The sequence below is a fragment of a genome, unplaced genomic scaffold (genome assembly GCF_019419815.1).
Source record: "Pyrus x bretschneideri cultivar Hongxiangsu unplaced genomic scaffold, Pyrus_bretschneideri_v1 Contig5, whole genome shotgun sequence".
Lineage (NCBI taxonomy): Eukaryota > Viridiplantae > Streptophyta > Magnoliopsida > Rosales > Rosaceae > Pyrus > Pyrus x bretschneideri.
The window spans coordinates 2,393,122-2,465,210 of record NW_025999787.1 but is presented as its reverse complement, the minus strand read 5'-3'; the positions used below and the strand labels follow the sequence as shown (position 1 = coordinate 2,465,210).

Below are 72,089 nucleotides of genomic sequence, written 5' to 3'. Positions count from 1 at the left end.
ATTATTATATGACTAATTCATTGTGTGACTTAGCTCAAATCTCTCACCTCTCTTACAGTAAACATATGAGAGATTATATTCACACATCCCAAATTACTTCTCTCACACCCTTTTAATTTTTTAACATTTTCTACACACCACTAACACTTGATAGAAAAATATTAAAAATTTAAAAGGATGTGGGAGAAGTAATTTGGGATGTGTGAATATAATCCTCCCAAACATATTATTGTATCAAAAACTAAAAGTAAATTGTATCTGGGCCCAATTTTTTCCATCTCTTAGACCCAACAACCCAATTTTTTCCACCAAACTCCCAATTTCCTCCCTCTTTTCATTGAGTTCAAATCGTCTTCATGCAAAACTCTTTATGACCTCTCTATGCTCTATCTACTTGAGTGATACGTGTCATTTTGACTTCATTTTTTTTTTTTAGTTTTTGATTTTTTTTTTTACTAAGGAGATAAATTTAAGAGTTAACATTGTTAAATGTGGTTTAAATGACTGATAAGGTGTCAATAAATGAGATTGATGATAAATCACACAAAAACCGCATAAGATTTTGGGTGCAGATGTTTTGGACTCCTTCTCATTAGCCTTGAGAAGAATAGGAACCACCATGCTCTACCACTTCGGCTTCAAACATAGCTCCACTCTATGCTCCTGTCAACTTCCATTCAAATTAGCCTCTCTCTTTTCTGATTGGTTGGAGTGAACTCATTCTATTTTTCAGAAGGACTAGACTTTAAAACGCAGAAAGTAATCTTCCCACGCTTGAAAGCCAAGTTCATAACTTGAACCAAATTTCAAGCGAGATAACATAACATCCCACGATTACTATAAAACCAAAAGTTTGGAAGAGATCGACCACAAAACAACTGAAAGATACCAAAAAAAAACAAAGAAAAGTAACATTCAGATTATTACTGCTTGCAATTATTTTAAATTATGGAGAATATTGAAAGGAAGAGGTTGGCCGTTTTGGTGGGGTGCAATTACCCAAACACCAGAAACGAGCTGCATGGTTGCATAAACGATGTGCTCACCATGAGAGACACACTTGTGAGTCGGTTTGGGTTCGATCCGAGCGACATTCAGCTGTTGACTGATGCAGCAGCAGCAGCAGATGCTGGTTCTGGTGGTTCCTCATCAGTTTTGCCAACAGGTGCAAACATTAAGAAGGCACTTGGTGAAATGGTTGATCAGGCTAAACCAGGTGATGTCTTGTACTTTCATTACAGTGGCCATGGAACAAGGATTCCCTCATTGAAACCAGGCAACCCCTTCAGGCAGGATGAGGCAATTGTGCCTTGTGATTTCAACCTTATCACTGGTGGGTGTTAAAAATTACTAATATGCACTATATCGTGTCCTTTTAGTCTAGTTATTTAATTGTTCTAATTAATTTCTCTCTTATATGTTATACTTCAGGTAATGATACGTGCATATGGATCATATTGTTTAGTGACGTTGCAGTTCACATCACTAACATGAGTGAGACCTACTCATACGATCAAGTCTCACTTTTATTAGAAATGTGGTCTACAACGTGGTGCAAATAGTTTTATACTTTCTAATTTACTGAAAATGGCTATGTACGTTTATTATGGTAAAATGTGAGAGTTAGAGAATCTATATCCTTAAGAGTATATGTAATGATAACTTTTAAAATGCTTAAAAACGCTTTTAAATAATCAAAACATTTTCACTCGTGCATCTGGCAGAATAATATAAAATGTTTTTAATTACAAAAACAACTATAATTCTTTCTAGATAAACACTTGATTAAAAAACCATTTTCTACCTTCTATAGTTTTTTTTATTATTTTTTATTTTTAATAATAAGAAAAACGCTCATAAGCATAAGTGTTTTGGACACCTCCTCTAATTTTTGTCATAATAACACATTGGTAATTCACCATGTAGATGTTGATTTTAGACAATTAGTGAACCGTTTGCCGAAGGGAGCAAGCTTTACAATCATATCAGACTCATGTCACAGTGGAGGCCTCATTGACAAGGAGAAGGAGCAAATTGGACCTTCTCATGTCACTGAAACTAGTAGCAAATCATCATCTATTTCCTCCAAGCCAAAGGCCATTGCTTTCGAGACCATATTGCACCACCTCTCATCGTTGACGGGAATAAACACATCCGATATTGCAACCCACTTGCTAGAGTTGTTTGCAGCCGACGCCAGCCTCAAGTTTCGCTTGCCTCCGCTTGAAGTCCTCGACATATTCGAGTCATCTAAGCCCGATGAAGGAATTCTACTCAGCGGGTGTCAAGCAAACGAGATGTCCGCGGATGTAACGAACGCGGTTATGACTGGTGGCAAGCCGTGCGGGGCATTCAGCAATGCGGTCCAAATGGTGTTGAAGGATCGCGAGGTTGAATTAAGCAACAAAAAGCTCGTGTTGCTTGCGCGACAAGTTTTGAAAGAACAAGGGTTTGAGCAGCACCCTTGTCTCTACTGCAATGATGAGAATGCTGATGCTACTTTCTTGTCGCAACTCGAGTAGCTCAAGCTTATGAAACATATATTGGATATGATGTGATTTGTCAAAAAATTAAAGTGTATTATTATTGTTTCATTTTACAAATAAGGAAGCCACTGATATTGCTATTTCTTTGGCAACTTCAGAACTCAAGTTTATCAGAATCTCTGTTGCTCTGTTGTTTCTTTGTTCCGCTTCCATCGAGCTCTTTGGTGGAATAAGTTCTTATTCGTTGCATCTATATCAAGAATAAATATTGCTATACAAACGTAATCTCGAAAATGTATCCAAAGCCAAACAAAATTACACAAAATGTATGATACCTAAAACAATAACAAAACAGAAAGAGGACAAACTGTCTCTCTAACTTTGGCTGTAATGTTGTACACTCGACTATCTATTTAACAATTTTTAAGATACAGTAAAATTCCTTATCTCCTTTGGAAGTTAAGGTACTTGATGCCGTAGGCAAAGACGAAGAAGAAGAGGAGGACCCAACCAAGATGAGCAACGACGACAGGGATCAGAAAGTCGTAGTCAAAACCCAAGTAGTTTTTGAGAAATAAATCAACTCTTTGTTGTCCTTGAATAGGAATGTCGATGTCAGTCTTGATATCACCAACTTGAGATGTGAAGATACCATAGATTGTCCAGGCAACGGGAGAACCCCAGTAGTACCACCTCCACCAGATGGGAATTAGCTGCAGTATTGAGACTTATATTAGGTATAAAGTAGTAATAGAGATGATCCGTAGCAAGGTAAATAACATATAAAAAAACTCGAAATGGGAAGAACAGTTCAAATGACATACCGGCCTGGGAATGAGAAAGCCCGAGAACAAGTTCCAGAAACTCAAGAAGAACGACATAACAATTGCAGCAATTTGATGGCCAGGAGTCAGGGAAACAACCATCATTCCGTACATAGAGAAGTAGGTAAAGCACATGAAGATGAAGTAGTAGAAGTACAAAAACTTCTCCACCTTGAACTTGTACCCGATCATGAAAAATAGAAGGCAAGAATAGACGAAGGTTTGGATTGCAACGTAAATTGTCTCAATAGCCACCTATAACACCAATATATGTCAATAAACAAAGATATGATATTATAATGACTACACAAAAACAAGCACATAAACGAGTGTGGCTGTCAATATCTTACCTGAGCAAATGCATAAGGCAACTCTGAATACATTCCGGCTGCTCTTTCACGATAGAAAACCGTTCGTTCAACCGCAACCACAGATTGCACAGCAGAAGCATTGCTAGCTCCAAGGAAGAGAATGGCGGAATAGGTAGCTCCCAAAAGATTGATCAGGTCTTGTTGTTTGTGTCTGTTCACAAGAAGATATAAAAGTTAAACGTTGTATAAGTAGCAATGTTTAGAGAAAACATGCAACGAATCACATTTTAAAGAAAATGTTGTACGAAATAAGTAGCTAATAATAAAGTGCTTGAACTTACATCTTGTCTCCTTTGCCCCAGAAGATAACACCAAATAATATTCCAATGGAGATTGTCATGAAAAACCTAATGGCATTGTATCGTGAGTTCCTCCAGTATGACCAGTGTTGTTTCCAGAAGCATGCCTTGCATTGTGTTGCAAAGCTTTGGGAGTATTGTGTGGGGAAGTAAAGATCGCTGGAGCCTGGTTCTGGAACGCTTAGTTCCTTGATAAGTTCTTGATTTCTCCTGAACAAACGAAACAAAAAGCATGAAAAATAATAATTAGCGCACACAGATGAGTGGATGGCAATGATGGAAATGAACAGAAAGCACAGCTACATGCAACTTACCTATAGAGATCAGAATTTGCAAATATTTCTGCAAAGTCCACATCATTCTGAGCCTCAATGGCGGCTGAGCTGACCTCCAACATCCAGGTAGCTGGATTGTAACCCTCTTTGATCTTTGCAACCCCTGGAATAGCCTGCAAGATGTCTTGTATTAGTCAAACAATTTAAGCTCATAAAGTAAGATGCATTTTGGATTGCATGAGATTGATGTTTGAAATATTTTTTTTTTTAACATAAGCGATTCAAGTATAAACTTACCTCAAAGTATTCAACAAGTTTGTGAGACTGGCGACCTAGAGGACCGGCATAAATCACTTGTCCTCCTCTTTTCATTAAGAAAAGCTGCAAGGCAAAACGATGTCAAGGTGAAATACTGTACACGAAATAATGAAAAATTCTAGCAATTAAACAGATTAAAAAAAAGATCAGTTTGTACCTCATCAAAAGCTTCAAAAATGTCAATGCTAGGCTGGTGAATTGTACAGACAACAGTTCGTCCTGTATCCACGGTGTTTCTTACGGTACGCATAACAATGGCGGCTGCTCTAGCATCAAGACCTGATGTCGGCTCATCCATGAAGATGATGGACGGGTTGGCAACCAATTCTACAGCAATAGTGAGCCTCTTTCTCTGCTCAGTTGAAAGTCCATCAACTCCCGGAAGTCCAACTAAAGCATTTCTCAATGGGTGAAGCTCGACCAAATCCATAACCTCATCAACAAACATCTGCATAAAGGAAAGAAAATAGATAATGAGAGTCAGCATATGTTTATGGGAATGAAACAATTTATGAAGAGAATAAATGCTCGAGTTGCTAAAAGTAGTTTTTGATGGGAAATCAGGAACATACCTTTCGTGTTTCGGTCTTGACATCTTTACCAAGACGCAGCCAGGCAGAGTACAGGAGAGACTCATAGACAGTAACAAATGGTGAATGAATATCATTTTGTTCACAGTAACCGCTGACCCGAGCAAATGTGGCTTGGTTCTTTGGGTAACCAGAGATGGTAATACTTCCTTCAATGTACCCGCCGGTCTTTCTTCCAGCTAAGACATCCATCAAGGTTGTCTTTCCAGCACCACTGACACCAACTAATGCAGTCAAAACACCAGGCCTAAATGCACCACTGACATCTCGTAGAAGTTGGAGTCGAGTCTCTTCAATCCCTTGGCTCTTCATTTCCTGGTAAAGATACAAAAAAGGTTAGCATAAACAAAACAAATTTGGAAAACGATTAAATTCTGGCTTTGCTTGTTTAGAACTCCAAACTTCAGAAGAAAAGTACTTACGGCAGGCATATCCACATAGTAATTCACATGGTTGAAAGCGAGTGAGAGGGGCTGGAAGGGTAAAACCATTCCTCGTTTGGCTTGATTATTTCCTTGAGAATTTCTGACTTGCATATCAATACCTGTTATTGATCATTATTTATTAGATGAAGAAAATAATTGATAGTGAAGCTACTAATCGAGATGTAAAGCATACACCATCTTTTACAAACAAACATCCCGGTTAGGATCCACAAGAAATAATATTTGTACCTTCTGGACTGGATCGTCGCTTCTTATTCCGTTCAGAGTCTTCATCATTCTCAATTAGAGTTTTAGTTTCACTTAGGGCTGAAATTGAGAAAATAATAAAATAGATAATCAGCACTTGAGCCATTACGGTAACATTACCTCATGACAGTTGAAAATTGTTCACTTACGATCTAAGTAGGTCAGTGCTGCCATAAAAAGAATATTGAAGATAACAGTAAATCCGAAGAGCGCAGCAATACAAGTCCAATACCAAGCCTCTGTAGTAAACAGTCCTCTTTCCCTGAGAAGTACCTTTCCAACTGTGTTTTCAGAGGCATTGAATACAGGCTGTGCAAAGGGATTAAAAATATCGTTAAGCTCAACCAGTTCGATTTTAGATGTGAAAGTGTTGTGGTAAATATTAAGATACGGTGTGAATTATATAAATGCTTCAGTTAACTTACAGCACTCCATCTTTTATCAAGAAACTCATTGATAGCAATTGCATTTTGCCCATACATCATAGGTGACGAATAGTAGCCCCATATCATCCACGGCTTGATGTCATCTGCACAATGAGATGGGATATTGTGAACATTTGATAACATGTGGAAGGAGTATCAGTCATCAGTGCAATCATTTAGAAATCTGTAAGGTGCTGGTGTCAAATTGGTAAATGCACCAGCTTACTTCGACAATGAAATGAGAAGGATTTCTAACCTTTAGCGACAACAAACCCTCCAAGGACAAACACCAGTAGCAATGTAAAGGAACCAATTGTACTCGCAACAACCTCTGTTCTTCCAAGGGCAGCAATGAAACGGAAAAGGGAGAGTGCCATCTGATGTACGCCGAAGAAAGCCAAAAACTGTTTGAAGAACCTGAGCATATGTACATGTCAGATTAAAGAATAATTCAATTGCATATCTTTCGTAATTTCTTTAGCAGCACAAAAATAAAGCTTTTGAGAATGATATGACTGATAAGATTGAAGCTTACCTACTGGCCGCAGGTGCAAACCCGATGGTGTAGTATGTTAGAACAATCCATATCCCAGATTCCATTAGTGAAATGGGAATTCTGGTTAGCGAAATGGGCAAGCCAAAAGCCCAGCCAGGATAGAACAGGGCATCCCTTTGTTTAAAGAAGACAGGAATCCTGAAAACTGTCATTGCAAGCTCTGCCATTCCGTTAAACATGACGTTAATGAGACTGAAAAACAGTGCTCCCCAGAATTTTGCCGAATCTTCTGTTCTTCCAGCTTTCATTTCTGTTCTTAAGAATACCGTCAGAGCAATTGTAGCCATGATTGTTATCTGCGTAGTTTTGAATATGTACACGAAAGAGTTACGCTTCATCAGCAACCATTCCCTTGCAAAGCATGCCTTGAAGAGCTCCATATTGGATATTCCGTACTTATCCATCACCAGAGCAGCAGGATGGACTGATCTTTTATCATAAGGAACTCTTAGTTCCTCCACAAGACGTTGGCCAACATGAAAAGTGGTGAATGCTCGAACAAAATCGGATACTGAAACAAATCTGTAGGGTTGGTTCTTCTTAAACCAGTATTGTTCTTGGTCCTTCTTAGACGTCACTTCTTGCAAGAAGTCTGCAACACCTTTTCTGTCAGGGCATTTGAACCCCATAAATTCAAAGAACTCAAGCACGTTTTCACGTGGACCGTGGTACACAATTTGACCCTCAGAAAGAAGCATAATGTCGTCAAACAGATCATACGTCTCAGGTGCAGGCTGCAAGAGAGAGATGACCATTGACACTTCCATAATATGAACCATCTGCTTCATGAACTTGACAATCTGAAAGGTTGTGGAACTGTCCAGCCCCGTTGATATTTCATCCATGAAAAATGCTTTCGCTGGTCCAACCAACATTTCTCCTGCATTCAGAATAGACATTGAGAATTAGAATACCAGGAAATAGTTTTGTATCTTAACTACCATTCCTATCATACGAACCAAGAATAACAACGGTTTCTAAAAAAATAAAAGCGCCAGTTGCAGAAACCACATTGGTGCATAAGTTTATAGAAAATCTTAGAAATATTTTATAACTTAACATGCAAAAATGACACGGTTGTTATCTTAAACACGCTCAGATACAAATATAAAGCGTAACATCACGGAATAATTCAAATGACATACAATAACGTACCAGTAGTTACACGTTTCTTCTGTCCACCGGATATGCCCCTTCTCATGTCATCACCCACCATAATATCAGCACAGATATCAAGTCCAAGTATCTATCAGAATAATTAAAAGACGTTAGCCTTGTACGATAAGAATGATGGAACAAGAATACAATCCTATGATTGAATCAACAAACCTTGAGAACGTAATCTGTGATCAAACTAGTTTCCTGGCCAACCATAGATGTGGCTTTCATGAATGCGTCGATTTCAGGATCGGGTTTGATACCTGAATCTTTCTCCCGTCTAGATAACTCTACCAGCATATCGTACCTGGTTCCAACTCCCAGGCAACGTCCGGAGAAATCCAATGTTTCACGAACTGTCATCTCTCCATAATGAAGATCATGCTGGCTAATATAAGCAGAAGTTCTCTGAGGCACAAATTCGTGGAATTCATGGCCGCAATAGGTCACCTTCCCAGTTACCTGTTTATAACACATCTTGTCAATACATACGAAAATGTATAGACGTACACGCATTAATCAATTGATAACTCTGATAAAACGTAATGAAATAGAGAAGATTACAAACCCTTAGATCTTTATCGAGTTTGCCAGCAAGTGCTTTTAGCAGTGTTGTTTTTCCTGACGATGGAGGTCCAAGAAGCAGTGTCATCCTGAAAAACAAAGCAATAACTTATGGTTGAAATTTGGAAACAAAACTACCGTCACACGAGCAGCATAACAAAAGATTAGTTTCCGTCTTCTTTTCAGAGGAACATGAGTTTGTTCATGATGATTGACTAATTTTTTTTCATTGATGCAACAGAACTTACACCTAGTCCATGAAGATGTTAAATTGGTAAAGCTGTGAGCATACCTTGATGGTTTAACAACACCGCTCACATCTTGGAGTATCTTGACAACTCTCTTCTTTGATTTTGAGAGTCCAATCAATCCAACTAGTCCCTGTTCACAGGTGCACATTTAGAAATCTAAGATCCGCTGGCAAAATGCTAGATTAAGAAGCAAGGTTCGGTATTAAGAGATGTCGAAACAATACCTCAAGTTGGTTCAAGGTGGAATTCAGCAGAGTTGGAAGTGCTCTGGTGCCAACATACGCATCTCCTTCTATTGATAAATTCTGGAATCTAACCTCAACCTTAGGAACCTCAATTCCAACCCTGTTTCCAAATTAAAACACAAATTTACAAAAATAATCCAAAATTCCAAACCAAACACAATTTTAACAAGAAAACCAAGGAAAAACAAATCTTCGATTCATCTGTTTTCATGATTTCAAAGTTTATGTTTTCTCAAACCCCAACTCAAAGAGTTTCGAATATCCGCCACTTAGTTCTTCGGTCTAATAATCCTATTCACTTGTAAGCGTGAGATTTTAGTTCGATACCAATTTAGTCCTTAACTCTTAGTGTAAATATGTTGTTGTATCAAAATAAAAAAAGTTTCAAATTGAAATCTTATTCTTTCCCTTTTCCCCAAAATTTCAATCCAACTCAACTTTTTTTCCTACTGACTTTCTCATCAACCAAACAAACAACACAAAGCAGAAACAAGAGACAAACCTGTCATTTCTGGCTCTGAGCCTCTGCAAGAACCTTTCATTATCATCCTCCACGACCTTAAGTATGCTCTCCATCAACTGCTTCTTGTCTTGCGCCCCAAGATTCGCAACGTCGACTTCTTCAGTTACAAATCTCCCATTGCTCACGGCCTGTCTCAGCATCCCCCTCCTCATCCTATCATAAGTGGGCAGCCTCTCTATGGCGGCCCACTTGAGCTCCTCCTCCTCATCCACCGCCTGCTGCCGCCCGCTCCGCTGGAACACGTCCGGCGCGTTCCACATTTCCCGAACACTAGTCGACCGCCAGCTCCGCCGGCTGCTCGACTGCCTCGCCACACTGGACTGCCGAGCCAGATCATCTCCGGCTAATGTCGCCATTTTTTAAACTCCCAAACCACCAAATCACTCAAAAATCGAGATTTCAAGTATTGAATTTGACAAACACAACCAAATCAGATGAACAAAGTTTCAGAAAAACCGATTGAACTCCTATGTTCGAGTTGAAAATTGACCATCAGCAAAAGAATGGTTTTTTGCTTTGCTTCTTGTCTTGTCAAAATTCGTCACACTTCGCTTCTTGGTTTTTCGTGAAGAGTGAGAAAATGTGAAGAGAGAGAGAGAGAGAAAAAGAAAGAGATATTTCTGCCATTGATTTGGTTCAGCATTATATAGACTAACAAGGTCTTAGCAGGACAAAGAAGAAGAGTCTCCGAAAGAGAGAGAGGGAGAGAGAGTGAGTCGTCTCTCTCTGCCCAACTGGCTTTTCTTTTGCTTTTATTTTTTATTAATATTTTAATTTCTCGTGTATGATGGGAAGCATGGGTGCTTAGTCAAAATCGTACCAATCCGTCTATTCACACCGCGGCTGGGTTCGGAATTTCGGATTAGGATTCTCGTTTCTCTTCTTAGTTTCTTTTTTTTTTTCATTTCTTTCTATTTAAATCATTACAATTAAATCGTATCAATATTTTATATTATTACTTGGTAGTATTTCTTTTCATATTAAAGTGATAGGTTTTAGGTTTGAATTTCTTAGATGACGAATTTGATATCAAAATAGGTTGCTTATTATATGGCTTAATTGAACTTCCTTTCTCATTAATGTAAAAATATCAATGTACTAAAAAAACAAAAATAATATCAATCTACTAAAAAAACAAAAAAAAAAGAGGAAAGGAAAGGGGATTAGGAGAGGTACTAAAAAAAATAAAAAAAATAAAAGAGAGGAAAGGGGAGGGGAGAGACGCTTATATGATTTTTTTATTTTTTTATAAGGGTGACCGAACACCTGGCGGTCCGACCACGCAAAACACCCCCATAATGCCATATCAATTCAAGACTAGCCCCGCACACCCAATATGTCTCTGGCCGGACGATTAAATAATTTGGTCGTCCGTACCTAAAATTTTCAACACAAATCACACTAGGCACAGGAGGGTGGGATGCGAGATTGGTGTGGTATGTATAAATGATCATGTGAATTGCACGACTACACTTAAGTCTTCCTATAACCAAAAAAAAAAAAAAAGTCTTTCCGCATATGGTAAGGGTGGTTTGGTCATTGTGTACGGGTAATCTCCCCTATATTTTGACCGCTGCTGTATTTTGGCGACCAATTGTAGGCCGCGTTGTTCTCAATGACTTTTCCTCTCTTATTTTCAAGAAAATAGAATCAGGAGAGTTTCTTATCGTCTAGCTCCTCGCAAATTAAACAATTAAATAAATTAATACAATAAATGCTTTCTCCTGTCTTTTTCTCTTCTTTTTGTTTCTTTTATAATAATAAATGCTATTTCTTGTGATGGTGGGAAAATGTTATGATATTGGATCCACGGTTATATACTCGTTCAGATCGTGAGAATATTCTGTTATGTTGCTGTCAAGTTTCAATTACTACGGCCTTTAGTAACAGAAAATCTCACTAAAATAAAAATAAACGGTAGAATTGTTTGAAATTCGAAGTTAAGCGTGACCGACAGGCGACAACCGATATCCATTTTACTGCAAAGTAAGAATACCTTCAGAGAGAATGGGCCCATTATCGTATACACGACTTCGACTCTAATTTAATCAAATATCAACGTTGTATATTCCTCCAAATATTACATTAGTTGAACTAATCCTAACTGATGTTTGGTTCTTGTAGTATGTTTCGACTGTACTCATCGAGGGACCATCTCATTCTCTACCACATTGACGATGCCAGTCGCTGCCCAGCCACAAGAATTTGATATGCATGCATACGTAACACATCTTCTCAGCTTTTGTTTTACCTACTTTCTCTTTACTTGCTACTCTTTTACCAATGATCGTGTGATTCTAATTTCTGTTTGTTATCGTCTTTCGATATCATATGAGGTCACCCACCTTAAAATACTACTCTTCTTACTTACTTTCTTACTTTAATTTCTTCACTTCTATGTATATCATGTGTATTCCACAAGCATGCAAAATTAAAATTTTAATTATACTAACAATGGAAGAGAAATAGTGGGATTTTAATTAATTAAAATGGACTGTTACTATGTCTACTTTATAGTCTTATTTCCCGCCGATGTTATATTTTCACTCACCATAAAAAGTTTTAAAAACTAAACACTCTCTTCCATCCACTTGTAATCCTATAATATCCCTAACAGTTTTAAGTTCTAAATAAAACAAATCTAAATAAAGAATGATTGTAACTTGGAGATTTTAGAAAAGTGGAATAACCACAACGTCCCCGCCAATCCAGCCGAAAACAAACCACAACCAAGCACCACATGTGGCAGCTTTAGCTCTTTTTCTCTTTGTCGCTGGGAAAGTTACCTTCCTTTTTTTCTTTCTTTTATTTTTTTTTTTCCTCCTTTCTCTATTCCTCTCTATCTCTTTCTTTCTCCCCCTACCAGATATAAATTTAAGATTTGTATTCATACTTATTCCTGAATTAAGGGTTGAAAAGTAGGGAGAAAAGAAGAGATAAAATTTGGACGAGTGGGGTGGACGGAAGATATAGAACTCGTGCTTTCATTATGGATTAACTAGCACGAGTATCGGGGGTGAAAGAAAAAAGATTATGGGGTGGTGGTATATGAACACTCTTAAAATTTTAGTTTTAAGTGCAAGTGAAGTACGTGTGGCATGAGAAGAGTTGAGAAAGTTGAAATGAAAAAATTGCTAGTATTTTGCAACTTAAATTTACTACATTTTATAATCACATTCGTATCATTTTTTCTCACCATAGCTCAATAATATAAGTATATCTTACATTTATTAAAGAGTTGTTAAAGAAGTGATACAAATGTGATAAATGTAACATTTTAAATTGTAAATAGAGTGATCTCAATGGTGGACTTTAGAAATTCGAGTGAGAAGAAGCACCTAAGAAACTCAAATTCCTTTTTTTTAGGACAAATGACAAGAACAAAACTTTCAGTATTCCCTAATTTTGTAACACATTCATACTAACAACATAAATCTTAAGAGGAATTTTGACATCATGATGAAAGAGAAAAAAAAAGAAGTACATGGGTCACTTCATTATCTTTTACGTAATTTTATAGTATGTGTTCCAAGTTTTATTAATAATAAAAAATTGTTTCAGAGGAAGTACTTCCCCTCGTTCCTCTTACAAGGATTTGGATCATCTCCTGAGCTAATAAAAAGGATCATCCTGATCTATCATCGTGGGCTGTTAGATTTTTATCCAACGGCTACAAACAAGGAGGTCCCTTTAAAGTTATAATAATTGTAGCCGTTGTATAAAAATTCAACAGCCCACGATGATAGGTTAGGAGGATCCTCTCCATTAGCTCAGGATAGGATCCAAATCCCTCTTACAAACCAATCACAATTCCACATATGTGTGTATAATACTGTGTATAAGTTCTCATTTAGTACCACGGTTTAATAGTATTCTTCTTTACTTGTAAGTGAGAGGTCTTAAGTTTGATTATCGTCAAAGGAAAATTTAAATCACATTATTGCTAATCCATTGTGAGACTAAGTTCATCCCTCCCTTTTAGTGTAGATAATATTGTTTGTTAAAAAAAATGGGTATGAGCTAAATGCCGTACGTTTATGCAAATGTCCCACTCTTGTTATTTATTTGTAATTAAGAACGACTTCTTTAACGCTAAGGAGCCAACTAGTAAAAAGAAACAAAAATATCATTTTAGTAAAGTCATGAACAAAATACCAAAACTTCATACTTAAGGCCATCTCTAATGGAGAGGACTAAAAGTCATAAATTCGAAAAATACTCTGATTTGCTCAAAAATTTATCTCCAATCGATGGTTGAGCTATAGTTCTGTGGAGCCTACCGGAGCATTATTTGGCCAAAGGAGCATTAGACTAGTCAAATGTAGCCCTCCATCTTAACCCCTTTTTGAAGCTCAGCTTCTCAGTTGCAATAATTGATTCAAATTTAACGGTTAAATTTGAAAACATCCAAATATTTTAATTAAATTAACCAATAAATTTAAAGTATAAACTTAAAATTAATAAATTATTAAGGAAGCTATGTTTAGCTCATTCGGTTGAAGATGATATATGAATATGACATGACCCTGGTCATTTAAATTTTTTTTTATTTTGGAGAGCTTTAATTTTGAATGGAATGATATTTAGCCATTTTAATTGGAGATGGACTAATGTTTTACAGCAGGAACACTATTAATCCGAATTACCATGTAAAAAACAAGTAGACAAAAAGTCATCCACCGTTCATATATCTTTTCCTCTTGGATTTGAACGAAAGAAGGGAACCAGATCCCTAAGAGGTTGAGCCTCCTGAGCAAAAGATTTGGGCCGTTAAAATTTAATCTAACGCTACAAATATGAGACTTCTCTAAAAGTTATAATAATTTAACCGTTGAATCAAATTTCAACAGTCCAAATCTTTTGCTCAAGAAGCTCAGCTTTCTAATCTCAAAAGGAGATCCGGTTTCGAAAGAACGGAAGGTGGCCAGCCAGATAAAGTTTCAACGCCTTCTAGAAAGAAGGGAAGGAAGGAGAGCTGGCATTGGCAATGGCAAGGGAGAAGAATACCTAGTTTTCAACAGCCACTTGTGCATGGGGTCCTTTTGTCTACATTGTCTTGACAAATACAAAAATAATTCAATTATATCAATAAACAAACAAACAAATGGATGACTCCAAGGCGGCGTGAATGGCTTGATTGAGAGAGGATTCTTGCTGATCCTCTTTGTGAGAATCTTGATGATCTTTAAATTACATTTGTTCATAATATATTGTACGGTTATAAATTATTGTAATTTTTTTATTTAAAATTAAATATAAATAGTACTTAACGAAAACTAGCTACACGATATATGATAAACATATATGATTTGAGGATCTTCGGAATCCTCACAAATTTTTTTCATTTGTTCATAATATACACTTCACTCGGCTTGATTAATTAACACATCTTAATCAAATTATTTGTGGGCCCTAATCCTTCCTTCTTATCCCTTAGGAAAATAAGATCATTTCCAACTGACTCGGTCAAATGATCATATGCCAAAATATAATTTATTTCACACGAAAATCGTCTCTAACCGAAAATTAGACCAAAAAACTTGTAAGCCCTACCCAACTATAAATAAGACACCAGGCCAGCGTGCTGGTCAAAATGAACCAGCCAGCCAGCCCAATGCAGCAGCGCCTTCCGGTCCCATAAACCAGACAAGTTCCATGCTTAATCACATGTCGATTGAAAGAAACGACATTGCAGCAGAATCTCTTCTCAAGTGATGCATCAACTTAATTAATTACAGCATCTTTACCAAAAAGCTAATTACTTATCTCTTCTTTTCGTACACAAAATAAACATTTTAATTGCATATTTTGCAAGTAATCCCATTCCCGGTATTGACTATTAAAATTTCATAATAATATTTATATATTTTTCTTATATTATATACTTTTTTTAGTATATTATCTTATGTACTTTTGCAAAAAGAATTATACCATGCATGTGGACAGACTAATAATTAAACCTGTATTTGGGCTTAAAAAAATAATAATACAACCAGGACGCATGCAAAAGCCAAAACATAGTTGTGGTTGGTCTAATGGAATGTTGCATATATACGTAATTAAATTTAATTTATTTGATAAACCTAACATTAAACTATTTAGTGACGTTGATTTAGGTACAATCTTTTTTTATGTTTGGCCTATGATTTTTTAGCTCATTCGGTTGTAAATGGTATAAAATATGGCATGTCATTGTTCATTAAAAAATAATTTCTTGCAGAGCTATAGAGCTAAACATGATCATTTGGCCCCTTTCGATTGAAGATTGCCTAAGATTCGTTCAGTTACACTTAGTTGGTGCAGATTTTCCCTGCAACTTGCTTTGTTTTCAAGTTGCAAGTGGTAGCCCAAACGTTCCCCATTCAAATATGGCATGCATGCACGGGTTTTAGGGACAGAGACTGTTTGACAGTATTAAGAAAAGAAGAAACATTATATGTGCTTATAGATAATTAGACTATTTTTCATGTTGTCAATTTATTTATGGTGAAGCCTCAACTTTTTTAAGAATGTCATATTTAAAAAAATACATGTTAATTAAAAATGTGATTGCCACTCTAAATATATTTTCTCTCGTACATTTTTATCTATTTGTATTTGTAATGCAAAATAATATGGGAAATGTTATTGGCACTTCAAAAATCTCATTCTACACTCCTTCTTACAAGTATATTTTTCTTTCCAAATATAAAATGTCTGAAATGTAGAATGAGATTTTTGAAGGTGACAATAACAATTCCCAATAATATTTAGTATTTAGAGTATATAACTGGTATGAACAGTGTTTGCATTCACATGCATGCATGGTGAAGTCCCCGCAAGTCCAAATCTCTAGATATAGTTAGATCCACGTTTTTCGTACTGTTAAATACTGCTAAATAATTAATTAATTTTTTTAACTCAAATAATTAAATTATTATTTATTTAGGTGGAAGTACCCACATTTTTTTTGGGGGTAAAAATATGTTGTTAAAAGACTGAAAAAGTTAGGTAATGCATGGCCGTCAAAGTTGAGTCCTAGGCCGCGTTCCGAATGACGATGTTTGACAGTCACACCCTAAATTTAGCTTGGTCCCAATCCGACGACTGTGCTATCTATAGTTTGGGGTGACTTAGTCTTTGTTATCAAGCGTTCACGTACGCGTTTGTGTTCAACATTAGTTAACCATCACTATGCTAGTCATGCTGTACAGACAAATATTGCTTTTTTGAGAGGGGAATTAACTTGCATGTTTTATTTATTTATTAAAAAAAACTTAAAATACTAATTTTTTTTAATACAAGCAATATTTATACCTCAAACTATACTCAAAGGAGTGGGAGAATTTGGATGTGGAACACCTTGTGTTGGACTTGTTCCCCCATACCATCCCAATGTGATTAAGATCAAAATGAATTCCAGATGTTTCGAGCTCTGGCTCGATTAAATGCATTAGAGGCGACAAGGGCATGAAGGGAGGCTTGAAAAACTGTTGAAATGGTCTGTGTTAGGATGCAAAGGCGATGGTTTTTAGATTCGGCAAACATGAGATGTGTCCCACACTTAAAGAAGTACATCGAATTTTGGAAATTATTTCTAATTCAAAATTTATAATGCGTGTTCGTTTTGATTATAGTTAATCCTATAATTATACAAGAGTTCGAAGTAAAAGCATTTAGAAAAAATAAGTCAAACTTTTTAAGTTATGACATAAAATAAAATAAAGTCACTTTCACGATTTACAAATTTGCCGTGTCAAATCCTCAAACATTGCTATTTTACTCGTGTATGACATAACAAATTCTACACGTTTATTATTAACACTTGAAAAATTCTTATGTAAATATTCATGTCAAATATAGTTAATCCAAATCCAATATATTCATTCATGTAATGTACAATCGAGTCGCTTTTATTTTACAATTTGTACAAGGAAGAATGCAAATGGACAATCTTCAACACGATTAGTGTATTCCCCACACCCCCTTTCCGTCTCAGTGACAGATCTTTTTTACATCTTCTGCAAGAATGTTGAATAAAAATTCAGGGACAATACCCTTCTGAACGAGTAGGACACAACTGCATCTGTAGCCTTATTAATCCAACTAAATAAAGCATCACGTGCTACACTTAAATATTATTCACTCACCATAATTGAAACTGTAATGGATTTATCGCTTAATATAGAAAGAACCAGGTCATCATGTCATAATTCAGTTATGTTATAATAATTAATATAATTCAAGTTGATACATAAGTAATACTAAAAATCAGTTTTAAATGATTCAATACCTGTTAATGGGTCGCATGTCATATATGATTTATATATCCAAGTACAGAGAACCTATAATTTCTTATTAGCCTCTTTACACACACATGATACGGTTTTAATTTGCATGTGTTTAATCTCGCATCGCAAAGCCGACAATCTTCACCATCAAAAGTATCGCACAAACCACATGGTGGCTACCTATTTAACTATCTTCAATCAACCAATACAAAACGATCAGCCTCTATATCATAAAATATTTGTAAACGAAAAGATGTTTTAGAGCATTTCCACTGGTTAATAAAGGGTAAAGATAATTGATAGGTAAGGGCAATGAAATTACATTTTATTTTAGTACAACGATATATTTTACGCCAAGGGAGGAGGAGTTCAGCTACACACAATGGACAACTTAATTTGGTATCGAATTCGTTATCTAAGAGATTCGAACATGTGATCTCTCACTTATAAGTGAAGAGGAATACCACCAAACCGTAGTATTGAGTAACATGAAATTGCACTTACTATCACTCTAAACAGTAATTGTCTTTGTGCAAGTTCATTTGTTTGGAAGGAGAAAGGGTAAGGACAAAGCGAATAATACTCAAAAATGTATATTTTTTTATGTTTGTACCTTGTGTACTTAGTAAGTTTGTTCTTTGAAGAAGATGGTTGAACTTTTTAAGTTTCTCAAGTGTACCTAATTTTAAGTGCGTTGTTAAAAAACATTTGTATTTTTTTAAAATTTTTGGTATTCTTTTAATATTCTTTCTGTATTTTCAATGTTTTTAATATTGAAAATCCAACAGTCCAGATGAAAGGACTGTTGGAAATCCAACGGTCTGCAAGCATTACAATTGTGCTGTCATGTGGGTGGGCTGGGGTGGGCTATCACGTGGGTGGGGCGCTCCCTCACCCCCGTGCTGATTGAAAAGGCCGCAAGCTCGTGTAATTGTTGCAAGGGCACAAGCCCTTGCCCCCATTTGCCTCTCCAATTTTAGACCGGTGGATGAGGTTTTTCTGGGTTGGAGGCAGTTTAATCCAATAGCAAGAGCAATAAAGAGACTGGTGGAGATGCTCTTATACAGCCATACTTAACCATGTACATTAATGCTAAAGCTAAGCGACCCACTTAATTATTGTCAAATGATAATTAAAGCAATGGTGATCGGTATTGATATTTTGTACCTGTTTTGAACCAAATGACAAGTGAAGTTAAACTAACTCTTAGCCTCGTTTAGTATAAAGATTGTATTGAAATAGATAATTCTCTAAATTCAAGGCATTTTGAAAGTAAAGGAGAATGATTTTTCTTTTGAAGGGGATTAAAAAAGGATTAGACATGAAGTAAACTTGTCCCTTCTAATTCTCCCATTTTGGAGAGGATGAGTAATTCATCTCCTACCTCCAACTTTACCACAAAATTGTCATTTCTTTTTTCGGCGTAACTTAAATATAATGAAATATCAATCCCAAATCCGATCCTTAATACCAAACCAACCCTTAACTTAAAATCGTGTTTTTAAGGTTCACTTCTTAGTAAAAGGTGACAATAATACGCAAAACATGATTGTTAATCCAAGTTTCAACTGAATTTTTTTTATTCGTTCTTGAAATTAGAGTACTTGTTTGAATTATAAATTTACATTCATGTTAGGTGTTGACAGATCAATGAGCAATATTCAATATTATTAATCTAAAAGTACACTTAAACTCTAAAATATATTGTGCTTAAGTAGATAACTTAGAGCCCTATAGAGTACTTAATTTCTAATTAATCATTTACAGAAAATAAAATAAATAACATAATTTTTATACTGTAAAAGCTTTCTATAGTGATACGATCCATAAAGGAATAATCTTTATGTAATAATAAAAAATTCCGGTTCAAATTGTAGACATCAAAATTTCGGTGAAATGAATGTTGACCAATAATTAAAATTTCAACACTCACGTATCACATAAATTTTACATGTAGCGTGTGCCTCAACGAAAAATCGAAATAAATTGGAAAAGTCATCAAATATGACACGTGTCAATACCTGGCAGAAATGATTTATTTCATCTGATTATTTAAATCCAAAAATCAAGTTTTGGAATTCTATAAATAGGAGGCCAAAGGCATTCATTTTAGGGGGGAAGAAGGAAGGAGAAGGAGAAAGGAAAAGAAGAAAAGAAGGAAGGAAGAAAGAAAGAAGCCTTGAAACTCTAAAGCTCTCAAGCAAATCCCGAAGGATCAAGAAAGCAATCTTCGTTCTTCGTCAAATCCACCTTCAAGATCAAGCCCCGACGGCCCTTGAAGAACTTCCACCAACTCAAGATCAAGCCCCGACGGCCCTTGAGGAAAGTGTTCATCATCCACACATCCGTTCATCCTTCAAGATTAAGCCCAAAAGCCCTTGAAGATCCGTTCATCCTAAGATCAAGCCCCAACGGCCCCTTTGGATCAACAAATCCACACATCCGTTCATCGTTCATCATCCGTTCAACCTTCAAGATCAAGCCCCAACGGCCCTTGAAGATTCATTCATCATCCGTTCATCCTTCAAGATCAAGCCCCAACGCCCTTGAAGAACTTCCACCAACTCAAGATCAAGCCCCGACGGCCCTTGAAGAAAGTGTTCATCGTTCATCATCCGTTCATCCTAAGATCAAGCCCCAACGGCCACTTTGGATCAACAACCTCAACAAATCCTCACATCCAACCAACCTTCAAGATCAAGCCCAAAAGCCCTTGAAGATCCGCTCATCCACCAACCTTCAAGATCAAGCCCAACGGCCTTTGAAGAACTTCCACCAATTCAAGATCAAGCCCCAACGGCCCTTGAAGAACTCCCACCAACTCAAGATCAAGCCCCGACGGCCCCTTGAAGAAAGTGTTCATCATTCATCAACTGTTCATCCTAAGATCAAGCCCCGACGGCCCTTTGGATCAACAATTCATCCACAAACGTACACCCTTCGAAGATAGAATCAGAGGACCAAATTACAAAGAGATTGTAACCCCAAAATCATTAATACAAAAAAATATATTTTGTACACGTATTCTTGTCGCTTGTTTCAGGAATTTCTCGTGTTTACAAATTTGGCACGCCCGGTGGGACAATCTCTACCTCTCATCTCTATCCTCAAATCATCAAAAACGCAAATGGCATCAAGAAAGGATCAAGCTGTTCCTGCAGTCAAAGCAAAGAACAAGAACATTATCGCCGCAATTGGTGATATTTCGGGCATCACAACCCGAAGTGAAGCAAGAGCTCTTTTTGCCGCGGCTTCCGCCCCTGCATTAACTCTGTCAAAGGAACAAGAGCACCTGAGGCACGAGCCTGTGATCACCCTAGCCTCGCTAAGGGCATCAAGAGGGGAAAGCCTGAGGAAATACTCAGAGTCCCTACCCTCCGACGCTGATTCGAGCGGCAGTACAACCATGCAAGTCATGACCACTGGAGCAACTTCAATCAAGGAGCAACTAGCTCAGATGAATGAAACAATCACAAAGCTCACACAGACTGCAGAGGAGAAAAACTTGCAAACCGCCGGACTCATCAACCGTCTGGAGGCACAGCATGGCGTCAAAATGAAACCAAGCTCTCTTCCAACTAAGAAGACCGAAGAAGGCTTTAACCCAAATGCCTACGAACCCATGTCAAAGGCTAGGCATGACTTTGCTTCCTCTTCAAATCTTGGAAAGAAGGTTTCAAACACCGTCAATGACAAAGAACGTAACCTCACCAAAACTCAAAAGAAGTTGAAGGAGCATGGTTACGGAGTTGACAACAACAAAGCCGGACTTGGCTTCGCACCAAATGCACCCGTGAAGATTTCAAGCAAAGTGAAGAAAGCTAGCGCTCAACACATCAGCGTGAGCATTGAACAAGACCAAAAGGAGCCTAAACCCGCCCCTCGGCCGTCGGTCTTCGATAGGATGAGCCATTCAAGCTCCAGAATTTCAGCGCTTAATTGCATTGGTAGTCAAGGTCGAACCTCTGTCTTCAAGAGGCTTAGCGTGCCAACATCCCAAAGCTCTGTTTTTGAAAGGTTGTTAAAGCCTAAGAAACAAAGCAACACAACTATCTCTCCTCTGCGACCATCAGCTTCGGAAAGATTTGAAGATAATGAGAAGCCTTTTGGAAAGAGGAAGACAACACCAAAGGAAGAAAAGTTCGATGGGTTAGCAGAAAAAGGCGACGTTCAAAGCTTGATTCCTTCAAGGATGAAGCGCCAAGCAATCCTAGAGGTCGACACAAAAGGACCACTGAAGGTAAGGAGGCGCATCGCCGTCCACACTGGCAAATCTTCATGCCAACAAACCCAAGAGGACGGCACTGAAGATGAAATCCCTAAGAAAGATGTCACTTCTGGCTCTTTCGACTCAAAGTCTTCACCTCGACTGTTGGGGGCATGCTCCAAGTCAAGTGAAATTGAAGGATGGACTCATGTCGCTTCGAAGAAACTGCACGAGAAACATATGTCTTCTCCACAAGTGCACCAATCAGAAAGGGGGGAAAGCAGCTTTCGCCAACCTCCAAAGCAATGTGAAAATGTTGAAGATAAGAAAATTTCAACACAAAGATCGTTCATGCGGGATCTTTTCTTCCTCGAAGACTTATTCAATTTCTCGATCAAGACTCCTTGCTATGAAGATTGTGAGGAATGCCTTTCGAAGATCGCTGCGAAGAAATTGGACAAGCAGCAACCATCTTGTCCACAAGTTTATCAGTCGAAAAGGGGGCAAAACAGCTCTTGTCAACCTCCAGAACAATGTGAAAGTGTTGGAGATAATGAAATTTCGACACAAAGATCGTCCATCCCCATCACAATGTGCGACCTCTTCCCAGAAGACTTCTTCAATTACTCGGTCAAGGCTCCTTCCTATGAAGATTGCGAGGAACGCTTCTCCCAGATCGCTTGACAAATCCACAACAACAACCAAAGCTCCTCGTTCGCACGAGCCTAAAAGGCGACAACCAAAGCTCCTCGTTCGCACGAGCCTAAAAGGCGACAACCAAAGCTCCTTGTCCGCACGAGCATAAAAGGCGACAACAAAACGCTCCTTGCCTGCATGAGCTGAAAATGCAAACGGCACCAAGACGCTCCTGGCCCGCAAGAGCATAAACTGTGTACGGCAAAATCACCATCAAAATCATCGTCAAAATCATCATCAAAACCATCACTCATTTGAACTACGTTATGACTTGATCTCTTCGTTGGAAGAGTACGTAGGCAACTTGAAACTTCAAAACTTCAAGTACAGTCACATAAAAAATAAATAAATAAATGTTTCATTAAAGAAAGTCAATTTTATTACAAAAGAAAAGAAAAAAAAAATACATATGTTACTATGTATTAGAAAAAAAAATATATATTCTCTATCCAAAAATAAAAAATAAAAAATAAATAAAAAATAAAAAAAATAAAAAAATAAAAATAAAAAAAATAAAAAAATAAATAAAAATAAAATATAAAAAATAAAAAAAAGAGGCCGGCTCCAAAATTTTCTACTCCACTTTCCAAAGCCAGCGAGCCCAGCGACAAATCCGGGCCCAACTCTCAAAGCCCACCTCTCCTCTCTCTCTCTCTCGCACACACTTCACTTTTGGTTCCATTTCTTCACACCAGCGTGAACAACCACCACAGCAGCAGCCCTCTTCTTAGCAGCTGGGCTTACTACTGCCAAGGAAAGAGCATGGAAGAGTTGAGGCAGTCCCTTTTGTACACAACCGTGGAGCTTGAGCAAACAAGAGCAGCAGAGCAAGAGAAGCTCTTACAGCGCCAACGGGAAATTGTTCTCGGGGCATTCCCAAATCGCTGCCGCTGAGGATAACAACAGCAAAAAGAAGAAGACGCCGTTGCTGGGTAGCAACGAGGAGGGGATATTGTCCTTTAGTTCGGGAGTGGTTTTGCCGTCCAGCGGTGTGGCGAAATCCAGCGGTGGTGCCGATTCAGACCATTCGGACCTCGAAGCGTCGGTGGTTCGGGAGCAGCACCAAGCGACAGCAGCAGCGCCAGCTCCTCTTCTTCTTCCTCCGTCTTCTTCCTCTCATGAAAATGGCGGAGCCACCCACAAACGAAAAAGAAGACCTGCAGGCACACCAGATCCGGATGCAGAAGTGGTGTCTCGGTCTCCCAAGACCCTACTCGAATCGGACCGGTACGTGTGCGAGATCTGCAACCAGGGATTTCAGAGAGACCAGAATCTGCAGATGCACAGGCGTCGTCATAAGGAGCCGTGGAAACTACTGAAGCAAGAGATAGCGGAAGATCAGGTGATCAAGAAGAAGGTGTTTGTGTGCCCGGAGCCCAGCTGCCTCCACCACGACCCCCGCCACGCCCTAGGCGATCTCGTCGGGATCAAAAAAAAAAAAAAAAAAAAAAAAAGTACATATGTTGTTATGTGTTAAAAAAAAAAAAAAAAAAATGTATACATGATAGAGTGGGTCTTTCTACACTTAAAATCTGTGCTGGATCGAGGAAAACATAAGTCGAGGAGCCCAAATGCAAGGCCCATCCGTTCTCAAACACACATTGTTTTGAGCTTGCTGTACAAGAAGCTCTGCTTCTTTCCCCACCAACCACGACCCAGATGGACGATAACGTCGACAAGCTTCTGCAATTCCCAGCAAACTTGGGATTTCAGCGATGATTCGAAATACGATCTCAAGCGCTAGCCTGCTCAGCCGCCATGTCGCCTCCTTCTGCTGCATCCAGCTCTGCATCCCCTCCTCCACCTCTTTGCACAGCTGAATCAGAGTGCCCATCTGATAAAAACGGGTCGGGTCCGTGTCGGGAACCGGATCGGAAGGAGACAGCATCAAGCTCACCGAAGACGAATTGAAGCAGTACGACGGCTCCAATGCCAAGAAGCCTTTGCTCATGGCTATCAAGGGTCAGATCTATGACGTGTCACAAAGCAGGATGTTTTATGGACCTGGTGGGCCGTATGCTCTGTTCGCAGGCAAATATGCTAGCCGAGCTCTTGCTAAAATATCTTTTGAAGACAAAAATCTGACTGGTGATATCTCGGGTCTTGGTCCATTCGAGCTCGAGGCCTTGCAGGATCTGGCGCTGCAGGTTGAGGTGTACAGCAGATAGCCTATCTTCCTCCGGGAAAAGCTTCAGGGGACGGCAACTATTGTCCTGAGAGAGTTTCTGGCTAAGCATAACAAGAACTCTGAGGCTCCGAGGCATGGAGCTGAAGAAGTCGGGAGCTACCAGTTGCGGAGAAAGAATTCCAACAAACCCAGCAGCAACAGCAGTCGCCGTCACAAAAAAAAGTGCACCACTGCAAGCCCACCGTCAACGACTCCATCACCACTGTCGGTTTCCCAGATCATCACGTGCTCACCTTCTTCCTCTTCCGATCGGATTAGATGAACTTCTGCAAAAAAAAAAAACAGCGAAAACTCCTCCGCGGTCTATTTAACCAGGAAAGCTTAAGAATCCATGGCGAGTAAGGGTGTGATTGCTTATGCAGTTCGAGCTCTTGCTTCATCAGGAAGCTCAGCATCATCAACAACTTTCACCAGGCACCTCCATACATCTGGTGGAAGCAAAAAGATTGTTGGGGTGTTTTACAAGGCAAATGAGTATGCAGAATTGAACCCAAATTTTCTGGGTTCTCAGGAGAGAGCTTTTGGGAATAGGACAAGAGCACCGCAATATCTGGGCTTGGCTGGAGAAAAGAGCTCGGTTGGGTTTGATGACATCCTTGCACAATCAGATGCATTCATGGTGGCACGAGGTGATCTTGGAAGGGAAATTCCAATTGAAAAGATCTTCCTTGCACAGAAAGTGATGATCTACAAGTGCAACATCCAAGGAAAACCTGTGGTCACGGCAACACAGATGTTGGAGTCGATGAGGATGTTGGAGTCATGGATGAGAAAGACCTTGATTTGCTTCATTCCTTCAAATAAAAAAAAAAAAAAAAAAAAAAAAAAAAAACAATTGCGGCAACATGTTCGAGTTGACGCAATGGAAGCAGTGATGGCATGTTGAGAGCTTGATCAGTCTCTGCAAAGCTTAACAGGTGTATCCACAGGTGAAGAAAATAAGTCCGCTTCGTCCACAACGGCAGGTAGTGCAATAGGAGTCTATTGGCTGTGCTCAGTGGCTGTGATCTGCCCTCTGCTTATCACCTAGCGTCGCTGCTGCAATTCCTCCACTTCAAGCTCGACGCCAACGAAGAGCTTTATTGACCGCTGTCAAACGACTAGCCGGTCTTCAAACTCGACGCCTTACACTCTGCTTCAAGCTCTGGTTGCTTCTGCACTTCCGCCATGGCTGCTGCCTTTGAATGTGATCAACAAAATCAAAGTTTGTCAACTCACACCCAAAGATCTCCTCCGTCCACCTCCACCATGGCTGCTGTCTTTGAATGTGATCGACAAAATCAAAGTTTGTCAACTCACACCCAAAGATCTCCTCCGTCTTCTCTCGGACCCGGCCTGGGTTTTCACCCACGAACTCAGCCTTGCAGATGGCCTTATAAAGAAAAAAAAAAAAAAAAAAAAAAAAAAAAAAAAAAAAAAGTAGCAATGATTATGCTGGGAAGCATATTTCAAAAGAATAATAAAAAAAAAAAAAAGCAGCAATGATGATGCTGGAAGAATCTTTCAAAAGAATAATAAAAAAAAAAAAGAAAAAAATATATATATGTATAATAAAAACAATGGTGGTGCTTCTGGCATCATCTGAAATATATATATATATATATATATATATATAAATATAAATATAAATGAATGGTGGATCAGTGCCACCAAAAGCAAAAAAAAAAAAAAAAAAAAAAAAAAAAAAAAAAAAAAAAAGAAAAGAATAAAAAAAAAATGGTGATGAACGGTGATGTATATGTTTTATTTGTATTTAGCACAATACACTAAATAAAATGAAGCATGTTCATTGATTTTCGAGAAATTACAAGTGCGAAAAAAAAAAAAAAAAAAAAAAAAAAAAAAAAAAAAAATGTATCTAACAAAGAAAGAGGAATATGGAGCCTTCACAAAGGTCGTTCACGTGAAGCCCCACTACTTGGCCAAACTCCAGGAGCGGGAAGCAACGAAGATAGATCATTCGAGGCCCCAATACTTGGTGGAACGCTTGATGATGCCGGAAAAATGTGCCTCTGGAAGAAAGACGCAAGCCTTTGACGGTCACTTTGAACGCGACCTTGAGATTCTTGCATCTCATCAAGCTTCCTCTTCATGCCCGACGAATAGTTATTTGCAAGCACATGCAAACTTCTATTCTCGTACTTAAGCTGTTTAATCTCTTGCTTAAGATCTTCCACCTCTGCCATCAATGATTCCACCTGACGGGACCGAGCAAGCAGACGTTGGCCCATGTTGGACACAGAGCCCGCACACTGAACACTAAGAGCGAGGGACTCTTGAACGGCCAACTCATCGGACCGTCCTGAAAGCAGCCTACTATCTTTTGGTGTGAGGAGGTTCCTAGCTACTATTGTAGCTGTTGTGGCGTCCTGCATCACGGAGTCTTCACCTGTAAGAGGACCGTTAGAAGATAAGAAAGAAGGGCACCATACATTACCTTGAAGCGGCGCAACCGGATCACTGCTGAGACTCAATTCTAAGCTAAGGTTCGATGGGTTAGCCATTTTTCAAAGGTATTAAAAGAGATGGGTGGATGAAGTTAAAACTCAAAAGGCCGGAGATGATTTTCAGGAATGAGCAACCTTCAAAGTGTGCATGTTAGAGGTGATCAATACCTCTATAAAGAAAGAAGAGGCGCTTGCTCAGAAATCGAAGAGGCGCTTGCTCAGAAATCAAAGAGGCGTTGGTTCAGCAATCGAAGGGCCGCTTGTTCAAAAGTGAAGAGACATCGCTCTGCAAATCTCAAAAGCTAGATTTTCCGGCATAAGTTAGGCGACGCTTTCTCGGCTTTCCAGAAAACGCGTTCAACTTTGTCAAAAGATCTCCGACAAAGTTGAAAACACGTGGAGGCTGGCGACGCTTTCGCGGCTTTTCAGAGCACGGGTGCCACTTTGTCAAAAGATCACGTGGAGGTCATCATCGCAGCTACACATCTTTAGCTGACAAGCGCAAAGTTCGGCGACGCTTTCTCTGCTTTTCAGAAAACGCGTGCCACTTTGTCAAAAGAGACGCTCGTTCAGAAATCGAAGAGGCGTCGTTCAGAAATCAAAGAGGCGTATTCAAAGATCGAAGAGTCGTCACTATTTCAAAAAGCCGAATTTGCGGGATCAAAACCTTTGTCGACAAGGGTAAAAGAACAGTACCACCACTTGCTATTGGGAAATCCCTATATATGTCGACCTTCATCTTTTATGGCAAGGCAAACCTGCAAACAAGAAAAAAAAGCCCAACTCTTCCTCACCTCCGAGAGTACACTCCCAGCAAAACATCTCAAAATACTCAATTTTTTTCTCTTCCCCAAAGATGATACCAGATGCCTGGAGTACAGATGACCCAGGAGGAAACGGTAGATGGAAGCATGTGCTGATTCATTCACCGCTTCTTCAAAAGCAAAAGTATCTCATATCATCAAGGGCGAAAGCAAAGGTATCTCATATCATGCTTTTTCCCTGTCATTTTCTTTGTCCTTGCTCTTACATGCAGGAAAAGGGGAAATAGAGTTATCAGTCGGAACCTGAAATCAAACTTCCGACCTGGAACTGATTGCCTGGAACCTTTGCCTGGTTGCTTACCTTGCATTGCTCTCGAGTACTCATCGTCGCTGAGAAGTAATGTTTTGAAGCACCATTTAAATGCAAAGGTTGCATTCAACTCCTGCATCAGAGGACGAATACTACACGAGAAGATGCCAAACCTGCATAAGGAAATACCACTTCTGCAAAGGGAGCAAGTAAGACAAGTGAAAATGATACATCAAAGCATGTGGAGACAAGCACAACAAATATATGTGCTGATTCATTCGCTGCTTCTTCAAAAGCAAAGGTATCTTATATCATGCTTTCTCCATGTCCTTTCCTTTGTCCTTGTTATTACTCGCATGGCAAAGTGAAAAGAGCAATCAGACGGCACTTGGAGTCAGTTTTCCGATCTACCCTCTTCAATACGAATTGGGGAAAGATTGAACAAAGAAACAGGTCATCACTTCCACCTCGTGCTTGCCTGCCATGTGTCTGAATCCTGCTACCCAATTCAAGAGTAGCACAAAGGAAAATCAACGGTAGGGGGAGATCAAAAGAATCCTCCAGCCCAGTTCAAGATCAAGCCTCGATGGCCCTTGAAGAAATCACAAGTCCGATTCAAAATCAAGTGTTCACCACCTTTGAATCAAATTCAACTCCAGATCAAAGGAGTAAGCTCAAACCTTCGGAGGAGACCAAAAGAATCCTCCAGCCCAGTTCAAGATTAAGCCTGCGGAAAATCAACGATTGGAGGAAACCAGAAAATCTTCCAGTCAAGCTCAAGATCAAGCCTCGATGGCCCTTGAAGAAATTTCCAGCCCAATTCAAGATCAAGCCTCGACGGCCCTTGGGTTGACATCTACATTAAGGGACTTCAAAACGCATCTTCTACACGTGACAAGCACATGTTTACGACGCGCCTTGAAGTGGGGGCATTTGTAGACATCAAAATTTCGGTGAAATGAATGTTGACCAATAATTAAAATTTCAACACTCACGTATCACATAAATTTTACATGTAGCGTGTGCCTCAACGAAAAATCGAAATAAATTGGAAAAGTCATCAAATATGACACGTGTCAATACCTGGCAGAAATGATTTATTTCATCTGATTATTTAAATCCAAAAATCAAGTTTTGGAATTCTATAAATAGGAGGCCAAAGGCATTCATTTTAGGGGGGAAGAAGGAAGGAGAAGGAGAAAGGAAAAGAAGAAAAGAAGGAAGGAAGAAAGAAAGAAGCCTTGAAACTCTAAAGCTCTCAAGCAAATCCCGAAGGATCAAGAAAGCAATCTTCGTTCTTCGTCAAATCCACCTTCAAGATCAAGCCCCGACGGCCCTTGAAGAACTTCCACCAACTCAAGATCAAGCCCCGACGGCCCTTGAGGAAAGTGTTCATCATCCACACATCCGTTCATCCTTCAAGATTAAGCCCAAAAGCCCTTGAAGATCCGTTCATCCTAAGATCAAGCCCCAACGGCCCCTTTGGATCAACAAATCCACACATCCGTTCATCGTTCATCATCCGTTCAACCTTCAAGATCAAGCCCCAACGGCCCTTGAAGATTCATTCATCATCCGTTCATCCTTCAAGATCAAGCCCCAACGCCCTTGAAGAACTTCCACCAACTCAAGATCAAGCCCCGACGGCCCTTGAAGAAAGTGTTCATCGTTCATCATCCGTTCATCCTAAGATCAAGCCCCAACGGCCACTTTGGATCAACAACCTCAACAAATCCTCACATCCAACCAACCTTCAAGATCAAGCCCAAAAGCCCTTGAAGATCCGCTCATCCACCAACCTTCAAGATCAAGCCCAACGGCCTTTGAAGAACTTCCACCAATTCAAGATCAAGCCCCAACGGCCCTTGAAGAACTCCCACCAACTCAAGATCAAGCCCCGACGGCCCCTTGAAGAAAGTGTTCATCATTCATCAACTGTTCATCCTAAGATCAAGCCCCGACGGCCCTTTGGATCAACAATTCATCCACAAACGTACACCCTTCGAAGATAGAATCAGAGGACCAAATTACAAAGAGATTGTAACCCCAAAATCATTAATACAAAAAAATATATTTTGTACACGTATTCTTGTCGCTTGTTTCAGGAATTTCTCGTGTTTACACAAATGTAGATCAATTACATGCTTAATAAGGTAAGAATAAACTTCACATTATAATAAGTTATAATTGTTATAAGTCCCGCCTTAAGAAAACTTGCCTTTGCATAGTAATTAATAATCATCAATAAATAAATAAATAATGCAAAGTCACATATTGATTGAAAATTGCATTGGTTGTATTGTATGTATTTATAAAATTCACTTAGGGTTATTGCACTGATAGCTATAGGGATATTGGACTTGTGATGGACTTTCATTTTCAGCGCAAAGCAGCCGAATATTTTAGTGGTTTTCAATTGTTGGCTAATGAACAATATTTGGAGAGGGTGGTCGTAGATCAGAGAGAGGGATGGTATAGTTTTTGGTTTGTTGCTACTCAATATTGGAACCCATGCCTCAATAGTCATTTCATGATAGTGAAATATTTTTTTTTCAAATTAAAATTTTGATCAGGGGTATATATATCCAATGGATTGGGGAGTGACAATGTAGATAAGAAAACCTTACGAAATAGTGAAGCCCCTTCTCATTCAAAAAGGAAAAGTTCCCCTAGTCTTCTCATTCATTATTTATCCTTCTAAAATTCGACTTTACTATTGTTACGTGCACCAATACATAGTTTATATTTTCGATTTTTCATTAGAGCAACTCCAGCCCATGCTAAATGGACTGGCACCAAGTGAAGAAAATGGACTGGCACCACATTTTTCTGCTCCAGCCCGCACATTTGACTGGCACCCAGCCCGTGCCAGTCTGTTGCCCAGCCCAAAATGGACAGACCCAGAAGCCGGCCTGTTTTGCTGGCGCGTGCAACACACGCGGCTGCCCAGGCGAGTAGCCGACAAGAAGACAGGCGCTGGGGCCCGCGTGCAGACCCACTTGCGGTCGCCCGGGTGAAGGCAACGTGGCCTCGTCAGAGCCGTTGGATTTCCAACGGCTAGTTTTTTAGGCCGTTGGATTTCCAACGGTAAAAAAAATTTAAATTTAAATTTTAAATTGGACCGTCCGATCACAGATCAACGGTCCACGTTTATTTCACCAAAAATTTAAAAAAAAAAAAAAAAAAAAAGGCCCAACGGTCAGAAATTTGACCGTTGGCCACGTGGCGTAATGAGTGCTGTTGGATTTGATTATTTTTCAAATCCAACGGTCCCGATTAATTACAACATTAAAATTTATTAAAAAATAATAAAAAAATGTCAAAAATTTTTAAAAAAATACAGAAAAATTTTAAAAAATACATTTTTTATTTCTATAAATACCTAACCCTCATCTTCCACCTTACACCACATTTCAATATTTTCTACACTTTCTACACTTTCTACATTTGAATATTTTGTACACTTTGAGAGAAAAAAATGACTTCGTGGAAGCTCAGTGAAGATGTTACGTTGTGTGAATGTTGGGTTCGCACTACTCATGACCCGATTACGGGTAATGAGATGGATAAGCGAGAAATGTGGAGTAAAATTACGAAATCGTTCAACGATGTACATGGAAAAGATGTACATGGAAAAGATGCCAGATCTAGTCAAGGTCTTCAAGGTCGTTGGAAAAAACTCAACGCATCCTTTACTTGTTGGAAAAACGCCCTCTCTCATGCTTCTGGTAATTTGCGTAGTGGGACAAGTTTAGCGGATGAGGTAACAATATTTTTATTTATTTATATGCATTCCACCCACATCAATATTTTAATTTATTTAATTTCTTATGTAATTTTTATGTAATATGCATTCCAAATACTTATGTAATTTTTATGCATTCCACAATTCGTATTTAATTTCTTATGTAATTTTTATGTAATATGCATTCCAAATACTTATGTAATTTTTATGTAATTTTTATATAATTTTTATGCATTCCACAATTCTTATGTAATTTTTATGTAATTTTTATAGACACTACAAGCACAAGCATTCTACAATGCAAAGAACCATAACAAATCATTCAACAAATGGGAATGTTGGCAAATTGTCAAAGATTGCCCTAGATACAAAATTGTGGCAACCGGTCCAGAAGTTGTCATGCACGGTATGGGTCTACACAGTTCGCCAGAAGCAGACACAGCCGAACAAGAAGCCAACACATTTGAAGACACGGAAGGGATGCCTGAACAAGTGCCAGAGACCCAACCGACTCGTCAGTCCCTCAGGCCTCAAGGTAAAAAGGCATCAAAGAAAAAAGGTAGTTCTTCCAAAAATGACTACACTAAATATATGGAGGAACTTACTCGTCAAGGTGAAATGAACATGGCATGGGAAAAGGCTAGAGATGAGGAAAAAGCTGCTGCTGTGGCAGCAATTATTGCAGCTACTGAGGCTCGTGATGCGGCGGCTGAGAGACAAAGAGAAATAGTTAATCGAGAGAACGAGATGATTAGAGAAGCACTTCATCGAGAGAATGAGATGCTTAGAGAAGAAAGGATGGCTCAAACAGATCGTGACACTATGAACAAGTCTCTAGTAGGACTGTCTCCGAATTCAAAATATTTTTGGACATCAGAAAAAAGAGATGTCGTGCGAAGGAGGCGTGCAAGAGATGCCGAAACAAGTCAAGGGGGTTCCAGCTACAGAAATCCTAGCAACCAAGATCCTAGCACCACATATCCTAACTCCACAGACTTTATTTAATTTCTTATGTAATTTCTTATGTAATTTCTTATTTATTTTTAGAACTTTATTTAATTTCTTATGTAATTTCTTATTTATTTTTAGAACTTTATTTAATTTGTTATGTAATTTCTTATTTATTTTTAGAACTTTATTTAATTTCTTATTTATTTTTAGAACTTTATTTAATTTGTTATGTAATTTCTTATTTACTTTTAGAACTTTATTTAATTTAAAATTAAAATTACATAACCTCACCATTTAAACTTAAAAAAAAACCATTTAAACTTAAAACACCAAATAAAATTACATAAAACACCATTTAAACTTAAAACACCATTTAAACTTAAAATTACATAACCTCACCATTTAAACTTAAAACACCAAATAAAATTACATAAAACACCATTTAAACTTAAAACACCATTTAAACTTAAAATTACATAACCTCACCATTTAAACTTAAAAAAAAAAAAGCAAACACACTAAATAAGATTACTTAAAAAAACAATACACTTTATTCTTCAACCACAAGCCTTATTTTAATTATCTTCGCCTTCGTGCAAGCTCCACTGATGCTCAATCAAGTCATTCTGGCGGGATATGTGCCAGTATGGCTCTTGCAATGAAGTGTATCGTTGAACGATCAATTCATTGTAACGTCCATCCCGTTCCAACGGCTCGTGTTGCACGGGATCTTCGGTCCGGTCATGAGCATAGTAAATTTGTGTTCTTGAGTTGTTCATCGGATCCGGCTCGTATTCATCGACGGCATCATAATCATACTCGTCTTCAACAATCATGTTGTGGAGAATAATACACGTCATCATGATGGATCGAAGAGCCTCGACATCAAACATTCTAGCTGCAGCCCTGACAATGGCCCAACGAGCTTGCAGGATACCAAAACAACGCTCGACATCCTTCCTACACCCTTCTTGACACTTTGCGAAGTGTTTCTCTTTTTCACTCTGCGGGTGTGGCACTGTTTTGACAAATGTTGACCACCTTGGGTAAATACCATCTGCAAGGTAGTATGGTCCCTCGTATTTAGTACCATTAACCCAATATGTGCATCTCGGCCCACGCCCTTGTAGCAGTTCGTCAAACGCTGGAGATTGGGCAAGGACATTTAGGTCATTCTGAGCTCCTGGAACACCAAAAAAAGCATGCCAAATCCATGTATCAAAAGAAGCCACCGCTTCCAGAATGATGCTTTTGGCTCCTTTTCTGTCGCCATAAGCTCCTTGCCACGCACTTGGACAGTTTTTCCATGTCCAGTGCATGCAGTCGATGCTTCCAATCATGCCAGGGAAGCCTCGCATCTCAGCCTTCCTAAGAAGCCTTTGCATGTCCCTTGGCGTGGGTTGCCGAAGGTACTCATTGGTGTAGAGGGCTTCAATTGCAGAGCAAAACCGCATCAGGGACTCCAGAACTGTTGTTTTTCCCATCCTTGCGATCTCATCCACTTGATCTGCGGATGCTCCATATGCAAGCATTCGCAAGGCAGCCGTAATTTTTTGCTCAGGAAGAAGACCTAGAACATGAAAAGCATCCTCTTTTTGCACAAAATATGGATCATGGTTGCAAACATCACTCATGATTTTAGCGAACAAACTTCGTTGCATTCTAAAACGACGTCTAAAAACATGATCAGGGTAAACGCTGTTGGGAATAAAATAATCTTCCAAGAGATCTTTACCTCGTCTTTCCCTTCTTCTATCGATGTTTGCCGCACGTCCGGGTTTGGCTATCTGACCCATAGCTTGCATGATACGGCGGGAATGTGAGGCCCTCCGCCTTCTATGGTGATCATCGTCATCCTCCTCCATTGCGAAGGCCTCATCTCCACCTCCACCTTGGTCAAGATTGACCAATTCTTCCTGTTGTGCCAACAACCTTTTCTGCTGCTCTTGCAACTGTTTATACGCTCTCCTTGAAGAAGACATTGTAAGAACTCAAGATTTGAAAATGATAAAGAAGAATTCTGAGCTAAAAAAATGGATTGAGTTTAGTGTGAGGATGGATGTAGGGATGTAGGGTTTATATGGACAAAAAAAAGAAGATGAGGTTCTGGACAATGCCACGTGGCACTACGTGATTGGTTGAAAATCTTAGCGGAAATCTATTCAAAAAATAGTACGTTCGGATAATGACACGTGGCGTGACGAGATTGGTTAAAAATCTTAGCGGAAATCTATTCAAAAAATAGTACGTTCGGATAATGACACGTGGCGTGACGAGATTGGTTAAAAATCTTATCGAAATCTTGCCTAAATTATTGTAAACAGGAAGTGACACGTGGGTTGTCGGGATTGGTTGAAAATCTTAGCGGAAATCTATTAAAAAAATAGTACGTTCGGATAATGACACGTGGCGTGACGAGATTGGTTAAAAATCATATCCGAAATGAAAACTATTTTTTTTATTATTTTATAAAAAGATTATTTAATATTTTAAATGGACTGGGCGCCAGCGCATTTTGTAGGGGTGGAGATCGTTTGTGCCAGCGCATTTTTAGACTAGGTGCCAGCACATTTTTTTTTGGGGTGGAGATGCTTTGGCCTATTACTGTTCATTGAGTCTGTTACTGTTCAATTAAGTGGATAAATGGGCTGGGTGCTGGCGCAAAGTGGATAGGGGTGGAGTTGCTCTTAAGACCAGCACACATGTCCTAAAAGCAACATATAGAAAAGCCAAAACAGGATACGTCATACGTGTGCAATTGAGCTAGAACTACTCCATACGACATGGGGTCTATATGAGTTTCATTGGGGAAGCTAGCATTTTTCAATCCTCCTAAAATCAAGCAATACTTTCTTCAAAAATTCTAATCCTAACGAGACGCATGCAGCTCGATCTGTCTCTCCAGTACACAAATTCATCTTTCTTCACGAAGTAAGAGTTAGGTACGCACTTCTTTCGTTCTAAACCCTATATGTATATATATAGCTGACCTGTGCAACTCTTTGCTTTTTGGAATTTTTGAAGCTTTTTGATGACTTGTTGATTGTCAGAGGGCCGGCTGTTGGCAAACACCAAGCTAGCTGATGCATGCATGCATGCCTACTTTCTTTGATACTCTCTTTTTTGGGGCCGGCCGATTATAGCTTTTTCAAGCTTTTAGGAAATTTCCACTCCAACGTTTATTTGATAGTTTTATCAGCAGATCGATTGCTAATCCTCAGTTCTCAGAACTTGGTTTGTATACAACACATTCTCACTTGAACTCTTTTATGTTCTGATTAGATGCATGCCCATAATTAACTCTTTACGTTCTGATCAGATGTATGTTGGACGTTGGATCATAATCCAATGACTATTAGGTCTACACAGTTAATTTAAGAATTGCTTGGAATATAAATAAGATTAAAATTTGGTTAATAGCCATAGCTTGTACCTCAAGTAAAGTTAATATATTCCGGATTTCCTTGGGGAATAAGGGCTCCTAATTCTATCCTATTTGGGATGAGATTTGGTGTATCAATTATCCTTGGACTGCAAGGAATCCTAATAACATTATTATGGGAAGATTCATTAGGGTTAATTCCATATAAATACAAGGGTAAGGTCTCTGCTCACAACACATAGAAACTCATATGAACGCCCCCATTAGTTCAAGTTAAAGGAGTGTTGGTTGTGCATAAGGCTTTGGTCAACGAACATATTATTCCGCAAGATTCCAATATGATTTCCACTGTAGGAGAAGTCCGTTCATGGTTTAGCCTATTTCACACGGTTCTGTCAAGATTATTTGTCTTTACCATCCATGGATTCTTTCAAGTTAGTGTTTTTAGTTGTTTATGAAATATGTAAAGTCTAACAATGAATACATGCCCATAATTAGATCTGCGACGTTTCCAAAATTATCATGCATATTGCCCTAACAAGGTTTAACACAATGGTATGTCACAGTCACGGATATTGTTTTATTCCACATTTAAGTCTTCTTCATTTGCATCCTTTGAAATCTTTAATCTACGTGCTGTAATACTTCTATTGCTCGATTTGTAAAGAAAATTGAAGAGTATTAAGAATTGTAATATAATATTAGGTTTTAAAGTTTTAAAATTAGTAAAACAAAATTTCTTGGATGACTTATCACGGGCTACACATTGTCTTGTATTAAAATGTGGTATATTTTTGTTAATTTCACAAATAAATTAGGTCGAGACAGTGATGCCAACAAAGTCCACAAGTCACGGATAAGGTAACACCTTATGCAGATATTTTATATGAAAAGTTGGCCGACTGATTCCTTTGTTTGATTTCTTTCCAAGGACCCAATTATTTAATTTTGTGGTCAAACTTGGCGATAAAATTTAATGGCGACTTCCTATTCCTAAGGGAAACAGAAGCTTCCAAGAAATAAGTAAGGGACAAAGAAAAATTAAAGAATAAAACATGAAAGCCGCCAGTATAGAAAAAAACTACAAAAATGTTATTTTATTCCTCTGCTCTATTGTGTACTATAATATGTTAATGTACAATAATCATTAATTTGAGTATGATTAAACATGCACTATCTAGTTGGGTGAATTGTAAATTAAGGAACCAATATGTATATTTTTTGATGATTAAGAATGATTGTGATGATTAAGAAACTAACAAAATGGAAAAATTAGTGACTAGAATATTGTGATGATTAAGTGTTGGATAAGAGGAACAAACTAATGGCTCATTTAGATATGCTTTTAAAATGGTTAAAAGCTCTTTTAGATAAAATGATTTTACTCCAAAAGTTGGGGCTTCTTGCAGGAATGCAGGAAGCACTTTAAGTGCTTTCATTTGTTTTTTGCTAAGAATTGATTTCAAAAACCTTTTTACCAAAAACATTTTTAGTTATTAAAAAAAAACACTTCTAAACAAGCCATAAATCAGGTTGCAGTCTAGTTTAGCGATCATTAATCGAGCATTACTGGTCAGAAAACTCATTAATTTACAAACACAAACGTATGGCAATCACTTTAATCATACACGGTTTCTCTCTCTATCTGTCTTTGTGAACTCTAATATCCCAGATCCAGAAGCCTCCAGGCCTCCTCCCCTCCGTTTCAAGTTTTAGCAGCCGCCCTTTACTCTTACTCGAGGTAGGCGGTGGCTCGCTACCCCTCATTTTCCTCCTTCTTCCTTCCATTCCCATCCTACCATGTTCTTGGATCGGCGGGTTGCAATAAAAAATTTGTTTGTATACTCCCTTAGCCTCACTCTCTACCCATAAGATACTTTGTTTGTATATATTGCAAGGGTTTGTGAATGGGACTTGGATCTAGTGTCTACTCTCTCGGTTCGAAATTTGACTTCCTCCGAGGATGTGACGGTTGTAGCGGTGTGGTTTATGTTGCTGGAGATTAGAGTTTTTTGTTGTTTGTTTTTTCAGCCTTCGGGTCCAAGCTTGTGTGGGCTTCCAGTTGTATCTTAGGTTGTAGCTCTCATTTTGCTTGAACCTTTTACTTTATCTATAGTTATTTACCTGGTTCTTTTTGGATCTTTACCAATTCTTAATGTAACAAAAGATATCTTACTTGACAAGAAGAAAAAAAAAACGTATGGCAGATATCTTACTTGACAAGAAGAAGAAAAAACGTACGGCAGTCAGTCACTACAAATAGTGAATAACTAGAGCTAATTAAATGACTAAATACCATATTCAAACTAACAAAGAAGGATAAGTCAATGACATGAGTGCATTTTTGCTCACTACTATTTAATGTGATGTATGATCACCACCTTGTTTATCATCGTTAGATGTGTTTGAATTTTGAGATTTGTGCTTATCCACTGCACAAATCTCAAAATTTAAACTCATCTAACAATGATAAATAGGATAATGAACATACATCACACTAAATGATGGTGAACAAAAATGCTACCTAAATGAAATGGTGAAGGGTCAAACCTTTACTTGAAGGGTTTCACTTTCAATAATTATTGGAGTAGGATAACGGTCCACTAAGGGAAGCCATGTAAAAGACGAGTAATTTTCGTAGAGACTTTTGCACCTCATCAAGTTGCATTGATTGATACCACTAATTATTCAAACTCTCATGTGGAGTTTGTTAAGTGTTAACTGACTTGAATTAATTTCTTTCATTTTCTATGCACGTCAATACTCATTGATATTAGTTGCATATCGATATTATTAGCCATTGATACGTCTTTTACTCACCACCTCATTGAGTTCAACTAAAATTAATGACGATCGTTCCGATTTTCTTAGAATGCCACTCGTTTACAAAAATAATATCAGCTTTCGATATAGAAATTAAATTGAACTTAGATTGGTTTTAAAGCCATATCATAAATTAAAGGTCTTTAATTACTTTATTTTATGGAAGTCAATATTTAGTTATTATACAAAGTATATTGGTGTATAGATAATTGAGTTTGCTTTTATCTTTTTATTCTCTTCTTTCAACCTCTACTTAGTCGTAACAGCTCTGTCCTGTATTTCATATTAGGGAAGGGTTTGAAAAAATCAAAAATCGAAAAACCAAACCAAACACCAAATGGAAGCCAAGAAAAACTAATCTAGAAAAAACTGAATTAAATTACAAAAATCAAATCGAACCGAAATTATGACAACCCGTCCCTAATTTTACGTTTTATAAATTTTAAAAGCGTGAATTGACGAAACTGCCCTAGAGGCAAGAATTTTGACTTCCGTTGGCCATTGTTTAGAAAGATGTACGAGTCATTCTTTTGGAGTATTTGCGTAGTAATCATTGCCACGAACGCATAGGCGAAAGCCGTTTGCGAGTCCGGATTATACGGTATAGTTATGGACGTTTGAAATCGTTTTACTAAACTATAGGTTTTCAATTAATTAAACTCCCACTATGTGGGAATGAGAACCAATTAGAGGCTTGGTTTCGGCCCAATCAGGTATGTGTTGTCAAAGGGACCAATCAAATCAAAAGAGTAATGGGCCAATCAGAAATTAGGGAGGAAAGAGGGACCAATCAAGAAAGTGAGAGAAAGCTCCCAGCTTTCCCTTCTACCCGTACACCCGCACAACAACCCAGTTCGACCCGGAGTGATTTCGTCACCTCCACCATTTTTTCAGGACAACTACACTCATCCATCACCTGCAACCTCTTTCACAAGCTCTCATCTACCATTTCCGCCTAAGATCGAAGGATTTTAGGTCCTACTAGTCATAGTGCCCATGCGTTGCTGCGGGTGTTATAAGTGTATAAAACATGTAAAAAGTAGGACATTAAACTACAAAATAAGGAGCAAAATTAGTGTCTTCAATATCTAAGTCTCTGCCAAAATGATCTTGGATCTTCAACTCATGCTGTAAACCTGGGTACTAAAACAATGTAAATTATTAAAAAAATGACAATAAATAATGTCACCTGAATTTCATCTAGGTTTGATCTAGATTTGAACTACATGATGATGATCTGAATGAAAGAAGGTAATGGTAACAGTAGAAATTGGTTTGAATTTCTGATGTCATGTGTCAGTGGGTTTTAATTTTTTAGACCACTATGCCTATTATATTTGTAGTAAGGAATGAACATTCACATATAACAAAAGGTTCATGTTTTATCAAGACATTTCAACACAGTTAACAATCTATGCAGAGCTTTTAAATTAGTTTCCAAAAAGAAAAGTAACGCCTCGTTTCGAATTTTATTATCAAAATCTTACCCTCAAGCAATTTTATAGTGATCCCCTGCAAAAGAAACCGGCAAATAAAGAAAAAGGAACAAACGATGAGCAATAAAACTCACAGACCATAATACACAAAATTCCCTATAACGTAAATTGATAAAGCATTTTACCCAATCCAATTGAATTCCTGATCACAACACATTAGACAAACTAATAAACCATTTTATCAAAATAACCATTTAATTTTAAACACTTAAAACCGAAGAGAACCAAACACGCATATTTGGAAAAAAATGGAGTGTTTTGAGTATCTAAACCTCACCCTCATCACTTATAAAATGTAGTGGTCCCAAATGGAAAGAGAACTTGCAAATCGGCGTCCCAGCACAAACACAACATATTAAACAAACATATGAAGACAAAAAAAGTTTTAAAAACCGACAATGAACGATAAAATTCAGAAATCCCATGACACAAAATCGCAAATGACATAAAAATTAGTAATAAAAGTTATGAAAAAACAGACAACACTTGACATCAAATGGCTTGACGCCAATGACAACCCCAAAGGCAAGCAAAATCCAAAACCAGTCAAGAAAAAATTAAGAGTCCATTCCTCTGTCATATTCTTTTCCCCTGTTTTGCTACCCCTAATCCCAAATGTGTCTTCAATGCTCTTTGTCCCGTTTTTCTCTCACCCTAATATCTCACCTGCAAAATCTTAACGCTACTACTTTCCCCCGCCAGCAAACCCTCAACACCCTGTAATGCTATGTTCTTCCAAATCTATAACAAAAAAATGCAGACATAAACACGATAGAAATTTGCGAAAACCCACAACACAACCTAACTAAAAATCTCACGGACCAAAAGTTTCACCCAAAAGAACCCCCCCTCCCCATCTCTCTTATCAAATGAATACTCCAAAAGCAATTCAATGCTTGATAACAACCCATTTAAAATTGAACCCAAAAAAAAAAATTAAAAGCTTCTGAGATTTAAAATTGAACAAAACACAATCTATACATTATAACAAAAACTGCATGCTTAAACATGCTAGAAATTCACCAATACCCACAGCACTGATCAAGATCCACAAAATCAGCCAAAAGATACAAAATAGGGAAAAAAAGCTAAATCTGGAAAAGGAATAAAAAGAAGGGGGCTGCAAATTGAAGAAGCTGAAAAGAAAAGGAAAAAGGGCGTTAAGGGAGTAGCCAAACAGCTTCGAAAGCAATTCAATAGTTGATAACAACACATTTAAATTGAACCCAAGAAGCTTCTACCATTTAAAATTCAACAAAACACAATCTATACAGTCGGAAAAAAAATACAGTACCAGATGCGAGATTAGAAGAACTCACCAAAAACAAAAAACAATTCCATCCAACAAAAGATTCAGGAAAAAGAATAAAAATGATATACCTTGTTGATAAAGAGCTTGCAAAGCCGCAGATAAAAACTGGAAAATTCGAGCAACAACTTTTGCTGCAACTAAAAATCAAAGCAGATCATAAAAGTATACCCAAAGCTTGAAAAAAATTAAATCACACACAATCAGAAAAATAGAAAATTCACTAGTAACCGTTTGATCGTATCCTTAACTTTTCTTGAAATTAAAAATAAAAACACATCAGAGAACCACACACAAACCACGAAAAAAAAAAAATTAAAATCCCATGTGGCAAGAAAACCAAATAACTCACCAAAGAACTTTAGATCGCATATCACACAATGTTATTGTTAACATCCTCTTCGGTTCTATAAAATCAGAAAGAAAATTTGCACAGAAAACCCATTTTGATATTCATATTTAATTATAAACTCACATCATGTGGCATATTTCAGATGCAGGAAAAAAGAAGACCAAATGAATTCCCACGAATGTAACTCTTAAAAAATAAAAAAATAAAAAAAATAATTCTACAACAAAACCCAAAAGGAAGCAACCAAAGTTTCTCACCTTAAGCACAAATGTCTTCCAAAGCTGCAGACAAAAGTTCCAGAAAAATAAAAACCTGAATCCCCTAAAATTCAAAAGAAAACCTAATTATACACCCACATGCAAAACCCGATGGCACAAAAAAAAAAAAAGCAAAAAAACAAAAAAAAAAAACAAAAAATGAGAAGGGAAACAATTTCAACAGAAAATCCATTTACAAATTGAAAATCCATTTGTCAAGACCCACAACACAACCTAACTAAAAAACTCACGGATTAAAAGTTTCTCCCCAAAAACCCCATCTCTGTCATCAAACGAAAACTCCGAAAGCAACAACCCATTTAAAATTGAACCCAAAAAAAATTAAAAGTTTCTAACATCTAAAATTGAACAGAACACAATTCATACAGTTGCATAAAAAAGTTGTAGATGCAAGATTAGACGAACTCACCACAAAACTATCCACTTTGAGACCAACAGAGGTGAAGAGAGGAGAGAGCAGACGACTACAAAGAAGAAAAGCAAAAGAAATGGGAAAAAAAATGGACCAAAAGCAGTGAAAAGGAATCACTGTAGAAAACAGGAAAGAAAAGGAACCGGACAAAAATGTTGAAGGGCAAAGTTGAAATAACAAAAAAGAAGCAGGGGCAAAAAGGGAAGTACACTGCCCTAGAACAGTGCCACCCGAGTTTGGGTTTTAGTATATATAATTTCATGTAGAACTCCACCAGTGCACCGGAGGTGCTCGACAGTAATTCCTCCATTCTGATGAGTTGCACCACCCACCACCACCCTTAATCAACTTTACTTGGACCCAGGAACAAGACCCAACCAATGGTAGGGGCGTTGGAACACCGAGGAAGGATAATCGAAGAACACCCACCTTAGGGTTTCCGGCGGGTTCAAGCTAAATTAGGGCTTTTCCCGGCCAAATTGGACTTGGCCACAAGCTCCTATCGTTCATGACGCCTCGATATCATGCTAGGGAGTTGTAGCGTGGACCTTAGGTGATATGGTTGAGTTTTAGATTGCATCATGGCATATCCATATGCATATTAAGTTGTGAATGCTTTGAAATGCTAAGGTGAACGTGGGATGCGCAGGTAAGTCTAGGTAAGGTTATGTGGTGGATTGAAATGGTTGAATCAATTTGGCATGCATATGTTCATATAGTGCTCATCATTGCTACACCCCAGTGTTAGTGTTCTTACCCAGGGCCAGGGCACAGCCTTCACGTGTATGTTCACCTCCCGCATCGCCTCTCGCCTTGGATCCAAGTAGGTGCTAGCCTATCGTACATACTGCAGTAGGCAGTTTCGACTCGTAGGTAACTCGCGCATAACACCAGCTGCACATGATCGTAGCACTAGAGCATTTATTATTACACCTAGCCTGTCGTACAGGTCATATTAGGTGACTCCGACTCATGTGTTAGCATAGTCTGATGAGCGATAGGTGCAGTCGTACATGTTACATCAGGTGACTTCGACTAACATGCTAATATAGATTACTGAGCACATGATCATATCTATATTACTGTTGAGCTATTATGCTGTGGCATATTTATGGACTTACAATTAGCATACATTTGATTTTCATACTTATACTTAGTATGATATTTTGGAAACTATACATGTTTTACGGCGAAGGTTTATAATGTTTTCAAAAAGTTTTTATAAAACTTTATTTTCAGGTCCACTCACCCTTATTTTTTGTCCCTCCAGACTTTAACTGCTGAACGGTTGTATCGACGAGGATTGTTAGTGAATCTCAGTATTGGTGGCTACTTCTGAGGGTATAATCCTTATCCACTTTACTGTACTTTACTTATGCTCTGATGTCACGTGTGAAATGAGTTCATTCCCGCTCACCAGCGCACTCTTATATTTAGGCACTTTTAGGTTTAAATTTATTTACATTTTCCATATCAATACACTTTATGGCTTCGTCACCTTCCAGCTGTCGGCCAGCAATGCTCGTATCAAAGTCCTAGTAGACATATCAGGTCGAGATGTGTCAGAAATCTTTTGGTTCAATTTGGTTTTAGTGGTCTGGAAACCAAACCAAATCGAATTAAATATATATTAATTTTATTTATTTATTTATGTTAAGTATTTATTTGAGAAGTCCCATTTCAAGCTAACTTTAGGCCCAAATTGAAAGCCAAACTTCAAGCCAGTTTCTCCTTATTGCATCTTTCTTCTCTCCCACTTCTTTCTTCTTCTTTTTCTCCCTTTTCTTTCTTCCCTTTTTTCTCCCCAATGCTATTGATAACTCTGTTAAGGTGAGAAGACAAACCCAAGAAAAGAAAAATCTAGTAAAAGAGAGCAAAAGCCACCCCAACTTTCAACAAAAAGGGCTTAATGTCCCTGTTCCTTCCCCTCGCCATGATTAAAAACCCCTTATTGCACATCACTAAATCACATAATTTAGAAACACGATCATGGGTCCTCTTCTTCATCATCTTCAATCTACATCACCATCCCATGTCAGATTAATCTACACAAATGAATGATATAAAAACTTTTGAGGAAGTTTTGCAGCAGATAACAATATTATGGCAATTTCTGCAAAATGCCTATGCTGTCTCTCCACTAATTCATGTTGTTGATAAGGTGCGTAAGAGATAAAGTGCATAATTTCATGAGTAGCTACATAATCTTTAAAAGCACTACTAAAAAATTCACCACCACCTTCGGACTCCAAAATTTTATTTCTAGTTTGAAATAGATTATCGACATAAGCACAAAATTTCACAAATGCACCAAAAATTTCTGACTTATTTATCAAAGGAAACATCCATATTCTTTACAAATCGTGTTGCTTCATCTACAAAAGACACATAATATCTGAATCCTTCAATTGACACAACTGGTAAAGGTCTCCAACATCGTTGTTAACCTTAAGAAAAGGAATATCAATCCTATCTAATCTCTCTTGAAAAAGCAATCTACTCATTTTTGGAAGGACGAGAAATTCTTCTCTAGTTAAAATTCTATCGAATTTTATAAACTTCAGAATTGTACTTATTCATGGACGTAATCATGGTATGCTTCAGGCAATGTCTTTCGTGATTAAACAGTCCACATGAGTGGGCCAAAAAGCCATGTAATCCTCGTTCAGGAGGTAATTCCATTTGTAATGCTTCGGGCATAAGTCTTCGAATGAAGATCATCGCGGAGGCTTCTTCAGCTCTTCCATGCCTTTGTTGGCTTCCATGGTTTCTCAGCTTCTTGATAGTCAAGTGGAGATTCACGTCCTATATCCACATAAAGTGGTTTAGTTCAAGAAACGTCCAGATCAGTGAACTCGAACTTATTACGGTTCGACAATCCACTGAATTGAGGGAACAAGATTGTGATTGGTGCTATGGGAAATAAAATATCCATAAGCATCAAAGTAGAACATTCGGGTTCTAAGACATGGTTTACATGAAAAATTCGAGTTTTCATGAGTATATTGTTTTATGAAAACTTTGGGTTTCAAAGGCACTAAATTTGAAACCATAGGCTCAAGTTTAGTTATGAACTTCAGGTTCATAAAAAGGAGGCACTTGTAAGAACAATAATACAATATACAACTAAGTGTAGTGGATTTTGGTTGCTTCAAGAATTCAAGTATAAGTGTTTTGGGATTACGAAAGGGAGTCAGTGGTTCAAAGAAAAGAAATAAAATATTGAATCGTAATATCTAAAAGTGGGCTTCATGCTAATAATTTTGGATGTCTTGTCAAATTAATTGACTGTTGGTCACGTTTAATTAATTTAATAGATCGAGACCATGCGGGGTCAATCGTAGAAGCAAAATAATGACTTCGAGCCAAATAATTAAGAAAATATAGCCTAAATGAGGCTTAGTCGTAGGCACCTCAACCTAGTTGGGTGCGGGCTAGAAGCAGAACGAGCCCAAAAATGATTTGGGCCGTGAGGATCATAGCAGCCCAACAAAGAATTGATGGTTGCTGTCCAGAAAAAGAGAGGCCTGCAGCATGCTGCAAGTTGGGCTCGGGTCATAGCTGCAACAGAGCACAAGCCGACTGATGGAAGGCGGGCCATTCAAGGGATGAAGCCCATCAAGCTTTTGCTGGCTTCTGGTGTGGGCTGAGGGCTGCAAGCCTAGCTCGCATAAAATCTACACAGGTCGTATACCTGGTGGTCTCGCACACCTGCAGCAAAGCCCATGGGGCTGCCGTGGCCCAGGGGAAGCAGGCATGAGCTGCTGGCTCGGCTCGACTCGGCTTCGGCTTGGTGGTGGTGAGGCTTCAGACTGCAACTCAGCCACAAAACATCCTCCTTCTTTTTTATTTTTTTTTCCCGAAAAATCTAAGGTTTGATAAAAATCCTAATTGCTTCTATTTTCTTTCGATTATTTGACTCACAAATTCCACATAGCGATTCATAAATGCGTAATGCATGAACGTATATATGTTGACAACTATGTGAACATATATATATATATATATATATATATATATATATCGGAAGAAAATATAAATGTAGGGAGTTCATGCATTATAGGAATGTTTTCATGCTTCATGGTCGTTTCAAATATCTTAATTTATTTTAAAAGAACCTGATTAGCAGAAAACAATTGAGCCTTTGAAATTGTAGAAGATCTTTCTCGAAAAGCCGGAATTGCATCTCCAATGCGTTGTATCACGTTTAACAAAGAAAAATTAAAATGAACTGAATTAATAGCATGTAGATCAATTCAATAAAATAATAAATTAATCATAAACATAATGATTAAAAAGTAATACTCCCCTGATTGAAAATCAAACTTTCTTTAGTGCAGTGTCAAAAACACGTTGATAATGTGTTGTAAGCCTAATTTACCGAACTATAATCAGGACAGAGAGAGGGTGCGGCGGCAATAGAGAGAAAGAGAGAGATGTGTAATTGTGAGGTGTGTGTTATCTCACCCCATTGTGCCTTTATTTATAGTAGTAGGAAAGGTAAATTCCTTACCCTAATATGATTATAACTCTAATAGGATAATATCTAACCCTAGAGAATCTTCTAAAGATATCCCAAATACTTTAGGATTTATACGATCACATTTCCAATCTAATAGGACTGCAACGTTATCCAATTGAATCCAATATATAAGTGATTGAATTTAAAAAAGATAAAAGTAGAGGATTGGTCTTTAAATTTAGGGAAATAGACAAAAATGACCAATTTTCTTAATCTTAAGACCAAAATAGGACAAACTGCCTATGCACAAGGCATGCACACCATTCACAAAAGTGAAATGATGAAAATACCCATATAAGAGGAGTTTTTTGTGAAGGACCATCCTGCTTGTTGGAAAATACCCAATTGAATCCCTTGAGATACTACTTGTTGGAAAGGTAACTTCTTGTTTTCTGTTTGTCTGGTTCGAGCTTTTGGGTATGCTATTAACATGATTGCCACTTTTCTTGAATCCCAAGGTACATTTTTCAATAGGTTATTTGTTGGCAAAACTTTGGAGTAGTTAGTCACATTTGGAAGAACTGAGGAGGATGGTGTGCTTAGTGCTAGATGGAGTTATTATGACGACAATTCTTATTTTGTTTGGTTTGGATATAGCACTTTTTGCGACATGGTACGAGAGTTTCTACAGGCAACATTGGTTGACAGAGGAGTTTTGTGAACTTATGTTCGGAGGATCAAATTTACGATATGGAAAATTGTGCACCCTTGGGAAATTACTGCTTGCTTATTGAGACAACAAATGTGTGGTTGATATCGCGAGCGACTGACTGTTGTATCGATAACTTATTCGTTGGGTTCGTTAAGCAAGTAGACAGGAAGACTCGTCTACGATAATTGTTACAGATTTGCTATTGTTGGGGCTCGACCCTAAAGACACACATGTTCTCATAGTACGTGACGTTACATATGCTTAGGTGAGACCCACTTTCATTTTCTGTTTTGATTTTTCAGTACGAATATTTTAAATTACCTTATTATAGTTATATATTGTATTTTTGACGTTACAAATGTTTGGGTGAGTTATTTCTAATTTTAGTGTTAATTTCAATACGAAGTTTTTGACCTCTACATTATTACATATCTATTTTGAAGTTATCGTATTTTACGTACATATTTTTGACCTTACGTCATTATATGTTTTCGACTTTATATCTGTATAAAGTATGTGTTTCTACTTTTATGTTGATGGGGGAATAAGGTATGAGCTTTGAGGCACGAAAGATGGAATCATTGCAACCCATCGCGACGGGGCAGCATTTTCCATTTTGTGCAACCGCTCTAACTTGATCTCTTCGTTACGTATGTATACATATATATATTTTTTTCTTTTTTTCCATTTTCGAGTTTTCAGTGTAGTAAGTTATTTCAAATTTGGGGGACGAAATTTCTTTTAAGGGGGTAGATGGTAGATTGTAAAACCCTTCCCCAAAATTATTATGTAATTTTACTTTTTCCTTAAAAGTTTATAGAATCTTGCAATTTGGTCCCCTATCCTAATCTAATTTGGACCTTCCATCTAGATTTTCTTTCTCCTTCATGCTGCCACGTGGCAGCCCATAAACTCTCTCTACCTCTAGATCTCCTTCCCTCGAAGCTCTCTCAGATCTCTCACTCTCTTAGCTCACTCTTCTTTCTCACTCTTCCACGCTCTATCTCTTTCTCGGACTCTCTCTCCCCAATTTACACCCATGCACACACCCATTTACACACCCACACCCACACCACCGACAACACACCACCACCACCCTCACCCTCGTGAGAAACCTCCCCTCCCTTTCCATTATCTTCGTGAAGTTCCAAGACCCCAGAGGCCACCCAACCCAGGTTCGGTGAACCGTGGGTGTGCGAGCCTAAATCCGACCACCTTCAGCCTTTGCTCGGTGAAACAAAGGTAACAAACCTCTCCTCCTCGTTTCACTCTTCATTTTGATGCTTAAATCGGACCCTAGGGTAGTAGTTCGTCATCGACAGGAGCTGGGGAAGCTTCGGCGTCCTTTTCCCTCTTCGAAACCAGGCCGTTGGGTCAGCTCACCCAAAACCCAAACAAACCAAGCCCCTTTGGGCAGTGTATAAAGCTCGGTCAACAGTCAACATTGACTTTAACTGGTCAACGGTCAATGTTGACTTTTTAACTTTTTTTGGGTTTTCGTTCGGGATCCCCTTAGGCTAATTTCAACGTTATGGACTCGTTTTTTACCTTCGTTTTCTGAAATTCAATCATTTGAATAGAGTTTTATTAATTGGACTCTTTATGTGCTTAGGGGTAATTATTTATGGCGTTTCCGTCTTCGTTAGTTTGTGTGGCTTTTCAACAGCGAATTATTTGTGAGTAAACCCCTTCTCAAATGCATGTTTTAATAGTAAAAATGCATACATGAAAAGCATGATTGAATGATTACGTTTTTATGAAATGTTTTATGAGATATTATGCTTACTTAGAATATTTCTCATGTTCTTTGTAGGATATCTGATGGATGACAATATACTATTTAGTTAGAACATGTTTTTACACACTTATTTATAGTATAGATGATGGATGACAATATACTATGAAGATGTTTTTGAGATATATGTACCTATGTTTGGAAAGATTATGTTAAATGTTTTTGTGCATATCTAGTGGTCACTGTTCTATCTACGGGTGATGTTACTTATATTACCTTCGGGCAGGCATGTGTAAGGCACTGTTTTGTGCATATGGAAGAAGATATTTAAATTGCCTTCGGGTGGACGTGTGTAGGGCACTGTTCTGTGCATATGGGAGATATTGATATTGATACCACTAGTTAGCACACTATATACAAGATATGTTTATGGCATGCTATGGTTTTCGGAAAACCCACCATTTACTATGCTATTAGTTTTCATTAAACTTTGGGGGTTAGTATGTTGATAACTATTTCAGTATTATATATATATATATATATATATATCTATATATATATATATATAAACTTGGTCCACTCATGTTTGTTTTGCGCCCTCTCAGGACTTAGAATCCAGGCGTACAATCCCAGCGTCAAAGCACTTTGGCATCGGCATCTTCGAGTCCTCTTGGTGTAGGACCCATTCTTTTATTCATTCAATTTTATATTATTCCTTTTAGTGTTCTAGTTAGTTGTATGCTTTGAACACGTTCCTCATTTGCATATTAATTACATTTAAATTTCTTTTATCTTATTCATATTTTAGTACTCATATTTTCAATAAATGACTTTCGTCACCCTCGGGTGTCGGCTAGCACGTGACCATTCCGATGTCCCACAGACATTGGGATTGGGGTGTGTCAGCATATCATGTGCATGTCGTATGCATGTCACTGGAAATAGATGATTTTTAATGAAATCAGGTCAAAGATTTGTAAACTACAGATCTTTAAGGAATTTCTAGAACCAAAGGCCTTTACATATCCCCCAATGCCATTAATTGCACGATGCATGTCCACAACAAAATTGACGTTGCACGTATCATCCACAACTTCATTTTCAACCTCGATGGCGACGCCGTCGTGACCAGCATCGAGTTCTATTTTTCCCAAAACCTGATTTTCCAAAATGGAGGCAAAATACTAACCACATATTGCTCCAAAGCTCTCGCGCTCGAAGATTCTCTCCAAATATTGCATCAAGAACCCTAATTTCTCACAATAAAAACAAAAATCCCAAATTAAAAAATTGAAAGCTCTGATCTTTGCTATGACACTCGAATTCCAAAAAAATGACCCATTGCATCTATAGGACAAGCGCCTCCGATTTTAACCGTGACACTTGAATTCCAGAAAATGACCCATTGCATCAATAAGACAAGCGCTAAGAAAAATAATAGAATAGAGAGAGAGAGAGAGAGAGAGAGAGAGAGAGTCTTAATTGAACTTTAATGGTGTGGTTGTGTGCCATCACGGCCAATTGCAAGTACCAACTCATGGCTTCTGTCCATCGAGAGAGAGAGGTTGCCTCAATTTGACTCTGAAGGAATACACCCATAATAACCCATTTTTGTCGGTGATGTTTCTCTCTCTCTCTCTCTCTCTCTCTCCTGTTTGTTTCTCTTTACAAAATGAGAAATGAGAATGAGAATTTCTGGGTAATTCATTTATTTAGGAGGGCAATTTGATAATTGTAAATTTTAAGAAAATCATATTTCTGTCATATTGTTATGTTTGTCTAGTGTATGGTCTATGAATATCCAAAAACCCTATTTTGGTCCAAGATTAAGAAAATAGGTCATTTTTGTCTATTTCCCTTAAATTTATGTCTAATCAAAGCTTTAAGCTTTAATAAAAAAAATTGTGAGTATGGCTCTTTGCATATGTTGCATTGTGGAGCAATGGTCCTATTTGGTAATACCGTTAAAATTTCATCCAAAATAAAAGGAGCAATAAACAATGGAAGTTTCCGTGGTCCTACCTAAAAAGACCATTGTTGTATGTTATGACAAGTGCAATGACCAATACTTACCAACTTTTAGTTTGGAGATGAGAATTCCAGAGTTAAAGTTTGGGAGTAATGCTCCTAATTATCTAAATTACATGTTAATAGAATTTTTTTTGTCAACTAAAAGAGGGTGAAAAGACGATTTAGTTTTCTATCACAAAAAAAAAAAGGGCCAGTAATGTAATTTTTCTAAACCTACATGTGATTTTAGCATATATCTAATATTAAAAAAAAAAAAACCTCTCACGTTCTCTTTCTCGCCCTCTCTCTTTATTTTAAAAACAAAAGTTAAAATATTCACACACACAAAGTGTTAGGCATATACTAGTCTTTTAAGAAATGTAATTTGGTAGCATAAAAACCAAACAAAAGAACTATTTCATCAATCAGTTTAAGTAGCTTACGTGGACTGGATTGGATTTTGAACCTGCCTAATTAACCTTCTTCAAATCTTAGATTAACAAACTGATAACCATAACATCATTAAATATTTGGAAGACAATTGAAAGTTACTAGTTATTTATCCCAACTTAATATGTATGTTACCTAAAAGTTGTGACAATTTCTTATTTGATAAGAATAAATAAGGTTGAGATTTGAAATTAGACATGAACAAGTAAAATACTACTACATGATTTGGAATAGAGAACTTGGATCGTTGTTGTCTCTATCTAAAGAATAGCAGCTTCAAAACGGATTAATGATTTGTATCTAAACTAGTGATCGATGGCATGCGCCAATTTGCATGCATGTACTGCAGGAGTGTTGCAGTTGGAGGAGAGATTTTTTAGTGTGACTGGAATATAAAATAGTACATCACGTGTTACTATACCAATGGTGAAATATGTGTTCTAACATGTAATAACTTAAAACATACAATTTTCCACCACTTATATAAAAACACGTGGTGTTCCACCCATGTTCCTGTCACAACGAAAAATTTCACCAGTTGGAGGAGGGAGCAAGGCAATTTGCTCGTGCGGCGAAAGATGGAAATATGCTATCACTAAGACCGACGGACCTGATGCTGGCAAGGCTTACTACAATTGTGGTGAAAGTTGCACCTGCGTCATGTATGCCAGCCATCACCACCATATACGTGTATAACTTGATTTTGTTGTGGGAGTACTGATATTGATTACATTCTAATTACTGCCTAATTCTTTTTTGACGCCAGCGGTGGAGATGTGATGGTGAAGGAGCAAGAGAAACTCGGTCCAAGCGAATCATACTGTGAATGCGGTGAAGGCTGGAGTAGTGTAGTCACCAAATTGAAGACCCAGATGCTGGAAAGGCCTTCGTTGAATGTGCTGATGGTTGCACCGCTGTGACTAAAGCCTAAAACTATGGCTTCTATTTCTAGTTCTAGGGGATTACTGGCTCATATAGCGTTGTGTGTGATTTCGAACAACGGAAGCGAATTGTTAGATTATATCTCGCTCCGTTACATATTAATTAGCTGTTCGATTATCCTTTTTTTCGTGTTTCTGTCGTGGTTTGTTTACAAATAAATGACTACATACCGGTACCCTCGACGTCATCGTCTTTTATAGAAACATGTAAAGTGATGATATGTTTTCAAAGCATCTATATTGTCATAGCATGTTCATGTGAAAATTCAATAATTTAAATACAATGAAGTGGAGCAATTTCATTTACAAGGTACGTACCCCATCTCTTAATTCATTCTCGCCAATTCAAATGTGCAATTTTTGTTTATTTATTTATTTTTTCAAAATTAGCCAAAACCCAGCATTCTTAATGGAAATTGGGGAAACCCCATTTGATTTTGCAGCCAGGAAAGAATGCAGCTGTACAGAAAGGTAAGTTTTTGTAACACGTTCTATTTTTTTTTTTTTTTTCAATTTTTGGGGAACAATGTATCAATACTGATGCATTGTTGGTGTACTTTAGGGCAGTGCAGATGAGTTGAATAGGGGGTATTTTGCTGATATGTCAGAGTTTAAGATGCATCGTGGGAAGATAAGGAAGCACTACTATTATCCCGTGAAAATTTGTTACTTTTTAAATGTGTTTTTGCATCCATAGTTTATTTTTGAGTTTAGGATGATCAACCCGGTATACATTCTTTTGCTTAATTTGGATTTTAATCTTAGTTTCTGTGTGTAGATTCTGTGGCAAATAAAATCATAGTTCCTGCAACGTCAGCTGTAAAATTTCCTGAGTTTGAAGTGAACTACTCTGATGGAAAAAACCTGAAGCTGCCCGTTAGCTCCAATGGGAATGGAAATGTCACCGAACCCTAATTGGAAATTCCCAAGCATCCTTAGTATGCCCTTCATTTTAAGCAAGCTCCAGGCATGTAGTCGAGATTATGTTTCATTCTTCTCCATTTTCCATGTTGTTTTATGTGATGATGATGGTTTGTCTTGAATCTTCGTCTTTCTCCTTTGAGTTTCTGGTATCGGTACGCTCAACATCATTTGGATGACAAACCTGTCAATGTGTTTAGCATGGCATGAATGTCAACTCTTCTAATATGCTTTGCTTTATATCGTCTGGTTATTGTGTGGGGGAAGACAAATGGGATTTAATATCCTATTAGATAGTGCGAGACATTCTGGCCATTTCTGTACACAAAGTAGCTTCAGTCTGCATTTAACACTGGTGGTAGGATTACCAGCCCAGTAGTCGACTTCATTCAAGCACGGTGGACGCTCTCATGTGTGCTCGAAACCGGTTGTGGAGTCAGATGCGAAGTATGCTTATATATATATATGTGTGTGTGTGTGTGTGTGTGTGTCTTATTAATTTACCTAACCTAATTTTAATTTTAATTTATTGAACCAAATTCAAACTCTACAACTCAAGTTGAAGATTTCGTATTTACTCATGATACTGATGTGAATGTGGTAAAAATTAATCTTTATTTTTGCTTTTTATTTTGGGGTTATTGGTGATTAATTGGGATATTAATTCAATTTATACATTTTTTTTGTAGGCCTCTTTTGGTGACAAGTCTTTGTGATTGAACGTGCTTAAGCATTAGAGTGTTTAAAAGTGTACTAAGATTAAAATCCAAATTAAGCAAAAGAATGTATACCGGGTTGATCATCCTAAACTACATTGAAAAGTCTCTCGTTTGAGAGAGAGGGATCTGACCTGACAGATAGCTCGGGTGCGGTGCTCTGAGTCGCCATGATCACCCGACTTAAGTGTTAAGATATATACTCCTTTCTTGCTGAGGAGCGTCTTCGTCTGAACTAAACGATCGACATATATAGCTCATGACGATATAATAATGGTTACAGTATTAGAATTGTCCATAAACAGGGAAATTTTCATGTTCCTGATTAGGCTCAACTCAAAAATATGGAAATCCAGATACTTCTTTTGTAATTTCTTTTGCCACTTTGTCATCATATCATTTTTTTGGATTCCAATTGTCTCAACTCATACAATGACACGTGATGTTGAAGATTTGATTGCATTTTATCCTTCAAATTGTTTAGGGAATTTTAACGAAAAGCTCATGGTACTGTTCACTTCTAATGAAAAATCACATTTTTACACTAAAAAATTAATCATATTACTATTCATTTTACCCTTTATTTTGTCTTTATCATTAAAACTCAAAGTTTTTAAGCCTTTTTAATTAGTCTTCCTTATTGGTTTAGGTAACTGTAACTAAAAACTCATGGTACTGTTCACTTTAACGAAAATGTTCTAAAAATCAATCTAGACGCCACCTGGACACTAAACAGTGAGGACCAATGCGATTTAGGAAACGCGAAGACAAATCGGGTAAGGGCTTAGACGGGCTAAGCGGTTCCATCATTTTTAACTTTTTTAATTAAGTTTAAAGTTTTTCTGAATAACCTGCTTAATTAGTGAATTTTCAAATTTAGTTTTTGGTTTTTCTTATTTTTTTTGTTGCATTTGTGTGATGGCAACATGACTTAAATTTTACATTTTAACTTTCCTAAATTCTCGATACAAGTATAGTTTTTATTTTTTAGTGTAAGTAAGCACTTAATTATATGTTATATAATAAATTTAATTAAATCCATCTAGTCCGCTACACCCCGCCTAATCGCCTAGGCGCTAGATCCCAGTTGACCGCCCGACTAGCGGCTAACGTCTTTTAGAACCTTCAAGATGGACAATCATTACAATTGACTCTTCCGTTTTGGTTGAGTCACATTATAAAAGTCAATACTCTCGTCTGGTATCAAGAATTGAATTCGATTAGATAAGTCTTCAGATTCACTGATAGGTATGTTCGAAAGAAGAAATTGATGTTAAATAACAAATTTTAGTGCAGGTTGGAAGGTTCAAGAAGGATTAGCCATGAAGGAAGTTTATCAAACAGAAAACCCCATTAACAGAAATTTCAAACACGAAACGAGTGCGGTACTTTATCAATCAGGAAACCCCATCAACAGAAATTTCAAAAGAAGTAGAGAACCTGCTACTAAGCAATTATTTGAGGACACAAACCAAAAACATTCAACACTACCAGAGACTGGGATTCCTATGCTGCATCTTCCTTCTTTCCAATCCCATGTGACAAGTTGTAGATCCCTCGTGCCTGGAGAAAACGCCATCGAACATCGCAATTAGATTGCAACAGAAACAAGGGAAAAAACGTTTTTTTTTTTTTTTTCAATATAAAAGGCTTACAAAGTCTTAGAAGAAGTGAAGTAATTAGAAACTCACAATAAGGAACAATGAAGTAGCAGCTAAAGCAGCTGGAATGGCAACAGAGGTAATCTTATCATACGGTCCCTTCAGGTATGTGTGCTTGTGGATGCTTTGGAACATCTTTTGCTTCTCATAGAGCTTCTCGCGTGGTCGGAAGGGTGGTTCTGACATCCTGTATTACAGACATTATTAAAAGGTCGTTCTATGAAAGTAAATCCAAAAACTATATTTCTCCAAAAGCAGAAAAACCTCATTGTTCTATAGGTAGAGGTTCCAACAAAAATGCACCACCCAAATATCCCGTGAATAAGCACCATAAACCTGATAAGGGTAGCACAGGGCCTCAATTTCTGGACGCCCATTAGACCAGACACTAATCCTTCCATAGTCCATTGAAAAGAAAAAAGGTTTAGGGGCAGTTTACCAAATTTGGTAATTATGGTCATAATCGGACTTAATCAACAAACGAAATCTGCCGAAAACCAGCAGTTAGCTTCTTCTAATGTTGGAGGTTTAACTAAAAAATGATTCTGCAGACTAACAACCAGAACTTATATACACGCATTGGTGACAACAATACTTGTCTACCATACGATCACTTCAAATGAGTTACAACCACAAACAACCTGGACTCTATTATATAAGACGACCAAGTGGAACTGTAACCACTACCCCCAATAGAACTCAGTAACAATAGTTCAACATAGAACATCTCAGCAAAACAAGGCTCTAATGTCAAAAACAATACCACGCCAGCAGGGATCATACCAAGGAAGCTAATAAATCCCCGTCAGCCCACATACTGGAAAACTGAATTGATCATTTATGAAATTTCAGGTTCTATGCCTGAGGCGTTCACAATTTCAATTACACTATCTTATCCCATCTCTTACCCAATTACGCGCCGCCAAACCCAAATTAAAACTGAAGATTTTAGCCCCTTTCCCTATACATAAATCATAAAAGCATAAAAGCAGTAGCCTGCACACTGAAATTCTACAAACTGCACTTCCCCCTCAATTCCAAACCCTAAAACATAAATCTTTCTCAACGGTCAAATTATCAACAGACAGTATCAATCATTTGCCCTAAACCCAATCTTCATGAAACATTGAATCCATGATTGAAAACCCACATCATGACTGAATCAATGAAATCATTTAAAAAATTCACCCCTCCAACAAAAAAAAATGGAAATCCTAAATGGGCAATACGTAATCGGGTCAATAAACATAAACATAGCGATCAAATATCAAAGATAACGATTAATCAAAACAAAATAATTAGCAATGGAATTCAAAGGCAACAAAACCTAACCCTACATCTAAGTGTTTAAGCAGACGAGATTTGTGGGTGTTGGAATATTTGAATCGGAAATTGGAGATTGGGTGGAGGAAATCTTACGCGAAATTGGAAGTGACTGGAGGTGGAGACCAATCAGGTTTCGGAAAGCTGGCGAAACTGCGAGCGATAAAAAGATGGAGGAAGTGGAAAATGATACGGAAACTTCTAGTCCGATTGGGGTGGGGAATACTCCTCTTCGGTTATAATGGACTCTGATAGGATTAAAAGCACACCACAAAGTAGCACACTCATGTCATGTCCTATTGATTTTCCTTATTAACATTAAGATTTGTCAATTGTAGCATATGAAAATACGAGTCTTTTCTGCAGAAGATTGTTTTATCTAACTACCTAAAATATCACAAAAACTGGGTTGTTGTCCCTACTGAACAGCCGCCGAAAAATAATTATTAGACCAACTTACACTTATCTAAAGTCATACAAAAATACTAGACACACAGAGCTACACTCACACAAATTTTTGGGATTTTTGGAGTTGATTTGCTATTTAAATTAAATCGAACAAAAACGGAACAGAAACAGATTTTAAATAATAAAAATAAATTGTAGTTCACAAGCTAAGAAAACGAGTTAGGGGAATTGCTATCCACCACCAAATAATCATGCAAAAATGTTATGTTTCATTCAAATTCCTTCTATTTCCGGATGAAGATGCTCAAGTTGGCTCAATGTTAGAACTCAACCTATTACTTTTTTTTATGTGGTATGTTAAGAGAATGACGTTTTCAACTTAACTTAGTCCCTCACATTCAATCTAGAATGGTGTGTTCATAGATTTAACAAGTAGAAATCATTAAGAACGAAAAGAGTTTGAGTCATCACAAGGCATCGTAAGTACTAGTGTTGTCTTACTTATCCTAGAAATTGGTTCACATGTTAATCGCAATTAACAAGTACTACTTTAGAACATATGTAGGTCCTCATTCGATAAGGGCAGACACACACATATTCATAGCATTAGAATCCTAAATATGCTTACTAAGTATGCATCCGTAGAAAACATATAAAGAATTCGTCAATGAGACAAGTAGTGAAACAATTTTCATCCATTCATAAAAGTAATTCAAACGAAATGTCATAACAAACTTGCAATCATATTCGGGGCTTCAAAACAGCCCCTAACTACTAAAAATTTAGTTACACAATCATTAAGTTAAAACAAAAATAGACATGAGTTTGAGAAAATAGAACTGAAAGAAATCGACTGAGGCCTCTTCTTTCCTTCCTTCCCCAATGCTACTTTAAAACCAATTCTTACTGCATCATTTTCTTCTCTTTAACTCACCCACTAATAGTCATTTAGTGATGACAATAAGTGAGAGGAAATGTAAAACAATTCTAACTCCTTGGGTAGCCTTTATGTCAATTACTTCCTCTTAATCCTCATCTTTAATTCCATTTCCTCTGATATTTGAATAGGTGTCATCTAGTTTGTTCTTGATTGCATCAGTTTTGGCTACTAGATTTATTGGATTTATTGCTTTCAATGCTTTCTTGTCAGTTACAAACTGCTCAGCCTCCTGGGAACCTTTTAGTGTTAAAACGGTCATAACTTCTTCTAGAAAAATGAGATTAATAATCCGCGAAATGCTCCAGAAAATAGACATCCGTAGCTTTCCAAGCATATAAGGCTCATTCTCTAATTCATTCTGAGCTGTCCGAAACTTGCTTCCAAAGTCAGCTGACCTGCACAGGCAGTTTTAACGAATTTGTTACTTAAAATTCCACTTGTGTTATTTTTCTTTTCTTTACTTGACAAATCCTATAAAACACAAAAACAAAGTAAATAACTCAAAAATATAAGGAACTAACTAAGAAAAGACAAGTGAATTTGATATAAAATATATATAAAAATAAGCTCAGATCTGCTGTCCCCGGATTACCTCTGCCCAGCCTGCAACTTCCGTCTACTTTTGACACCTGTCCCTATTTAACCCGTTAACTTTTAGGGGTGTGCTATTCACACACTCATTTTTACTTCTCACATACCAATTATTAATTTCTGTCATTTGATCTTCTTTAATTCAATCGATCCGATAGCCGCAAATTAAGAAGGTGTGTATGAAGTAAAAAAGGTGTGTGGATAGCACATCCCAACTTTTATATGAGAGTTAAGTAGTAGACAAGAGACCAAGTGAACTTTTATCATTTACAGAGATAAATTCTAGAATGATGTACTTAGACCAGTCGAGATGGAGTCTTTTACGATATAGAATCCTTATTAAACCGTAAGAATTCTAGAAGATATTTAGGAGTAGATATTGCATTTTCTTAAAAGTGTAATTACTTTTGGTGCACTCCAATCCATATATTGTAGGAACTCCAAGAACATAGAAAAAATGACTGATTCCATACCCAATTAGGTTTATGTATCTTGAGACAAACATGGTCAATCTCAACGAAGTTGACAAACTTCTCTCCGAACAGAATGATGATTGTATCACTAGTCCATATGTGCATCTTTGTGACGAAAACTATTCAATCCATGATCGGAATTATGAGGTATTCGTGTCCCTACCCACCTTACTTTGGCTTTGGAAAATCATGCTCCCACAATGATATGGATGATCAAGTAACCTTTGTTTTCTAGGTCCTAGATGATCAAGTCAATATATATATATATATATATATATATATATATATATAATTTTGAGTCAATTTTTCAAGTGAATTGAGTGAATTATCTTCTCAAGTTTTATTAGCATGTTTTTGATAAAAACATCGTGCCAAAACATGGTGAAACATTTATTTCAAACAAAATAAACTTACAATAAAGGTCCAATACCTGTACACAAAGCAAAATGGGAGCTTCCAAACAAACCAGAAAAGCCCAACCAAACGTTGGGACCCAAGAAAACAGAAAACTAAAAACAACCGAGGGTTCGCTGCAACCATCGCAGCAACAATAGTGCATGTTGATCCGCACAAATCCCATCCCCCAACAGAACCTCGCCTTAGCAATCCCATCAACCAATTCCAATCTTCAGTTCAAGCACGACCACAGATAACAAAGAACCTACAACAAAGTGAAAGAAGCGCGTGGAAATCCACGAGTAACACTACCATCCAAGGCAGACAGCAAAGAGAAGGTGATGGTGTTTGGAACACCCGACCCATTGGAGGCACCATATCAGAACTCACCGACTCGACAAGCCGCAAAATGCAGCGAAATTTGACTAAAGATTAGAAATTAGAGGAAGGAAGATGAGATACACCAATGGGATGAGAAAAGGGTAAATCGAACCAGGAACCAGGGGAAAAAGCAGTGAAGGGGAGAAGAGAGGGAGACAAAGGCAAAAACAAAAGAACACCCACCAATCCCGACAACAGTTAGGATCGGTGGCAACGAACTTGAACACGATTGAGAACCACTCTCACACGAAAGGGTGAGAATCGCCCTCAAGGAGAGGGAAGGTCTCTCACACGGAGAGAAGATTCCAGAATTTTTTAAGTGCGACCATTACTCTCAAATATTTGGAGTAATTCTAAATTGGTCCAAACATTTTAAAATATTTCAATAGTTACGTATCATTCAAAAATTGAACATGTATTAGACCATCAATGTGAAGTAATGACCTAAATAATTATCATGGTAAATTTTCACTCCTTTTAAGCTAAACAAATTTAAAGTTTAACTTCGCTCAGAGGTTGTGAATTTAAAACTGTATAAATGACTTGTTAGTGAAAATAAACTTAAGTGTTTGTCTAGCCCGTCACTTAATATAATAGCATCATCAATTAATGGTAGTTACTCATCGGTTTACGTCGATGATCCAATGAGCATCTAATTTTTAAAACACTGGGTAGGTATTTGAATGCTTAAAAGATTGGGGAAATTAAGTGTAAATATCGAAACTTCTCACTTGCAAGTGAAAATGAATACAATTAGATTGTAGTTGGCGAGGGGGCGAATGACTTAACCTCGTAATAGACTAGCAATAATATGATTTAAATCATATTACTGACTACAGTTATTCGTATTTAACTAAATAAAAAATATAAGCCAGGAAAAAAATTCCTAAACCGGGTAGTTATCCAGTACTAGAATAAAAAAAGAGCATTTTCACCTTCTCCCCCCTTTTCTTCCTTCAAGCTCTGGCCAAGGCGCAACCTCACTAGCTACCTCTGCCCGGCGCTTCCTCATCCGGTTTCTGCAGAAAAAATGCCTTCAAAGGATAAAATCGCCTATTTTTACGACGGTACACACTCTCTCTCCTCCCTCCTATCCTAATCCCTTACTCCCACAAATCTCTCTCTCTCTTAATCCCTTTTGGGTTTTCTAGGATTGTGAAAAATTTGAGAAATTTAGTTTGATAACAACAATGGGTATCTGCAGGGGATGTGGGTAGCGTCTACTTTGGGCCGAACCACCCCATGAAACCGCACCGGCTATGTATGACCCATCATCTCGTCCTCTCCTATGATCTCCACAAAAAGATGGAAATTTATGTAAGTATCCAATACTTGTAAGTTTGTTCAATTTTTTGTGTCATTGGGTGTGCAAGTGTTGACTTCAAGCATTAATCTTTGTGTTGTTTATTCTGGTGTTCCCCAGCGGCCGCATAAGGCGTATCCGGTGGAGCTTGCGCAATTCCATTCAGCTGACTATGTTGAGTTTCTGCACAGGATTACGCCCGACACCCAGCACTTGTTCTCGAATGAAATGGCAAGATGTATGACTGTTTGTGGCATTGCTGTGTGTATATTGTTAATTTGTGCTTTTATATAGTGCATTGGTTGTTCTTTGTTATGAGCCTGAACATACAACAGTTGGTTAAGATGTGCTGGCATAGGTGTAGTAGAAAAATTTATCACGAGAAAGTGGTGTTCACTTCACTTACAGGATACTAAAAGAAAGAAATCATGGTCAACTAGCTAAGGTAGGGATTTTTCGGAACTTCTTGATAGGCATGGCTGAGTAGAAGTGGTTAGAGTCAAGATTAATAGGTGTTCTTTGACTGTATTTCTTTTTTCTGGCATGCTAAGTTTTACTTTTTAACAAGTCATTGAACTACAATATTAAGTTCTGCATCATTTTAAAACTTTTAGGGTGTGTTTGTTGCACCTCCTTAACTAGGACTAGCTTAAGTAGAACTACTGTCCCATGTGTGGTGAGGTAAGGATTAACAATTAATGAGCTTAGCTTGGGATCACTCCGACTCCAGACCTCCTTAACTGGTCTTACACAGTCCTGTGTGGAAGTGGAGGATTAGCTTGGACTACCAAAACCCATATCCCTTCCCTGTCTGCAATTTCACCGCGTCGTATGCTCGTCAGTTCGACGTTGTCATTCCCTGCCCCACCCTGATTGAGACACTGCTGCACCAAAAATTCCGATAAAAAAGTTCGTGATGAATCCGTCAAGAAATTCAGACAAAAAATTCCATCAGGATTAGTCACTTCCCACCCCTTTTCATCATTGGACACCGTCAAGAAATTCCAATCAAAAAGTTCAAAGCTCTTGTTGAAGCTCTGCCTTGGTAGCTTGACAACTCTGTCCTATTTCTGATGGGTGAGTGGGTCGGTGGGATGGCCAAAAAAGCAATTCCCATATGAAGATTGAGGACGATGATCAACTATTTCAGAACAAATTGTCAAATTCCCATCCGAGTTTCGCCAATTTTGGAGGAGAGAGGATAGAGATGGTGGTATTGCACTGGATGTGAGGTTCTTTATTTATTTAGTTTTTAAGTTTTTAGATTTTCATTTTTAAAGCAACAAATGTGAATTGAAAATGATAAAAAAAATTAATTTGGGCCCCAAAATCGGTCTATAGCCTAGTCTGGCACTGAACCAAATACTTCACTAATCTTATCTTGCTTAGTCCAAGCCAAGCCAGTCTAGCTTAGCTCCTGAAGCTAGTCTAGTCTAAGATAGTCAGGGGCACAAACACACCCTTAGAGCTTAGTGGTTACTTTTTCTGTTAGTAAATGTTGTAACTCATTTAATGTGAACCAGAATATTAAGAAAATTTTTTTTGTTTGGTGTTAATTAATGGTCAATGTTAATCAGTTTAATTTCAAGAAATTTTAATTGTTAGAAAGAAAGTAGCATTGACTGCCACAATTAGGTTCTTGGAGTCGCTATTGCAAATGGTTGTCAGAGTTTTCTTAGTTTTTTCTGTTTTTGAGGACGAACAAAAAACAACATAAAATTTCACTTGCTCTTCTCTTTGAGTACCACTCTTTAGCTTTCTGCATGAGTAGTTCAAACCTCTGACTTGGTTTACTGCAGTCCCTGCAATCTCTTTCCAATGTGCTCATGTGGTTTACTGATTCTTTTTGTTTATCTTTATGCCAGATAATCTTGGAGAAGATTGCCCTGTATTTGATAACTTATTTGAATTTTGTCAAATTTATGCTGGGGGAACAATAGGTAATTCTAGTTATCTGACGTCGGAAGTCTGGGTTGCAACTATTCTACCCTATCTGTTGATTGAACTTTTCTTGCAGATGCTGCACGTAGGTTGAACAATAAACTTTGTGATATTGCTATCAATTGGGCTGGTGGACTACACCATGCCAAAAAGTGTGAGGCATCCGGATTTTGTTATATCAATGACTTGGTCTTGGGGATCTTGGAGCTTCTAAAACATCATGCCCGAGTATTGTATATTGACATAGATGTGCATCATGGTGATGGTGTAGAAGAAGCTTTCTATTTTACTGATAGGTACATAGCTGTTCTTATAATAAATTTGGTTAAGGAATAGGATTATTGAATTATATGTAAATAAATGAAACTTACCTTACTGTTAGCAAAATTAGCTCAGGCGTTTATGAACATTTTGGTTGTGTTTGATATAAGCAAAATGATGATGCTATTTGTAAATATTTTCAACTTGCTAAATATTTGGTTGTGTTCAAAAGGGTGTTGATCATAAGAGTTGGAATTGTTGCTTGAGAAGATAACTTTGCATTCATGTATGTAATAAACTTATAGATGAATAGAATTAAAGTTTTAACATACTATTTTATGGATATGGTATTTAGAAATTTGGTCTAGTAATGAATTATTGAATTGTTGTATAGCTTAACTAGTTCTCTGTTCAGAAATATGTGATTCTATCATTCTAGCAATTTAGACATTACCAATGTTAACTAACTAATGCATACACCATGATTTATACAGTTTCTTACTCAGTTTCTGATGTTTTCCTTTTTTATGGTTACCTATATGTCATTTACTCACCAGGAATTGTATTCAATATAGCTATATATTTTCGTCTTGTTACCAATCCTATGATTCCAGACAAATTTAGAAGTTAATTTGACTAGAATTTTCCCTCCAATAGTGAATTTTTTACAAGTATTTGTTCAGTTACCAGGGTTTTTAATGTAGGTTTTGTAATTTTGTTGAACACGAATTGAATCAGGTGACTTTTTATTTACAGGGTGATGACTGTTAGCTTTCATAAGTTTGGGGATTTGTTTTTCCCAGGAACAGGTGATGTTAAGGTAACCTTTCAAACCATTTTGTTTAATTTTTATAGTATTTTCCATGGTGAAAATTGTTAATCAATTAGAATGCATGAGTTAATTTGTTGCGGTGTTCCTTTCTCAGTTAACACAGGGAATTACTTATGTGATCAGCTGCAAGCACGAAATTGAAAGATACACACACACAAGGAACAAACATTTGTGCACACACAAAGGCATGTGAATATGTGAGATGCATAATAATAACTAGTTGACATGCTTGCTGCTCTGGACAATGTTTTTGTTTGGTCTTGCCTTCATTTATTTGACAATCTGGCATGAAATTTTTATGTTATAAAACCTGGAAATGTTGTATGTCCCTTTGCTAGTCTTCAGTAAGTTGAAATTGTAATGGTATTTATTAATAGCATTTGTTTTGCAGGAAGTAGGAGAAAGAGAAGGCAAGTTTTATGCCATCAATGTCCCACTAAAAGATGGAATTGATGACGCTAGCTTCAGTAGACTTTTCAATACTGTAGGTTCAATTAAAAGCCAGATTCTTACCTTTGGTTTTGGCTTCATGTTGTTAAGTGTAAAACCTTACTTGTAAATTTAAATTTTGTAGATTATTTCCAAGGTTGTTGAGACATATCTACCAGGCGCGATAGTTCTCCAGTGTGGAGCAGATTCTCTTGCTGGAGACCGTTTGGGCTGCTTCAATCTCTCCATTGATGGTGCATATCTTATTGTAATTGAAGCACTTTTTTCTCCTCTTCTGTATTGTCTTTAAAGCACATCATCCTTTTTTTTATTTGATTGATTATTAATGGTCTCAAGCTAGCTGGTGCTTTTGGTGGTTGCTTATATGTTATGGTAAAGTTTACTCTGTCATGACATTTGCTTCTTACAGGTCATGCTGAATGTGTTAAGTTTGTGAAGAAATTCAATATACCCTTACTGGTTTGCTCTTTAACCGATTGAACCTTGGCTGCCTTTCATCAATGTCGTATATCTAGTGTACGGAGAATGTTTTCTGTCTGCAGGTTACAGGAGGTGGGGGATACACGAAAGAGAATGTTGCTCGGTGTTGGACTGTTGAAACTGGGGTTCTTCTTGATTCAGAACTTCCCAATGGTACTTTTATCAAATAACTCTTCATTTTAAACTGTGTGTAGTGGAAACAGGAACTTTATTAAAATGAGGTAATAAGGAGAAAAAGGTCCAGTCTAGGGAGGATAACCATGCTGATATGATCTTGGTTTGACAAAGGAATGCTGAAGATCTTATCATTCAATGTGTTTTATATAGACTTTGAAAGATATATCTTTTTCTTCCCTCCTTTTTTGGGGTTGCAGGAAGGAGGTATCGTAATTGACAATGATTATTTTATAGTTACATTCTTTAAGTTTGTAAAATTTCTAATGTTTCTGTTGATGTATTCATACACACCTGGGAAGGATACCAAATAACTTTTGAAAGCACTCTTATACCCGTAATACTGACAAAATCCTCACTCTGAGATTTAAGAAAACTTTTGATATCTAATTTGAAACTGTAATGATATCTTGAGATTCGTCTCCATGGAGAATTGCTGAGACTTGTTTATCCTCTTTCTTATCTTTTTTCATTTGCTTCCAAGAAGGTTTTTTCAGAATGCATTCACAGTGCTTATCTTGATTTTGATAAGGATTGTGCTAGAATAAATCAATACATTTTATGATTCAGTGATAGTTTTTGTTGTGTCCATGTTTTATATTTCAGTTTTCTTATTTAAGATCATGTGTGATAATTTTGGCTGTGTTGGGTTGATGTGCAGCTTTGTATGTGACTTGTCTTTTCTAACTGTCATGGCATTGGAGGGTTGAATGACCTATGCCATGCTGATTCCTGTGAGCATATCTTCTCGCTAACCAGCAGTGGCCTGCATGCATGATTGCTCGCAAGTAAATTCCTATAATTAGTTGTTTAATTGTTCGAGGTGTTTGATTAATATGTTGCATTAGTTTGGGTAATTAGCAATGGGCATGGCATGGAAGTTTCTCATATCTGCGTGCATTTCTATTTGTTGGTTAGCAATGACCTGCATCTTCTTGTTGGTCTCAGACTCGGGTTCTGATTTATTTTTTCCTGGCTGCCATTGCTAGATTTTTAATTGTCTTGTGTAAGGTGTATACATGGCTGTTATTGTTGCGTCTGCAACCCCACTTATCATTTGAGTGTTCTTAAATCTTTGCGTTCTTAAATCTTTTTAGTTCAGATTAATAGTTTGAGCGGTCACTTTTCTATGCATGTGGGAGTCCGTTCCAGCATGGTTTTACTCTGAATATGAATATCTTATTTGCAGAGATCCCAGATAACGAGTATATCAAGTATTTTTCTCCAGACTGCTCGTTGAGGATTCCAAGTGGGCATATAGTATGGCATTAATTAAAGTTTATATTTTGCCTTTACATTATTCAGAAAGTTGGATTTTTTTTTTAATTTTGTTTTTTAACCAATTTGATTGCCACAACTGATGTTGGTAGTCTGTAGTAGGTGGATATTAAAATGCTTCAAATTCATCATTACTAGTTTTTCAATTTTCAGTGATTCTTCTAAAATGCCTAAGTCTGTTTCTTTCTTTTGGGTAAGCAGGAGAACCTAAATAGTAAATCGTATCTCAGCACGATTAAAATACAAGTCTTGGAAAATCTGCGTTGCATCCAACATGCTCCTAGCGTACAGATGCAAGAGGTAAGCAATCGAGTAGCTGCCAATGCAGGTATCTACCATTTAACACATAAAATAAATAGGAATTCACCTTTTTTCTTGTTTAGATTAACAGTATAGCAACATAATATGTCAGACTTTTATACCATTCCTCTTACTTTACTGCGTGCAAATTATTAATCGTGACATCTTGATAGAATTATGCTCTTATATAATGTGGTTCGCTCGTTACAAGTACCATGAAGAACGAAATAAATCTAACATGCTTTCTAGAACATATAGGATTGTCCAGGCTTGAGTGACAGATCCACGAATCAGGGAGGTCTGCTAGGTCTATTAATTTGTCATTGTTTTTACCATCTCTAGATTAGAAAATGGCCAGAATATCATACTGAGATTGCATTCATGATGTAAGTTGTCATGCCCTGAGACTTGCTCTACAGATTAGTAGGATACTCAAAGAAAAGTGATTCCAATGAGTTTCCCAGATGACCCAGATTGATCCAACACAACTGGTATGAGACTCGGTGTGCACTTTCACACCAAATAGGTCTCCATTAGGGCCGATAGTCAAATCTCTAACATCCTATTCATAAATCAGACTTTTAGATGGCAGGCAGTGTCCCTGAGTCCGCATGATGGTATAGGCTGATTCTAATACCATTTATCACGATTCAACGATACATTTTCCGCATTGACATAATAGTTGAAATGGCTAGTAACTGATGAGACTTCTCGAAATGGTTTTTACATACTTAGGTCGATCAATGCAATCATTGTAGGACCGAACACATGCGCAGACACCCATATCCAAGTATATAGCATAAGTTGACTTGAATCAATGTGTTGCCTGTTGCAGGTTCCACCTGATTTCTATATTCCCGACTTTGATGAAGATGAGCAGAACCCTGATGAACGTCTGGATCGTGAGTAAAATTCCTTGAATCCTTATGCACCAACATGGATGCACTGTACTCATTAGGACTAAAAATATGTTGATTTGCATTTGGCTAATGACACTTCTTAATTTTATGAATTATTCTCCCAGAGCACACTCAAGACAAACACATTCAGCGTGACGACGAATATTATGAAGGAGACAACGATAATGATCACAACATGGAAGATATGTAAACTTAGCACAAATACCGTGTATTTTTTGGGTATATGCTATGCTATTCAGTACGGGAATATTTAACTAGGTACTAAATTATGTTAAGATGATCAAGGAACAAGAAGGAATTTGCAAATGTTCCTGTTCATATTGGTGTTAGATTTAGTGCTGTAAATTGCGTATGTTGCAAATGGTTTTCTTACCAGCAGTAATTTTATTTGACTTTGAAGACAAAAGTTGATTATTTTAATTGCCAATAATTAATAGGATTAGTTACAATGTTTACATATATTTAATATAATCCGACTGTCAACAGGGTAATTGTATTGAATACACACACACACACACACACGATGTGGGAGGTAGACCTTGAAGAAAACAATTTGAAGACCACTATAATGCATTGGAATAATAAGGCTATGTATTTTAATGACATAGGAACTTAGGGTTGAGCGAATCTTAGGTTATCTATTCCCCTCTCCTCGATACCCTTGGTTCTGTCCTGCATCAATATATATATATATATTTTTTTTGATAAAAAATATATGTAATTATTTCAGTCAAATTCATAAGTCATATGATTTGTTTCTAATCGGAAGCATCCATTAGTGAGGGAGTCCCGACATCCGTCCAAATTGAAAGACTTGGACTCCTAACCATATTGCGAACCAAATAAATGTAGGCTTGTTGTGTAGGTAAACCAAATAAATGTAAAGCATTAATTAAGTTGTAATTTAAACTTTTGGGTTGTTGTGTTTTTGTGTGCAAGTACGTAAAAATAAGAAGTAATGTTGAGGAGCCCAAAATTTTAAACCAAATGATGTGTCATTAATAAGAAATAAGCAATGTTAATCAACGCTTAAGTAATATAGGCATCCATTTTATAATTAACGCGCTAACATAAAAATCATTTTTTTAAACAAACGATATTATGTACACTAAAGGGATGAGTGAGTGGATTAAGTTTTATAATGGGCTAACAATAAGGTAATTCAAATTCGCCTTTGGTGAGAATTAAACCTAAGACCTCTCACTTACAAATACCACTAGACTGTAGTACTAAGTGTCAACACAAAAATCATTTTGGGTGCAGAAGATTTGATCTCGTGCTAATGTAGTAGTTGTCATTGGTAGCATTAAAACATAGATATGGATTCTTTAATTTTTAAGAGAAAATCATCTTTTTAAACCATATTTTATAAATTACATGAAGTAACAATAAAGTAAGACTTCATTATTAAAGAATTTAAAAAGATAGTTTCTCTAGCATTACATTTTTTTTTTTTTAAGTAGTTGGGCCATTCAATTCTTAGGTGGTTGTAGTATTTAAATAGGTATTTACTTAAGCACTATATAGTGGTGAATGTATAAATGTCGTACCATAGTTTCTTTCAATATATTAAAAAAATTATATTGCCAAATCATATTTTGTAAAACATATGATATGACTGTTATAGTTGATTTTTTCTTAATTTCCTAATAAGGAATCCAATCACCATGCGATTAATGGTTGATTTTTTATTCAAACTATCAATTAGGGACTTAAATGAATTTTTTGTGTTCCTAAAAGAATATTGCTTCCAATGGGAAAGTCCTTATAATAGAATTCCTTAAATTTGAGGTTTTTTACGATTTTGTTTGATCATTTGATTAGTTGCAAATTTTTTGTTTATGTTAACTTCTTTTTTTTAATTAGATTAACATTACTTTGTTGTAAAATATTTTTGTGAACATTTTGATAAAAAAAAAATTCAAATTCTGATACCAAATATTTATTTATTTATTTATTTATTTCACAAAAATTGTAACTAGAATAGCCATATTATTGGATTATGTCATGCCTACGACATGGCTCCATTATTGGATTATGTCATGATCATCTATTTTTGGTCCATATAAGATTTCAACTCTTTGCAACCATTGGATGAGATTTTCTTATCTCAATTTTATCCGTCGGATTGTTATTTATCTTTTTATCCTCTCACTATAAAAATGATGTCTTTATCTCTCGCACATTCATCCTATTAAACTGTGAGGTGGTGGGAGTCCATAGAGAGTCTCGTTATCATTTCTATTTTGTAAAATACATGATGTGACAATTGATAATTGATTCTTTCTTAGTATTCAAATAAATCACCATGTGATTGATGGTTGATTTTTTTTTGGGTAAAGTACAAAAAACAACCTCAATTATTGGGGTTGATGGTTTTCAAATTTTTTTTTTCTTCCTCCTTCTCCTTTTTTTCCTCTTCTCCTTCTCCTTCTCCTTCTCCTTCTCCTTCTTCTTCCGCAGGGGGGGTTGGTGGGTTTTCAAATTTTTTTTTTTCCTCCTCCTTTTCTTCCTCTTCTTCCTCCTTCTCCTTCTCCTTTTCCTTCTTCTTCTTCCGCGCGCGCCCTTCCTCCTTCTCCTTCTCCTTCTCCTTCTTTTTCTTCCTCTTCTTCCTCCTTCTCCTTCTCCTTTTCCTTCTTCTTCTTCCGCGCGCGCGCCCTTCCTCCTTCTCCTTTTTTTTTCCTCTTCTTCTTCTTCTTCTTCCTCCTTCTCCTTCTTCTTCTTCCGCAAGGTGGGGTTGATGGGTTTTCAAATTTTTTTTTTCTTTTTTCTTTTTTTGGGGTTTGCAGGTGGGGGAAGACGATGAAGATGGGGAGGAGGGGG

The 72,089-nt window shown here is 37.3% G+C and overlaps 4 protein-coding genes across 6 annotated transcripts; 2 read left to right on the top strand and 2 right to left on the bottom strand.

Moving 5' to 3' along the window:
- Positions 1-864: 864 nt before the first annotated feature.
- On the top strand, positions 865-2,739 carry LOC103954768 (metacaspase-9). The gene is made up of 2 exons (XM_009366597.2): positions 865-1,333; positions 1,927-2,739. Exons 1-2 carry the CDS (start codon positions 949-951, stop codon positions 2,520-2,522), a joined length of 981 nt encoding a protein of 326 aa, XP_009364872.2. The 5' UTR covers positions 865-948; the 3' UTR covers positions 2,523-2,739.
- A 2-nt stretch (positions 2,740-2,741) lies between these two features.
- Positions 2,742-10,072, bottom strand: LOC103954769 (pleiotropic drug resistance protein 2). Its single transcript, XM_009366598.3, has 20 exons — positions 9,557-10,072; positions 9,034-9,154; positions 8,851-8,939; positions 8,563-8,647; positions 8,166-8,456; positions 7,992-8,082; positions 6,816-7,716; positions 6,537-6,697; positions 6,281-6,384; positions 6,005-6,164; positions 5,838-5,915; positions 5,586-5,707; positions 5,146-5,478; positions 4,731-5,021; positions 4,553-4,636; positions 4,295-4,428; positions 3,963-4,190; positions 3,661-3,832; positions 3,311-3,565; positions 2,742-3,199 (listed from the first exon to the last, which is right to left on the bottom strand). The coding sequence occupies exons 1-20, from the start codon at positions 9,931-9,933 to the stop codon at positions 2,930-2,932; spliced, it is 4,347 nt and encodes a 1,448-aa protein (XP_009364873.2). The 5' UTR covers positions 9,934-10,072; the 3' UTR covers positions 2,742-2,929.
- A 46,398-nt stretch (positions 10,073-56,470) lies between these two features.
- LOC103932135 lies at positions 56,471-58,392 on the bottom strand. Of its 2 annotated transcripts, none has more exons than XM_009341682.3 (3): positions 58,235-58,392; positions 56,846-57,002; positions 56,471-56,717 (listed from the first exon to the last, which is right to left on the bottom strand). In XM_009341682.3, exons 2-3 carry the CDS (start codon positions 56,999-57,001, stop codon positions 56,661-56,663), a joined length of 213 nt encoding a protein of 70 aa, XP_009339957.1. In that variant the 5' UTR covers position 57,002; positions 58,235-58,392; the 3' UTR covers positions 56,471-56,660. The 2 variants fall into 2 exon arrangements, with proteins under 2 accessions (XP_009339957.1, XP_018499234.2); XM_018643718.2 differs by lacking the exon at positions 58,235-58,392 and adding an exon at positions 57,080-57,745.
- A 3,840-nt stretch (positions 58,393-62,232) lies between these two features.
- LOC103954195 (histone deacetylase 9) lies at positions 62,233-69,672 on the top strand. 2 transcript variants are annotated; one of them, XM_009365998.3, is made up of 14 exons: positions 62,233-62,394; positions 62,532-62,644; positions 62,751-62,868; positions 64,496-64,570; positions 64,648-64,867; positions 65,589-65,652; positions 66,056-66,148; positions 66,239-66,347; positions 66,524-66,573; positions 66,657-66,747; positions 67,958-68,028; positions 68,248-68,346; positions 69,182-69,248; positions 69,371-69,672. In XM_009365998.3, the coding sequence occupies exons 1-14, from the start codon at positions 62,358-62,360 to the stop codon at positions 69,454-69,456; spliced, it is 1,293 nt and encodes a 430-aa protein (XP_009364273.2). In that variant the 5' UTR covers positions 62,233-62,357; the 3' UTR covers positions 69,457-69,672. The 2 variants fall into 2 exon arrangements, with proteins under 2 accessions (XP_009364273.2, XP_048425384.1); XM_048569427.1 differs by having other exon boundaries at positions 68,245-68,346.
- The last annotated feature ends 2,417 nt before the right edge of the window (positions 69,673-72,089 follow it).

Bases quoted from the DNA above. Each gene is read 5' to 3' on its own strand.
- LOC103954768 (XM_009366597.2), top strand. From the start codon at position 949: ATGGAGAATATTGAAAGGAAGAGGTTGGCCGTTTTGGTGGGGTGCAAT. The intron at 1,334-1,926 runs GTGGGTGTTAAA...TTCACCATGTAG, and splicing joins TGATTTCAACCTTATCACTG to ATGTTGATTTTAGACAATTA.
- LOC103954769 (XM_009366598.3), bottom strand. From the start codon at position 9,933: ATGGCGACATTAGCCGGAGATGATCTGGCTCGGCAGTCCAGTGTGGCG. The intron at 6,385-6,536 runs GTTAGAAATCCT...CTCATTGTGCAG, and splicing joins AGGGTTTGTTGTCGCTAAAG to ATGACATCAAGCCGTGGATG. The intron at 3,833-3,962 runs GTAAGTTCAAGC...TCTTGTGAACAG, and splicing joins TGGGGCAAAGGAGACAAGAT to ACACAAACAACAAGACCTGA.
- LOC103932135 (XM_018643718.2), bottom strand. From the start codon at position 57,276: ATGACCATAATTACCAAATTTGGTAAACTGCCCCTAAACCTTTTTTCT. The intron at 57,003-57,079 runs GTTTTTCTGCTT...TCTGTAATACAG, and splicing joins TCTACCTATAGAACAATGAG to GATGTCAGAACCACCCTTCC. The intron at 56,718-56,845 runs GTGAGTTTCTAA...CGTTTTCTCCAG, and splicing joins CTACTTCATTGTTCCTTATT to GCACGAGGGATCTACAACTT.
- LOC103954195 (XM_048569427.1), top strand. From the start codon at position 62,358: ATGCCTTCAAAGGATAAAATCGCCTATTTTTACGACG. The intron at 65,653-66,055 runs GTAACCTTTCAA...TTTGTTTTGCAG, and splicing joins CAGGAACAGGTGATGTTAAG to GAAGTAGGAGAAAGAGAAGG. The intron at 66,748-67,957 runs GTACTTTTATCA...TCTTATTTGCAG, and splicing joins TGATTCAGAACTTCCCAATG to AGATCCCAGATAACGAGTAT.